The 72089-nt window shown below is 44.1% G+C and overlaps 1 protein-coding gene across 1 annotated transcript; it reads left to right on the top strand.

Moving 5' to 3' along the window:
- Nucleotides 1–54111: 54111 nt before the first annotated feature.
- On the top strand, nt 54112–71290 carry Plac8 (placenta associated 8). Its single transcript, XM_052736001.1, has 5 exons — nt 54112–54241; nt 62745–62882; nt 64675–64799; nt 69630–69745; nt 71032–71290. Exons 2-4 carry the CDS (start codon nt 62774–62776, stop codon nt 69732–69734), a joined length of 339 nt encoding a protein of 112 aa, XP_052591961.1. The 5' UTR covers nt 54112–54241; nt 62745–62773; the 3' UTR covers nt 69735–69745; nt 71032–71290.
- Nucleotides 71291–72089: the final 799 nt, after the last annotated feature.

The raw sequence follows: 72089 nt of genomic DNA, 5'->3' as shown, positions 1-72089 counted from the left end.
GTCTTTATTTGTGGAGACATAAGAAGTCCTTATCTGTACCGTATTAAATCATCGATATTATTCTGCTCATATGGCGATTTCTCTTTGACCAGCAAACTATATTATTTTGTTAGTCTGAGGACTTTTTTGACGATTAGTTCCAGCTAATCATTGGAAAGATATTTTGAAACTTTTCAGGATAATGGTATGCTTATAAATTTCTTCTTGCCTTATATGTTTGTTTGTTCTAAGGACTGGGATTACAGAATTTACAAATTTGGCCGTGTGTGTGTGTGTGTGTGTGTGTGTATGCAGAGGTCAGAAGAGGGCATTAAATTCCTTGGAGCTGGAACCCTACCTATCCCTCCACTGCCTAGCTATTGTCTGTTCAGCTTTTTATTAGACCAATCAGGTGCCTTAGGCAGGCAAAGCAACACACCTTTACATTGTTAAACAAATGCAGCATAAACAATTGTAACAATCTTTATAATTAAAGTCATATCTCACATCATAACCAAATGTAACACATCTTTATATTCCACAACATTCTATCAGTTCTGTTCCCCTAGAAAACTCTAACACAGCCTGACTGGACCAAACACAGTGCCTACAGTGTACTACTCCCCAAAGAGATGGACTCTGTGTTCTTCTTCCAGAAGAAGCATTTCAGAGCACAGAAGTGGTTGAAAAGCAGACTCCCTGGACCTAAATCCCAGCTCTGATTCTATCGTGAAACCATGGGCTCGTGGTTTAACGTGCCTCAGTTTTACCACCTGCAAGGTAGAGTCTACTATGGAGGATCCTTGAGAAAATGACACGTGAAAATACACAAAATGGGAGACTAGTCCCTTGTGTGAATAGAATCCAGAGGAAGAGTGTGGAGCTGCTGGCACTCCCTGGGCACATGGAGTTGAGGAGGGGTAAGGTCCACACAAAAGAGAATAGGAGCCAAGGGCAGGGCCCTGGACCCTTCACAGGGCTTAGGTCCTAGACCAAGCTGGTCCTAAAGCTGGGTGCATCTGGAACTGTTCAGTTGCTTAATATCCTGTGACTTGCATCAGAAAATGTCCTAAGAGGTACCAGTCACCCAGTGTCCCAGGCTGGGAAGTTGGGGCGTCTTCAGAGTTTGTGTGCTATTTCTGTGTCCCAGGCTGGGAAGTTGGGGCCTCTTCAGAGCTGGTGTGCTAATTCTGTGCTTTCTTCTTCCTCAATTTCTTTTCAGTCTGATTATTTTTCCTCTCCCTCACCTCTACTAAAGAGAAGGTTGGGGTTGGGGAGTACATGTTTTCTGGATTTTGTTTGTTTGTTTGTTTTACAAGACAGGGGTTCTCTGTGTAGCTTTGGAGCCTGTTCTGGAGCTCCCTGTGTAGACCAGGCTGGCCTCAAACTCACAGAGATCTGCCTGCCTCTGCCTCCTTGGTGTTAGGATTAAAGGCGTGCACCACCACCGCCCGGCTTTCTGGGTACTTTTTAAGTGCTCAGAGACTGTGCTTGGGCATGTGAACTGTCTGATTTATTAACAACTCTATGGGGACCCTGAAGCGCACAGCCAATGAGCCGATGGTGATGCCACCCCCTGAGGCCACCTTTGGAGCCACTCTGGATATGGTCAAACTCTAGACAAATGTTTGCAGTGTAGTTAAATCTAATAGCAATACCTACAGAACTCGTTCTCGTCAGCGACCTTCCAATGCACTTAGTGCTTTTTCAAAATGGTGCCAACCACAGAGCCCTCTAGTCAATGCCTGGGGTCACATACACTGGTCTCAGTAATTTCTCTCAGAGGCTCAGTCATCAATGCTTAACCTACTGACCCTTAGTCTCAAAGCTTGCTGAACCTGTTTACAGACAAACAAACAAACAAAAAAATGACCTGGCCACACAGATCCAAGGCATCTATCTCCTCTCCCACATGATTCCATCCTCACAGCAGGCCTGAGAGCTGAGGTCTCTCCGCACCACCAGTGTGTGATTGGTGGTAATGCATCAGCATAGGTGGGCATCTGTGCCAATTTCCCTGGTTACCCCCATGGGTAATAACACAGGAGTAAGGTTTTTTTTTCCTATTCTGTCTCATCACTGGTCCATCAATTAACACAACGCTCTGATACCCCACAGGGCTCTTTTCCCTCCACATCAGGCAACCACTCAGTGTTGACACCAGACTCTAAAGCAATCACCAGCTGGATAACCTCTAATCTAGTCTGATTCTGACACTACAGACCTGGTGATAATATTGTATGCTGCATGTCTTGGGTTCGGTTCTTAAGGCTGCTCTAACTCCGGGGGTTAGTTGTGAACACAAGGTTTGGTTTGTGCTCCTAACCAGTCCTGTATAAATTGGAGCTCCCATGACCCTCTCCTTGAGTTTTGCTAATTTCCTAAGATGGGTCAGAGAGCTCAGGGAAGCATCTGCTTATGGCTCACAATATATTGGCATGTCGCTTTGTGATATCCCAAGGGTGTTTCCAACAAAGTGGGTGGTTTGTCTCACCTCCCAGGTTTCCAGGACAGAGCTGAGTCACCCACCTCTTCAATTTAACAGCCTCATATAAAGTGATTATTATTTGTGCCCTGAAATAAGATAACATTCATCATGCTGTTAGTTATTTTCTATTCACTATGACAAAATACCTGATACAGTCTGTTTCAGGAATGAATTTTTTGGCTGGGGTTTAAGTGAGAATGTAAATTCTCATGGTTGAAGCATGAGCATGTGGCAGCAAGACCAAGAAGTGCAGCCAGGCGTGGTGGTGCACGCCTGTAATCCCGGCACGCAGGAGGCAGAGTCAGGGGGATCTCTGTGAGTTCAAGGCCAGCTTGGTCTACAGAGTGAGTTCCAGAACAGCCAGGGTGCTGTGGGATTGTCTTTCTGTATGCTGTGAATATGTGTTGCTCCCATTGGTTAATAAAGAAGCTACTTTGGCCTATAGTAAGGCAGGATAAGAGCCAGGTGGGAAATCCAAGCAGAGATACAGAGAGAAGAAGGGCAGAGTCAGGGCAGACGCCGTCTAGCCACCCAACCAACCCGGGGCAGGACTTTCCACATAAGACCTGAGAAAGCTTTAAAAAGGGGGGTTCTAGAACACATAAATGGAGCCAAAAACAGCTTCCTAGTTATGTCTCTCATTCAGGCTGTGGCACAGAGACACTGTGGCATTCGGGCTTGTGCACAGCATGGCAGGTTCCTGCCACGGTACACAGAGGCGTCTCCAAGCCGTGTAGCCCACTGCACGGCAGATTTAGCTTTTACTCATACAGACAAAAGGGGTTTGTGGGCTGGCTGCATGATACCTGGTGGCAGCATGGACCCCAGAATTGGGGATAGGGGTTAAGTGTGACTCTCCTGAGTACCTCCACCATGTTGGGAAGCTGGATGGGGCAGAGCCAACAGCTGAAGCCATTACTTTGATCCTAGCCATGCCCACTCAGCAGTTTAAAGCTGTGATCAGAAAAGGATTACAGATACACCATAAAGACAGATTCAGACAAAAAGAAACCTCTAAACGGGTCACAATGTGTTTAAAAATATTATGTAGGCTTGAGAGAGAGAGAGGAAAAAGAATAGAACAGTCATAGATTAAAAGAATAATCTAAAGATAATAAAATGAGGTCCTTCAAAAAAAATGGAATAGTAAAAAAAATTATAATAAGCCACATAAAGATGGAAAATACACAGAGAATCTGGATTATGTATTTTATTGTGTTTTCTTTGAATTTTTTTGACTGTTAATAAGCTAACTGCAGAGAGACTTTTGATTGTGGGGGGGGGGCTACTAAATTAAACCAACATATATTTTTAAAGGTATCTTGACTTCGAAATTTGGGTCTAAGGATATGTTGCTTTGGAAAAGAGGTTCTGCTTTTGTTTCCACAGAAGATGAGAACCTGTGGATTGCTTCTAGGTTAATATGGTTTGATTAAGCAAGACTCCCAAAAGGTCTCCAATGGGAGCAATAGCCCAGGTGATTCAACATCTACAAGGGCTTCAAGTTTGCTGGCTAAGATGATCCAGACTCACAAAATACTCCCAATCAGGACTTGGTAATAAATCTAAATTTTCTCAGGATCCCCATAAGATCACCAGTGCCCCCAATCAGCAGGACGTAGTATAGAAAACTATACCCAGATTTCCCAAATATTGTTTATGAATATTTGTTTTCATTTAAAGGGGGTTGGTTATAAATGGTTAATGGTCATAGTCAATCTCTTTCTAAAGAAAAAAGGGGGATATGATATAGAAATGATGAAATAAAAGGTAAATTATTAAATCTACTTTAATTCAAAAAACAACTATTAATCTCAAAATACTTTACATTGATATGGATTGTGGTTTATTAATACAAATTTAAGGCCAATTTTGTTGTACTGTATGTATATTTCTACTCTTGTTTAAGATATTATGTTTATACAACTCATTTAAGTTGTAATATATCATTAAGAAATACAGATTAATAATCATCTATGATAATTGAACTTATAGTCATGTTAATTAAGTTTTTAAGCATCCAAAGATATATTTCAATTAGATCGATAATCTTCAAACACTTCAAAGACCTACAGAATATGGCATTTAAAATGTCTTAAGAACTTAGACTTTTCTGGACAGTGAGACACGTCTGCTCCTGGCAGCACCAATTACTTCAAAGAGGATGATGGGCATTGAAGAAACTGGTTATGAAATTTGCTTACAGTGTAGAAAAGGCTAGTCATTTGGGCAAGAAACTGCTCTTGCCTGGACTGCTTGACAATATGTTGTATAAACTAGACATGCAAGACCCATAGAAGGATGACCACTAAACTTTGCCAGAACAAGGTGAGATGGTCCTTCAGGTTCCTGCTTCACAGAAGAAGCTGCCAGACATTCTGCAGGACACAGAAGAAAGCAACTGATGAATTTGCCAATAGGTGAGACAGTCCTTCAAATTTCCTGCTTCACTTAAAAGTCTGCCAGAGATTCTAGGCCTATAGGCTAAAGATGGATGCCCCAATATTACAAAAGAACTTTGGGTGACTGTCCAGGCAGCCAGATGTCTCTTGTCATTTCTAGAATTTTGGAAGTTGCTTACAATGCACTTCCTGTGTACTCAGGTAATAATATATCCTTCTGAAGTCTTTTGATGGAGTTGAAGACTAGAGAGTTATAATTATAGTTTTCCTTAGTCATGATAAAAGATAAATTAGATATAAAACTTTAGACTCACAAAAAAGAAGAGATGATAGAATATTTTCTTTAATTTTGCCAAATACAAATAGACTAGATATTGTAACTGTAATTTTTGATTGATAACTGTTTTGTTATATGTAATTTTACTATGTTAAAGTTAAAACCTTCCGCCGGGCGGTGGTGGCGCACGCCTTTAATCCCAGCACTCGGGAGGCAGAGCCAGGCGGATCTCTGTGAGTTCGAGGCCAGCCTGGTCTCCAAAGCGAGTTCCAGGAAAGGCGCAAAGCTACACAGAGAAACCCTGTCTCGAAAAACCAAAAAAAAAAAAAAAAAAAAAGTTAAAACCTTCCTTTTTGATTAGACAGAAAAGGAGAAAGGCTGTGGGATGGTCTTTCTGTAATCTGTGAATATGTGTTGCTCTCATTGGTTAATAAATAAAGCTGCTTTGGCCTATGGTAAAGCAGGATAAGAGCCAGGTGGGAAATCCAAGCAGAGATATAGAGAAAAGAAGGGCAGAGTCAGAGGAGACACCATTCAGCTGCCCAAGGAACAAGATGCCAGCAGACCAACACCATGGCCATGTGGCAGTACATAGATTAGTAGAAATGAGTTAATGTAAGATTTTAAAAAATCTAGTTAGCAATAAGCCTGAGCCATAGACCAAACAGTTTGTAATTAATATTAAGCCTCTGAGTCAATTATTTGGGAAGCAGCTGCCAGGTACTTGGTAGTTACTGGCTGAACACAGAAGCTTCCATTACATCAGGGCTTCATAGTGAGCCCTTGTCTTGAAAACAAACAAAAAGAATGAGTGGCAAGGAGAAGGAAGAAGAGAATGCTGGTGTTCAGCTGGCTTCTCAGTTTTCCTTTTGATTCAGCCCCAGACCGGAGCCTGTGTGATGCTCACATTCAGGTTAGGTCTTCTCCAGTCAGCGCTCTCTGACAATGCCCTCACAGCCACACTCAGAGGTAGGCATATCTCGTAGGTGACTCTAAATCACATCTAGTTGACAACCAAGACAAGGAGTCCCACGCTGACGCTGAATTTTCTGTTCAGTGCTATGTGTGGATGTTGAGAACAGAAGGCAAATTCCTCTCTGAAATAAGCAAGCAGCAAGGGACCCTTCCATCTGTCTGTCATATCCAGGAACAAGCCTCTCTGTATTATTCTCACTGGGGAGAACGTAACAAGGATGTGAGTCATTCATATTTTATATTCAAGCATAGTAAAAGAATAAATGACTAGTTAGCGTCATACTTTAAGGATTAAAGGACATTTGACCTCTACTAAATTAAATTGCAGATTTTGTCAGTGATCCTGGAATAATTATGTTTATGTACAGTATAATGTGTCCATGTATCTATCCAATGATTCATTAGATGAGTCACTCTCTTACCCTCCACCCAGGTCCTAAGAACTGCCTGCTTCAGCTATGATTTTCTGTTCGATCTGTCCTCTCACCTTCCATACCTGTTTCAGGTCCTCAGGGACAGTGGCCCTCTGATGTCAGTCTTACCTTCAGGACCAGTCCAGTGTGGCAAAGCACCATGGACCATGTCATTGCTCAACGCCCAGTCTTTCACTATCTCCCCTTGCCTAAACCTTAGAACTCTTCAGCCAAGAAGAGCACAAGACCCAGTAACCTGGTGTTGGGGTTCACAGCATGATACTCAAAAGTATGACATGGTAGTGTCCCGACAGAAGGAAGGCCTCTCAGATCTCTCCTGCCTTCCTGTCCCTTGCTCTCTTTGTCCCCTGAAGCAAGTCACAGAGAGCAGAATTGCCAAGACGGGAAAGTCCTCTTCATCTTCCTTGCCATTGGCATTTTGAAGGAAACACTTCCCTCTCCCACAACCAAATCCCGTTTTCAGTTGTTTATCAAAGTTGGCTGCTCGCTGTAAAAGCAAAACACCCACACCAGATCTGTAAGGAAGCAGACTGAGCAAGCCACAGGGAGCAAGCCAGTAAGCAGCACCCCTCCATGGCCTCTGCATCAGCTCCTGCCTCCAGATTCCTGCCCTGCTTGAGTTCCTGTCCTGACTTCCTTTGGTGGTAAACCATGATGTGGAAGCTGAATCAACCCTTCTCCCCATTAAGCTTTTGGTCATGATGTTTCATCACAGCAATAGTGACCTTAACTAAGACAAGGTATAAATCAGAGTTTCTCAGCCTTGACGCTGCTGGGACAGATCATTCCTCGCTGGGAATTGAGGGCGAGGGGCTGTCCTTTGCACTGAGGACTGTTCAGCAGCATCCCTGGGCTTAATTCGCTAGATGTGAATAGCGCTTCTCTCCCACCAATTGCCCCCGCTGCGGCAGGTTGTGAGGATGAGGGATCACAGGATTCGGGGGAGCTTGTGGGCTGCTGGTGATACTTCAGTTCCTGCATCCGGTCACGGCTGCAGGAAGTGCTACTTCTGTGAAAACCCTGCCGTTTCTGCACTTCATGTTTGTACATTGTGCTTCGATTCAAAGTGTATTGGAACGGAAGAAAGATAACAGCCGTGAGCCGCCAGCCTCACAAGGGAAAGCGGGCAGGGTTGGTGGGGTGGTTGGATACCGTGTGCTGTGAGAACTCCAGCCAGGAAGTCCAAACAGGATGTGAACAAATCTACAAGGAGGTCAGGGTCACCTAAGCAATCCTGAGTTCCAGGATTTGCACGTTAGTCTCCAGGTTCAAAAAAAAAAAAAAAAGAAGGAAGCCGCTTAGAAAAATGTTACTGCGGTAACTCATAAGGGAGCGGGGCTGTGGGCCACAAGGCTGATGGGAAACTCCTGCTCACAGCAGAACTACAGAGCAGTGAAGCCAGAGGTTACTCAGGCCTTCTCATCCAGCAGTGTATGCTCAGTCTAGGACTGATACAGAACGTCCAATTCCCAAAAATTACTCATGAGAGGGAAGGTGGGCAAGACGGCGCGGCGGGAAAGCCCTTGTTGCCAAGTCTGCCGGCCTGGGTTAGAACCCTGGGACCACACGGGAAGAGTAGAGTACTGATAGTAGAAAGCTGTCCTCTCCTCCATACACGAATTTCAACATCCCCACCCCACCACACCCACAAATAAATAAATGATAAACAAATAATAAAAAAGCATTTTAAAAACTTACTCACTGGTGCTTTCTTTCTACACCAAACACGGAAAGTTACCTCTGTTCTAAACTAGTCAATGTAACAAATAAATGTGACTATTTAAGACACAGTCTAGGGTCCTGGAGAGATGGCTCAGCGGTCTTAGCACTCACTGATCTCCCAGAAGACGCTGGTTCAATTCCCAGCACCCATGTGGTAGCTCACAGCCACCAGTAACTCCAGTTCCAGGGAATCCAATGCCCTCTTCTGACATCTGTGGGCACCAGACACAGGCATGGTATGCACATATACATATAAAAATAGATACAATCTAGGCCCTGGGATGATTTTTAAGCTTTGAATATTTTATTAGTACATTTTCCATGTTGGTGTTGTGGCTGAAATGATTTTACTCTATGGATTCTTCCCCCAGAGCATTGTTTGTTTTGATTAAAGTGATTCTCTGTTAAAACATATCCTTGGTTCATTCTTCCATCTTTAATGATATGCACACATAAAAGCAGTGGTACACGAATACAGGTGTACCTGATACACAGACAAGTGTGTGTGTGCATATATACTGATTCCCCCAGTATATTTTTATTCTTGTTCTTAGCTAAAGGGCTGAGAAATGATGACCCCTAGTCTATATTTTATTGTATTTTTTGAGACAAGGTCACTATACATAACCCTGGCTGGCCTGGAACTCACTACGTAAACTAGGTTGCCCATATGTACCACCACACCTGTCTTTAACTTTTTAAAAATATTTTTTATTCATATGTATGTATGCCATGTGTGTGCAGGTGCCCAAAGAGTCCAGCAAAGAATGTCAGGTTCCCTGAGCTGGAGTTATAGAGTGAACAGCTGTCTGAATTGGGTACTGGAAACTGAATTCAGACCCTCTGGAAGAGTGATACACGCTCCTAACCATTAACCATTATCTTTTCAGCCCCAGATCCCTGGTATATTTTTATTTGATTTGATTTTTTTAAAGGTTTATTTTTCTGGGTGGTAGTAGCACGCACCTTTAATCCCAGCACTCGGGAGGCAGAGGCAGGCGGATCTCTGTGAGTTTGAGGCCAGCCTGGTCTACAGAGCAAGATCCAGGAAAGGCACAAAGCTACACAGAGAAACCTTGTCTCGAAAAACCAAAAAAAAAAAAAAAAAAAAAAGATACTATCTTCAACTCATCCTTGAGCCCGAAGTATAGCCCGATGATGGTTAATCTTGACTGATAACTTGACTGGATGGAGAGACACCTAGAAGATTAATAAAGTGCATCCCTGGGCATGTCTGTAAGGTGTTTCCAGAGAAGAGCAGCTAAGGAAGTGTCTGGGTTACTGTTCTGTCGCTGTGAAGAGACAACATGACCAAGGCAACTTATAAAAGAAGCATCTACGTGGGTGTTTGCTTGCAGTTCATAGGGTGAGTCCACAGCCATCATGGTGGGAAGCATGGGGGCAGACAGGCAGGCACCGTGCTGGAGCAGTAGCTAAGAGCTCACATCTGATCTACAAGTAGAAATGGGAGAGAGAGGGACCCAGAGAGAGACGGACAGACTGGGCCTGGTGTTGACTTTTGAAAGCCCACCCCCAGTGACACACCTCCTCCAACAGGCCCACACCTTTCTAAATCGCCCACCAACCAGGAACCAAACATTCAAATACATGAACCTAGAGGGGCCATTCTCATTCAAACCACCACAGGGCAAAAACCCACCCAGAATGTGGAAGGCACCAGCTCATAGTTTAGGGACCTAGATGGAATCAATGCAGGGGAAAGATGCAGGCATTTGCTCTAGCTTACAGCTTTGTACCCCATGTCTACCAGGTACTTCTCACCATAATGGACTGAAACTTCTGAAATGCAGAGCAGAAATGAATCCTCCTCGCCTTAAATTTTTTCCTCAGATATTTGCCACAGCACAGGAAACCACTGACATGGTGCCGCCCAGGACCGACTAGCACACTATCTCTACAATTTAGTATTTCTCATACAGTAGATTTAGCTCATATCATTTGCCAGCTACAATCCAATGGTAATAGCACAGTGTATACTGTCTTTTGAAGGATTCTGAGGTGTATGCAACAGGAACATTCTGGAATCAATTACCGATGCTTGCTATATGTGGGAAGGTATAAAGATCATGCATCTCCAACCCTGCAGCTGACCCTGCTTCCAACTCCAAAAAGCTGCCATCTTGTTTGTTTTGAGACAGGATCTCACTATGTAGTACAGGGTGGCCTGGAAGTGCTATGTAGCCTAGGTTGGCCTTCAAGTCACAGCAATTCTTCGGCCTCAGTATCTCACGTGCTGAGATTACAGGCCTGAGCTATCATGTTCCGCAAAAAGCCAACATCTTTATTGCTTCCCATAGCTCCTGCAAACTGTTCCCTTGACATCTCAAACTACTTGTACTGCCTAGGCCGTTGCATTTCCCAGGTCCTGCCAGCACCCTCCATTCTCTCCAGAACAAGAGGGGTCTTCTCTGCTAGTTAAAAAATAAATAAATAAAAACAGACTGTGCCCAGATTACGGGTTTGGGCCCCTTCAGCTCAGAGTCCTCCACCTGAAGCTTATCTTTTGTTTGCAGCCAGACCAACAATATTCCAGTCTGGATTTGTTTTGATTGAAATTCAAAACCATCACTTCTTTGCAAGCCATATTTGTCATATGCAGATTATTTCTGGTTTTCAGACCTTTAGTTTCACCACTGAAGATTCCCAGCTAATGGGATTCCTCTTCTCCATCTCCTCTTTCTCCTCCTCCTCTTCCTCCTTTAATGGGTTCTCTTTAATTACTTTTTCCTCCTCATACAAGTTCCAGGCCAACCACTTCTGCTTCTTTATTGGGTGCAATACCCAGGTGAGCTATTGGATGAAGGCTCCTGGGTGAATCATACTTTTCTTGTCCTATTTCAGGTTGGTTTTAGAGGTCACTGTTGGACAGAGGACTTGGATTTAGATTTAAAAGCAATCGTGTTAGACAATAATGCTGAGAGAACCTTTCACTTCTCACCTTTTTACAAGCACCAGTTAAGGAATGCTCCGGGTGCTTATTAAGCATACATATTCCTTAATTCCTTCTCAGACACACTGATTGCAAATTTATAAACAAGCCCTTTAGATTAGTGGTTCTCAACCTTCCCAACGCTGCGACTCTTTAATACAGTTCCTCATGTTGTGGTGACCCCCCCCCAACCATAAAACTATTTCGGTGCTACTTCGTAACTGTAATTTTGCTACTGTTATGAATTGTAATGTAAATATTTTGGAGGCAGAAGTTTGTTGAGGGTCGCGACCCACAGGGTGAGAACCACCGCTCTACAAATTTCATAAGAGGTTTATCAGCCTTGACTGCAAGGGCTTTCCACGAAGTAAGTACAAGAAATGAAGGTGCTGCTTTCTGTTTGGTTAAAGGAGACTGGTGCCGTAGGCACGTGCCAGCTGGTAGAAAAGGATTCCGTTAGAAGAGTCGTCCTAGATCATGGTCACAGTGGGGAAATGAGTGGATTGTGGTGCCTGGACCAATACACATGTCCACAGGAAGGCCGGCGGTGAGGTGGGAAAAAGCAGACCTTTGGAGTTAGCCTAACTCTGAGCCCCAGTCACTGTTTCTGTGTGCTGTGACTTTCTGACTCGTGGTCTACACGTCTGTGAAGTGGAGATCACAATCCCCGGGCTAACCCCTGTAGCACAGACAGCTCATGACTAGGAAATGCATGTCAAAACGGTGTCCCGGTGCACAGAAGCCATGCTGCCAGCAGGTGTTCCTTTTCTTTCTCCTTTTCCCAGCAGATCCTGGGGTTTCTGGGCAATGTTTGTGACAGGAGTGGTATGTAAATAGATGAGATTGCATGATAGCATCTCATAAAACTTTATATGGATGTAAAGGTGAAACAAAACAGAATCCAGGTTATACAAACCAGTCCTAGAACCCGGGTCTGTTCTGAGGAGGAGCTGTAGAGATATGTCCCCCAGCAAGAAGCTTCTTCCATGTCTTCCAAGGATAATTACCACGTTATGCAAACCCAGACCTAGAAGGGACCTTCGGGCTAGGAATGGCGGCAAATGCCTGTAATTATAGCATTAAAGAGGCTGAAGTGGGAAGGTTGCAAGTTCAAGGCAAGCCTGGACTACAAAGCAAGCCTCTGTCTCAAAAATAGAAAAGGAAGAGAGTGACTGTAAATGTCATTTGGCGTGACTTCCTCGTGGAAAATGTGAAAACTTTAACCAAATACCAAATTACCTCTCAGAGGTTACAAGGGGAGTGAGCTGCTGAGTTGTTTCCCCAGATTTCACCACAGGATCAAGATAACCAGCGTTCTCTGTACCTCTTTGGGATCCAGGGACTTCTCCATCACAACCATGCACATCCCTACACAACATGACATTTTCACACAGTTTCAGGAGGCTGGTGGTCCAGGCACAGGACTGAGGAGCCCTGTGAGTTCAGCTAGGCGAGCAAACACACAGAAGGATGAAGCCAAGAGTCCCAGATACAGCCCTACCTAGAAAAGCGGGTGGGTTATGTTCTGGAGCTAAAGACAAAAGCAGTAGCAGTCATTTATTACTTGCCAAACCCTGTGCTAAGTACTCTCCATATGTTACTTTGTATAATGCTTATCAACACCATGCCTGTAACATTTACCTCAACACCATGCATGTAATGATTCCCTCAATACCGTGCATGTAATGATTACCTCAACACCATGCATGTAATACTACCTCAACACCATAAGTGTAATGCTTATTTCAGCACCATGTGTACAATGCTTACGTCAACATCATGCATGTAATGCTTACCTCAGCTCCTTGCAGGAGGCACCATTACTCCCATTTCATTAGGTAGGGATCTGAAGCATAGAAAGGTTAATAGCTTGCCATCTGTCAAGTGGAAATAAAGTCAGGCAGAGGCTTGGGTTTCAGGCACAAGAATCCACCATGCCACTTCTTTGTTTAAACATTGTATGTTTTTTTTTAGATCACTCAGAGTAAAATCTAAAACGCCCCCAGATGGTTGGCATCTCTGGCGTTCTGTCATTTCTGGAATGTTCCACACAACCTTAGCTCTAGCCCTTTACCCGCTGGTTCTCTTAGCCCTTCCTTTCTCACCGAGGTCTTCCCTTCCAACTCTAGTTATGATTAGAACCCATCTACTCTCTATTCCTCTTCCTTGTTTTGTTTTCCTCTCTAACACTTCTGCACCCCATTTTATGTTGTATCGTGTCCATGTTCTCTAATTAGAACGCAAAATTGACTGTTAATGTCCCATTATTAGTTGGCTCATGCAAGAATCTTCAACAGATGTTAGGTTTGATGAAGAATAAGATGTTGATAAGTCCCCTCAAGACGCTTTATCACAGCCAGTGTGATGACATCTGTCCGTAAAATCAGCACTCACTATGAGGTTGAAGTGGGAGGTGTTAATATTCTGATCCACCCCTTGAAATCCCACCTTGGCACCGCCATGCATCCTGCCGTAAAAGCCTCATTTTAAGGAAAAACCCCTCCCCTTCCCTCTCTTCTGCTCCCGCCCCCATGAGGTGCGCATACCTCTGCTTTCTCTCTCTTCTCTTTCTTCCTGTCTCCCTCTTTCCCTAATCTTTCTCTTTATCTCGCATTATAATAAACTCATTTCCTCACGGGTGCAGTGCCTGGGTTGTGAATGAATGTCCACCTGCCACCATCCTCATGCCCACATGGCGTGTCTCGCCCGCTGCCCGCCATTGCACCTGCCCAGCTTGCCAGCATGTTTCTCTCGTGCATGAGACTCCCTAGTCTGGCCAGCTGAGGGTCCCCTGTGTGCATTATCATAACAGGAGGATCATGAGTTTGAGGTTAGCTTGGATTTCAAAAAGAGACACTGTCTAATAAATCACTACCATCACCATCACTGACAATAAAATAACAAAAATCCACCATGACAGTTCACGCTTGTAATCACGACAAAACAAAACAATGCTACTTTTGCATTTGAGGTATATTTACACTAACTGGGAATTATATTAAACTTTCCTAAGCAATTCTGCAGACATTGTTGTGATTGCTCCTCATTGTCTCTGAGATAGGGAGGGCCAACCAGGTGAGGATGCTAAACTAGTAAATACCCAGGTGAGGATGCTTAACTAGTAAATACCCAGGTGAGGATGCTTAACTAGTAAATACCCAGGTGAGGATGCTTGTTTTGCAGATAGTAAACTGAACCTTAAGAGTCTTTCATTTAGTGTAAAAACGTTCTTTTATTATAAGGACTTAACTTCAATGTCAGTAGTTCGGAAGACAGTCAGTTATCCCATGAGTTGGAATCTGAAGCTGGGCCCTCGGACACCACTCCTGCCTCTCAATAACGTTCCAGAGAGCTGCATATAAACTTTTAACAGAAGAAAAATTCAGGCGGTGATGATGATCCTTCCCTCATACACTGTTACCATAACAAGGGCTTCTAGCTAATGTCAGCTAGACGATTGTCATTGGGTAATTAGTGACATCCAGACGCTGACACATTAAAGAAGACCTGGATCTCTCAACAGAATGATTGTTGAAGTGTTAGGTCAGAATCTAAAGGAACGTGGAGGCTTCAAGGCTTCATAGGAAGCCAAGTTCTGGCAAACAACCAGGAAACACCAGCATGTCTCCAAGTGACACCTACACCATTCCTGTTTTACCAGTCAAGACTCCTGAGTTTTTACTCCGTTGTGTTTGGCTTCAGATTACTGTTAAATGGTCTTCTTTGCTGTTTGAACTCTAACCACAATGTGTGTGCCCTGTTGTTGGGTCGGTAATCTCGCTCCCTGCTCTCTTTATAGAGTTTGTTTTTCATTTTGTGTGTATGTGTACGTGGGTGTGTGTGCTCATCTCTGTGTGTGCCTGTGAGGTCGAAAGTTGACACTGAGTGTCTTCCTCAGTCACTCTCCACCTTGCTTTGAGACAGGATCTCTCACTGAGCTTGGAGCTTATCCGTCTGGCTGGACCAGATGGCCAGTGAGCCTCAGTTTCCCCTTCCTCGGCATTGTGATTATAGACACGCACTACGGCACCTGGCTTTTACCTGGGTGCTGGGGATCTGAACTCCTGTCTTCATGACTGAGCCAGAAGCACTTGACAAACTGAGGCATCTCCTCAGGCTCCTATCTGTGACACTTCCTACACCTGACTCTAGTACTTCCTTAGCCATTCTGATTCAGGGGCCTGGGGTGGCCTCTGGGCAGGGGCACTTTCCAGGGCCGGAGATGACTGCTGGACTTGCCAGTCACTCTTTCTCACTCTGCCCCCAGCGGACTTCTGCAGCCTCACCTTGCCCTGCTCCTCTCCCTGATTAAACTTGTCCTCTCTGAGGTCTGTGCTGTTGGCTGTCGGGCCTCGCCCGCAACCTTCGATGCTCTAGATACTCTATCGCAAACAGAAGCACAGAGGGAAACTGAAAGTTAAGGAGCTTTGACCTGCCTTCAAGAAGTATCTCCACTGGTCATTATCAAGAACTTGCTTTATGACGCCAAGAGGGGAAACTCAGGCTGAGAAGGTTATCTAATGGCAAAGTTACATGGAGAATCATTTTCAAAACTGCCCAGCATACGTAAATACTTATCTATAATCCAGAGGACTTTCTCCTTTCTGATTATTTGAGAGGGTAATGATGTCCTTGCTAGTATCACAGGCCTATAAAGTGAGAACATGACCGCTCCAAGGTATAGAGGTTGAAGAGGTTTTTATTGTAGATGTGAGGGAGGGTAGAGCCAGAGGCGTTGGAAGAGTCCAGAGCAAGGAGAGAAAGGAGTAGACTTGAACATGACCAGCAGAATGGACCAGGTCGTGAGAGGGAGGAGAAAGAGAGAAGATAAGAGAGAGAGCTAAGAGAGGGGACAAGGGAGAGCCAAGGAGCACATGACCAAAATGGCGCAATTGGAATGAGAAGCTGGGAGATGGGAAGCCCATGAGTTGGAGAAATTTAGGATAGGGGTGGGGTGAGAAGAGCCACAGGTGCTTGTCATACTGAGACAGCCTGGAGGACGGGCTTTGATGTGCTAATAGGCACCCAGGATAGCCCTTTGTCCTCAGCTTCTTCTGGACCTGACAGTGGGAAACCTCTAACCACCTAGTAGTGTTTACTCACTGACTGGCCAAGCTTGTGAGGGCAGCAGCAGGCCCTGGGTGTGCTACAGAATTTTGTTGAATGAGTGAATCAGCAGGGAAGCAACCGCTGAAAGTCACTCTACAGGGGAATTTAAATTTGAGATTGTGCAAGGACACATTTTAGTTTTTGTATGGTAAAATTACGTTGTAGTTGTAGCTACAATGAAGTCTTATTAAATAAAATAATGAATATTTTCTGTTTGTGTCTGCCTACCAAGACTGGTTTAGAGAATGTACTGACTTTTTGTCATTGTGCCCAAAGTACCTGACATAAACAATGTAAGGGAAGGGGGGCTCGCTCTGGCTCAGTTTCAGAAGGCTGAGACCATGGTCACCAGTTCCTTGACTCTGGGCCTAAGGTAAGGCAGACTAGCACAGTGGCAGGAGGGTAGCACAGGGAGCTGTGCACCTCATGCCTCATGGGAAGCAGACCGAGAAACACAAGATGATAGCAAGCAAGAGATAGTCCCCAGGGAAAGGCTGTTTTCTCCAGCTGGGTCATCTCCTAAGCATTCCAGAGCCTCTCAAGTCTCCCAAAGAATTGTCACAACCCAGGAACCAAGCATCCAGAACATGAGCCTGTGAGCCATGGGAGACTCTCTCTCTCTCTCTCTCTCTCTCTCTCTCTCTCTCTCTCTCTCTCTCTCTCCCTACCTTCCTCCCTCCCTCCCTTCCTTTTTTCTTGTAATTGGATGGCTCTCTCTTGCCCTCCAGTTCCTGAAATACCACACAGAGGCTTATATTAATTATAAATGCTCAGCCGGCTGGTAGCTCAGGCATGTTACTAACTAACTCTTACACTTAAATTAACCTATAATTCTTATCTATGTTTAGCCATATGGCTTGGTACCTTTTCTCAGTACGATACTCTCATCTTGCTTCCTCTGCATCTGGCTGGTGACTCCCTTACTCTGCCCTCTTTCTTCCCAGAATTCTCAGTTTGGTTTCCCCGCCCAGCCTTGTTCTGCCTGACTATAGGCCAAATCAGCTTTATTATCAACCAATAATAAAGTTGTGGGATGTCTTTCTATATGCTGTGAATATGTGTTGCTCTGATTGGTTGGTAAATAAAGCTACATTGGCCTATGGCAGGGCAGGATGGAGCTAGGTGGGAAAATCCAAGAGAGATAGTAAAAGGAGAGAGGAGAGTAAGGGGAGATGCCAAACCACCGTCCAAGGAACAACATGTAATGGGACACAGGTAAAGCCACAGAACATGTGGCAATACATAGATTAATAGTTATGGGTTGAGTTAAGTTAAAAGAGCTAGCTAGCAAGAAGTCTGAGCCATAGTCCATATAATTTGCAATTAATATTGAGCCTCTGAGTAATTATTTTATAAATGACTGCAGGCCCTCTGGGTCGTGCGGACCGGAGAAACACAGGACTGCAGGGCCAGGGGGACTGGAGAAACTTCCAGCTACACCACAGCACCTTCTTTTCTTCCTTTCTTCTTTTCTCTGTCTCTCCATGTCTCTCTTTCTTTCTTTTTCTTTTCTTTCTTTCTTTCTTTCTTTCTTTCTTTCTTTCTTTCTTTCTTTCTTCCTTCCTTCCTTCCTTCCTTCCTTCCTTTCCTTCCTTCCTTCCTTTCTTCCTTCCTCCAAATCCCCATGTCCATGGAGGGCAGTCCATAGTCAAACCACAGCATTCCACCTGGTCCTCAAAGGCTCACGTTCATCTGCTAATGAGGACCGCATCTAGCCCACCCCCGTAGTCCTCATAGTCTTAGTTCCAACGTTGTTAAAAAGCAAGTTCTCCTCTGAGACACAGGCAATTTCTGACCAAGTTCCTATTAAGTAGAAATGTTAAACACTTCCAACACACAGTGCACTGTATCAACAGTCCCGTTTTCAAAGGGACAAGCTTGAGAAGAGCTGGAAGGATCAGAACCAAAGCAATACGGAACTCAGGGTGGAAAAACGTGAAATCCTGTAGGTCCAAGGCTAGCATCCAGCACATATGATGACGTAATAAGATCTCCAAAGGGCCTGGGTATAAACCTAAAGAGGTATCAAAGAGGAGGGAAACTTCTGAAATCCCAACAAGGCTACATGAAAACACACACGTCTGCATAATTGCTAACAGTTCCATCAGCACTTAGAGCTTAGAGCATCTACACATTCATGTACCCGCTCACACTTCCTGTTCAGAGCTTTCCAAGGGAAGGTGCTGAGCCTGAGGTACACAAATGTCAGCCTCCCACAGAGAGATCCCACAGACTGCAGCTTCTGGGGCTGACTTAGGTCTGCCTGAAATCTGCCAATTATTTAATATCTACCTGATATATTAATTCCAGTGAATCCATTATTTAAGTTGGGGTAGAATCAGTTTCTATTGCTTGTAGTCAAAGGACCACAGTTAAGACTGCCTTCCCCGATGACTCACACTGAAGGCCTTTTGAAAAACCATATGGAAACCTACTACTGTAGAAGCTTCCTAAAATTATACACAAATATGAAATGGGTTTAAATGGAATCACCAATTGTATGAAATGAAATGTCCCAACTCAACATCTTATGCCACCAAGTCAAAGCCTTGGTGCCAGGAATGGGTTACATCTTGTCGATTCATTGGTCAAAGTGGCTCCATGGAAACCTCCAAAGATCAGGCCGTGCCTTCACTCTACGACCTGGCGAGAAGGCCCTCTTGTTTATGTCATGGAACATGAAAAAGTCAAACTGGTTCCCAGCTGGAAGATTCACTCCTGCCGACCAGTGTTCAGAGTACTGGGAGGTACCGTGCAAGTTACCAGAGGAGAAAGGTAATCATCGATATCACCCGACCACAAACCTTGTGACCTACAGCAGAGGTCTGCCTGCAAGGTCTACTTTAACAACCACTTTCTTATTTGATTTAAGGCCCACTTTATAAGATGGAACCCACACCTGACACTGTTAAAGTGGCCAAACACCTGAGCCTGGGTAGGTCACTTGGCCCAGGGAAAAGACAAACACTATTACCTTACTAAACGAACATAGCAATACAATGGCTCCTAATGACAATCTGCTATACCCATGGGTCAGGGCCTCACTCAGCCCTCATCAGAGAAGCTTCTTCTCACAGTAGGGAGAACTAACACAGAGACCCCCAACTGGGCATAGTGTAGAGAGTGAGAGACCTTGGAGCACTTTTCAGGAAGTCTTCGTCAAACCTCTCCCCTCAAGGCTCAGGGATCTATGCAAAAGAGGAGGTAGAAGGATTCTAAGAGCCAGAGGGGATGAATGACTCCAGGAAACATCATCTTCCTGTCTAAAAGTCTGTGCAACAGGGACTGACGCACCTGTGAATGAATTCACAGAGGCTGTGGCCACACGCAAAAGGCCTGCACAGATGGAGTCCCGGCACTGAGAAGAAGTGGTCCCTCTCTTAACAAAGGGTTCCAACCACTAACAAAGAAGCTGTCTGTAACTGATACCCACTGGCAAAAGGAAAATCTGTTTTCTCCTATGGAGTGTCACTGGGTATATCAACCACACTCTAGAGCAGGCCCCGTGGCCACTTGTTAGCCAACACAAAATAAACTCAGTTAAAAAAATAAAAGATAAGGGGTTGGGGATTTAGCTCAGTGGTAGAGCGCTTGCCTAGCAAGCGCAAGGCCCTGGGTTCGGTCCTCAGCTCTGGGGGAAAAAAAAAAAAGATAAAATAAAAAGCACCTGAAGGAACTAGGGAAAAATTACTGCATGTGCAGCACAGGAAAAAATAAAAAATAAAAGACTTCCTTTCCCACACCCAAGGCAGCTGAGAGTTCTGCTCCTGTGATAATGGAGACGTTTCTGATCGTAAATTTCCACTGCCATTCTCCAAGATGACTGCTGTTAAAAATTATTTTCCTGCTGGGTGGTGATAGCACATGCTTTGGGAGGCAGAGGCAGGAGGATCTCTGCGAGTTCGAGGCCAGCCTGGTCTAGGGAGGGAGTTCCAGGACAGCCAGGGCTACAGAGAGAAACCCTGTCTTGAAAGACAAAACAAAACAATTATCTTCCTGGAGGCTGGGGGAGAGATAACTAACAGTAGGATATTTAAAAGAAACCCATATGGAAACCCACCATTTTATAAATTCCATATATTCCTATGAATGTGAGTATTCATATGAAGTTTAGTTGGAGTTGTCCTGGACAGAGGATTATGCTTGTCCCAGAGGCCATAGGCTATGAAATAAGAAGTCTAGTGCTAGCTGTGGGTTCCTCCTCTCAGCATGTTGGTCAGAAGTATCCTGGAGACTCCTGAAACAACACAGGGCATCGCTGACGGTCTTGGTTTCCTGCCAAAACTTGATGGACGGCCTCCTGTGACACGCATTGGCGCACACTGGCACTGGAAAGGGAGAAATCAAGTTAGTCCTGACCGGGAAGTTTGCTCCCTGATGGCTAGCTTTCATAGTTGAAGGGTCAGTCACCTAAAACAGAGGGTCTCGAAGAAGCTGAAAAACTCCTGGCTCAGCATAATGATAAGATTTCCTGCTGACGAGAAAGCCAGCAGAATAAGGAAATCTGTAGTCAGTCAAAAGCTGGAAACTCCTGGCAACAAGGTCAATGTATGATAAAAAAAAAAAAAAAAAAAAAAAATCTGGCATGTCTCAGCCCTGAGACTACAAACAACAAATCTACAGATAAAATTATCCACTCCAAAAGTTCCCTTTTCTGTCCTAGAAAACCTTCAAGCCCCCCCCCCCCCCCCCCCCCCCCCCCCGCCCTTAGCACACAGTCTCTCCTCCCGAGGGAAACCACGGCCTTTGTTGTTCTACAGAGGACAATTTGTGGCTGCTGGAACCAGTCTCTTCTTTCTTTATTTCCTGTTGCCTCAACCTAACAACGGGAAAGAGAAGGTACTCTACAGGCTACTGGAAGAACAATGCCACCAACAGTTTTACCTAGCTGTGAGCACTGTGAACAGTAATGACCAACGTAGCAAGAGATGACCATTGGTGCATTAGTGGTACAAATGTTGTGGGGGTAACCAATTGCCTTCTGATTGGCTCTAAGGCCTGTTCCACAGGAAAAGACATGTCTGGTACCGAAAAACCTGGTATTGCCAAGAACTAGTTTGCTAAAGGGACATAGTATCACACTATCCTCTATATTTGCATCTCTCTTATCAATAGATTAGTGCAGCTCCCAGATGGCATCGGAAAAGTTTCTTTGTGTAGTAGATGGTGATTAACACTGAAACTTAGAACTGGTCAAGCCATAAAGAAAAAGTGTCTGTGGTTGCTCAGTCACAAATGGGACATCTGTGTCACACTTCCTCCCCAGAGCTCAGGGACCGCTGTGGAAGATCGGGTAGAGAGATTGTAAGAGTCAGAGGTCAGGAAGGACAGGAGTGAAGCTGTCATCTGGACGTGACAGGGTCACTGCACTCATGAACCCACAGCAACTGTGGTTCTGACACAAGATCTGAGCATTCCAGAATGGAAGGGGAAGAGCTCATGAGCTCCATCCCTAACTGAGGAACTATGGACACCTGATGGTTTCTGGGTCTTCAAGGCTGTGGCTCCTGGGGGTTGACTGTGCTCCAGTTGGTGGTCCCACACTCAGGAGTACATAGGCAGCACAAATTGGAGCTGATAGATTATTAAAACAAACAAACAGAACACAAAGTTGGGGCATAGGGATGTGGGGGGAATCTTGGAAGAGTTAAGGGGGAGAAAAGGAGTGAATATAATCAAAATACATTGCAGGAAGTCTTCAAAAAATTAATAAAAGTGTTATTTTAAAAAATTACCTTCCTTAACAACCCTTATATTTTTAACATTTCATGAAAGTTATGAATGTCAGGGAGTAATGGCACACGCCTTTAATCCTAACACTCAGGAGGCAGAGGCAGGTGTATCTCTGAGTTCGAGGCCAGCCTGATCTACAGAGTGAGTTTCCGGACAGCCAGGGATATACAGAGAAACTCTGTCTCAGATAAACAAACAAGCTATAAAATGCTTAAGAAAACGGACTCAAGGGGCCAGCAAGATGGCTCAGTAGGTAAAGGCTCTTGCTGACAAGCCTGAGACCCTGAGTTGGATACCTGTAACCCACATGGTGGAAAGAGCAAACCAGCTCTATACATTGTCTTCTGATCCCCACATGCACACTATGGCAGGCATGCATACAAATTACATACACACACACACACACACACACACACAATAAATAAATAAATGATTGTTTTAAAAAAGAAAATGAGGGGATGGGGATTTAGCTCAGTGGTAGAGCGCTTGCCTAGCAAGCGCAAGGCCCTGGGTTCAGTCCTCAGCTCCAAAAAAGAGAAAAAAGAAAGAAAGAAAGAAAGAAAGAAAGAAAGAAAGAAAGAAAGAAAGAAAGAAAGAAAGAAAGAAAAAAAGAAAATAAACTCAAGGCCAGCAAAATGTTGTCAAAGTAGAAAGAAAGAGTAGGTAACCTCTATTCTACTTTTCTAACGTAGGTGTACTTGAAATGTCCATAAAGAGTACTTCCATTTGTCAAGCAAAAGACACTGTATTGCTGATTTTATTTCCCATGGAAAGCCCTGCATTACCTGGTGACCTGAGAAGGCAGTGGATTCGCATATAAATAGATAAGCAAACAGACAACCCTGCCCTCCTTCTCATCTCCATCCAGCAGGCTTCATAGGGTGGACAGCAAAACAATCATTCTGGAGCTTGGCCCCGCCCCTCTGGTCAGATGAGACTCTGATGCCTGGGTCTCTCTCATTTTCATCTCTTATGCTTTCCTCATTCCCTGGGTGTGTGGGCAGATATATCTTGAAATGCTGAATCTGGTTAATGTCTCCCAGTGCCAACCTTGTACTTCCCAGGATCGTCTGGACTGGGGGAGGGGGGGCCGGGGAGAAGCAAGGGTTAACCCAGAACAAACAATCCATTAACACTATGCACATGCTAAACTACTAATAACATGCATGTTCAGAATCTGCCCTATGATGTAAGTACAAATGCGTTTTTATCACCAAAATATAAAAGTGCTGCTCTCCATCCCTTCTTGTCTCTTATCACTTCCCACTTTCAGCAGTAACTGTAAAGATCTGCATCTCATGGCGTCCTACAGCCATGTACCTGGGTTGCTCATGAGCGTAGTTTCTTCCCAGCAAGGAAATTCTCTGGAATATAATTGTGTACATTGGACTATATTATATGCAGTTATGTAAGTAACTACACATAATAGACTATATATAATAGAGTAAATAGTTATGACTTGGTTGAAAATGTTTGAGATATGTCTGTGTCTGCAACATCTATCATAAACTACAAGTAGGAGCCAAGGTCAGGACACACTTAGCTTGTAACACACATAAGAACCACTCTTCTGGAACCTCGTGTCTCAGTTACTTTTGGGAGGACTGGCACAGGAGACTCCATCTTTGTGGTTGGTGTTGAGACAGATTCTTGGTGTAGCTCAGGCAAGCCTGAAACTCACGATTCTCCTCATTGTCTTGTTTCAGCTTCCCCAGTGCTGAGACACAAACACGTAATTCAGAGTTTCCCCCTTGTATTGAAACAACTTTTAAAAATTATTCTTGATTAGCAGGGAGCTGGGGAGATGGCTCAGCACTCAAGAGCACTGATTGAGGACCCAGTTCAGTTCCCAGGCGCCACATGGTGGCTCCTGACTGTCTGTCTGTAACTCACTCCGGTGGTGCACAAACATATATGTGGGCAAAACATGAATATGCATAAAATAAAAAATTAAAAATATTGTTAATTATTGCAGATATTATTTAAATTATCTGGTGGTTTGGTTTTGAGTTTCCCATGTCTCTGGGATGATTCCGTCCCCGTGATCTAATCTGTCCCTACCTTTGGAGGTAGGGCGAGTGACAAGCCTTAAGGAATTAGTGTCAACAAAACGCTTTTGTCAGTTTTAAGCAGCAGAGAAGTAAAGAGGACATGCTCTCAGGCCAAGCCCACCAAAAGTCCATGTTTTTTCAACTTCATTTTGTCTATGACATGGGTAATGTCGCAGTATTTTAAAACCGTAGTGTAGACGCTGTGTTTTTATATAATGTCAACAAACAATAGTTACGAACTTTATAAGAGCAATGAAAAATATCACGGATCGAGATCGTAACTCTTCAGAGAAGGGCGAGAACTGTGCATGACAAGCAGCTAAGAAGGCTGTGGCTAGAATTCTGCAGAGAACTGCTTGGGCATTAACCGTGACTTTGTTAATACTCGGTTTTATAAACAGAACAAGTCTGACAAACTTAGTCTGACATTGACTGAGCCAGTTCTGTAAGCGTAACTGTGGGTAGACAGTGTCTTAAGAGAGTCCCGTTGTTTTAAACGGAGGACTAGATTTGCATTTTCAGTCAGAGTGCTGAGTTTTTACCTTTGGAATTTTTCAACTTTCAGTCATTATCTATGTACTGGCTTTAAGGTGTTTTTCTTCCAAAAACCTGTGGGATTTACTTGAAGCCTTCTGTGAGCTGTTTAAGAGCCCTTATCATTCCTTTTCAATTTTTGGAAAAGCCCAATCACTTCGTCTTAGGATAATTAGGATAAAACCTTATTTTACCATACAAGTCTCTGATTCCATAAAAACATTTTTTTTTTAACTTCCCTTCCTACGGTGGTTTAAATGAGAATGACCCCATGGGCTCCTATGTTAGAATACTCTGTCCCAGGGGGTTGGGAAGGGTTAGGAGATGTGGCTTGGTTGAAGGAGCTGTGTCACTGGGAGCAAGCTGTGACATTTCCAAAGACGGAGGCCATCCCTAGGCCTCTCTGGCTACCCTCTGCATGTGGTTTAAGATGTGAGCTCTCATCTGTCCCTGTCACCAAGCCACCATCATGGACTCTAGCCTCTGAAAAAGTAAACCCAATTAAATGTCCTTGTTTTTCTTTTCATTTTTGTTTTGTTCTGTTTTTGTCTTGTTTTTCCAGACAGCATTTCTCTGTGTAACGGCCCTGGCTGGCCTCGAACTCAGAGATCTGCCTGCCTCCGCCTTTACCTAGCTGAAAACTATTATTATTGTAGCCTCATTCTCGCTGATACTGTGCTTCATTTTCTGCATTCCATTTGCTTAAGGCTCCCACACACCAGGCTACTGCTTTCTAATCAAAGCCCTCCCAGAATGCTACTTGACAGTAGAATATGCTAGAGCCAAAAACCAGCAAATTATCTAAGAAAGCAGGGAGTGAAAGACAGTACATGTGAACACTCAAAAGTTTACAAAGTAAAGAACAGCAAAAGGACTCTGTCTGGCCTTCAAGGCATAGAATGACGATATATATACACACATACCTCCTGTCTCCCATGGAATTTCATCAGTACTTCATGGCTTAAACAATGGTCTCTTTTTTTTTAAAGAGACTTTATTTATTTGTACATATGTGTGCCTGCATGAGTTTGTGTGCACCATGTGTGTGTAGGTGCCCACAGATGGCACTGGAGCCCCTGGAACTGGAGTTACAGGTGATTCTAACCTACCATGCTGGGAATCTAACCAGGATCTCTGCAAAAGCAGCCAGTGCTCTTAATGGCTGAGCCACCTCTCCAAACCCTGGAATCATCTTGCCCTGCCCCCACAGTACCCTCTGGTCGAACAGGACCTCTTGCGCCTCTGCTCAAAGAATTAAATGTGGCTGGAGCTTGTATCAACTGTTAATTCCCCCCAGGCATACTGATTCCTGTCTGTGGTAGGTTCCAGGAAGTTTAGCCCAATAACTAAGACATGGAATGCTGCCACAATACTGTGGATAACCTATGGAATTAAAGAAAGGACTTGAAATTCTGAAATACTCTGTTTTTCATGCCTTCATCCTTTCTCTTCTACCCCAACCCCTATTTCTGCCTAATTCCTGCATCTGGAAACCTGACGCTCCCTGTGGGAACATGGCCGGTGTTCTGTTCTGTCACATTGTAACAAACCCTCGTTTCCTACAGCCGGGCTCCCTCAAAGCACTCTCATTTTCTTCATGACCCACGAATGTCAGAAGTTCCGCAGTTCATTTCTGCTGCAGTAGCTGCTTTCTGCTCCAGAATTTCGAGCCTTCTCCTGGGAAGATGTGGATGTAGCATCCTCTGAGCTGGAGAAACTGTTGTCATAATCTTAAAGCCGGTGCAATCCTTCCCCAAATCCTGTCTCTTCTACAGGTCTTATGTAGTAACTAACATCTGTCTGAGGTGTCATTAACATTCTCTCCTCCATTGAGCTCCTACATAGCAGGAGGGAGGTCCCCAGAGGTGGGAAACCATTGAGCCTCACTGCCTTGGAGTTAATAAGGCATTAGTGGATGGAGGAAAGGAGAGAATGTGCCGGCAGCCCAGTTTTCATTCCAAGAGTTGGTCACATCCTCAGTCTGGCTTCTCAGGAAGGAGTAGTCATTTAGGGAAGAGATAAGAAAAACCCCCACATCTCTTGCCATCTCCAGCTTCTGGCTACAGAAAACCAGACACACTTTTGGTTTAGGCACTTCTGGCATCTCTGGCCTCCGGTAAAAACAAGGCATTTTAAAGGACATATCCACCTTTTAGCCAAGAAAGAAACTGGTCATTCTTTTTCCCCTCAACCACCTCACCTCCTGTTACCATCATTGTTTGACTGACCAAAGTGTGAAGACCCTCTGCTCTTCCCTGTTAATTACTAGCATTTCTCCACTGCCGTGGGGTCCCCGTGGGGTCCCTGTCCTCCGAGTTCCCAGAGTCTGGAATCATCATGCAATCTGTAGAAGATGAGATCAACGCGGATGAGATGACTTAGCAGGGAAGAGCACCAAGTCAGGTGACCCGAGTTCAAGCCCCAGAACAGACACCGTGGAAAGAGGACACCAACTCTTTACAAGTTGTCCCCTGACTTCCACACGCATACTATGGCATGTGCATGTGTGTGCATGTGTGCCCCGACACACAAGTAAATAAACAAAGAAAGAAGGAAGGAAAGAAAGAAAGAAAGAGAGAAAGAAAGAAAGAAAGAAAGGAAGAAAGAGGGCGGTGGTGGCCCACACCTTTAACCCCAGCACTCGGGAGGCAGAGGCAGGCAGATCTCTGTGAGTTCAAGACCAGCCTGGTCTACAGAGTGAATTCCAGGACAGGCACCAAAATTGCACAGAGAAACCCTGTCTCGAAAAATGAAAAAAAAAAAAAAAAAAAAGAAAGAAAGAAAAGAAAGAAAGAACTAGGTGTGACGGTGGGCAGTGTCACCCACGGAACCGTCTTACTGGCCTGGGAGACAAGGAGATTTAGAGGTAAGAGGAGGAGGGTAACAGAACTCCGGGCAGCAACTGCCCTTGAATACAAAGAGCGTCCGCCAGGGTGGTGTCAGTCCAAATTTGGAGAAGCGGTTCTGGGCAGATGTTCTCAGGGGAATTATTCTGCCTGAGGGCTGGAGAGGTGGCTCTGTGGTTAAGAACCCTTGTCACTCTTGGAGAGGATCTGGGTTTGATTTCCAGCACCCACATGGTGACTCATAACCATCCATAACCCCAGTTCCAGGGGATCTACTATGTAGAGGCAGGTGGGGCGCACACACATGCAAGAGGCGGAACATTCACCCACAGAAAGTAAAACAAACACAGCTGCTTTTTTTTTTTTTTCCAAAAGAAAGTATCTTGTGTAAGCTGCTTGTTGTTCTGGAAGTTTCACGTCATGGTTGCTAACAGAGAGACGTGCATCCCAGTCCCTTCTCACAGCCTCCTCACTTGTTTATTATTTGATTAGAGTTTAACAAGGATTATTCCATTTCAATTCTAATAACTTTCACTGAAGAAAAGACAGAAGGATAGAAGAGAAAGAAAACGGGAACATTTCAGGAAGAGGGGAAGGAGTGGCATTCAGCAGGACTCGGTGCACAGGTCACATCACAAAGCCCTGTGTAAGGAGAGAAACCTGGTGGAGGAAGACACCGTGTTAACAGAAGGGCGGTGACGGAGTGGCGCCCAATATGAGAGCAGACAGGGTACGGCTGACATGACGAAGTGGGCGCAAGTTTTCCCTGGAAGCTGATGGTTTACCTGAAACCAGAGGACAACCGGGAATGAACCAGTCAGGAAGCAGGGAGGGTGGTGCAGGTCTGGAATAGAGGTATGTACAAACATCTCACAAAGAGGAAATGCACGCCCTGAAACTGGTCTCCCAGGAAGAGTGTGAACAGCGCTCACTCGGCCCTCCAACACTCCATGGCACTGAGGTTTTTCATATCAGCATGCCCAGCCAAGTCACAGAAAAAAAAAAATGGAGAAGTTTATCCCCAGGAGGAAATGTAATACCTCTAAAAGCCCGGTCATCAAGCTCCACCCTGGAGAAACAAACATTAGATTGAATGAGAAGCTTCACTCCCTGGTCTGCCCCAACAAATGACCTCAGTGTCGCAGGCTTTTTTTTTTTTTTTTTTTTTCAACTAAGCCCAAAGTCTCCGAGTAAGATTAATTTCTCTACTGGGATCTCCGAGTATTGACTCACAGGGAAGAATCTGAGTGAAAGATATGGGGAGTCAAGAAATCATAGATAGTGAGTAATGGGTGAGTCCCATAACTGTATTTACTTTTTCTCTGTCAAACCATCCCCAATACACAGTGGTATCCAGTCACTGCCAACAGGTTATCTCTATTTAACCACCAAAAACATCTGTTACCTCCTTTGTATAAAATCAACAATCTTCAATTGTACTAAGCCGTGAGAAGAATGAACGTCACTCTGTTATCAGGGATAGGACATTGGATGTAAATTGTAAGGAGTCTTGGGTTTTCTTTATCTTGTGTCTGGTTACCGAGCACCATCTCCTCCTTTGTATAGGAATCTGAAACAGAGACAAAAGCATCAACCTACAGAACAGTACAGTGTCTGGGATGACACAGAGTTGGAAATACTTTGGTGTTTCACGCACTTAGATGCACAGACCTACTCTAGCGGGCACTGAGTCCGGTGCCTGACTGAGTGCCTGTCCCTGCTTCACCTCCTCATCCCCCTTCCTTCTTGACTCAGGAAAACAAACGGGGACACTTCCAACTGAAGAGCCGGGAGATGGAAAGTTTGGATATTTGCATTTTTGATACATTATTGGAGGCTGTTAGTCAGTGTTCTATTGCTGTGAAGAGACACCATAACCACGGCAACTCTCAGAAAAGAAAGCATTTGACTGGGGGCTTGATTAAAGTTTCAGAGGGTTAGTTCATGGTCTTCATGGAGGGAATCAGACAGGCATGGTGTTGGAGCAGTACCTAATAATTACATCCTTATCCTCAGGCCAGGAGAGAGACACTGGCCTGGTGTAGGCTTTTGTAACCTCAATGCCCACCCCTAGTGACACATTTCCTCCAACAATCCTTCTCATATAGTGCCACATTTAAATATATGAGCCTATGAGGGCCACTCTTATTCAAACCACCACAGAGGCATTTAGTTCACCCCGCCCCCCAAACAGGGAGAGGAACGTTGCCACCAAACAGGAAAGATCTTGCTTCATTGGTGGAGGACACGAAGTAAGTGAAAGAATGGTACCCAAAGAAAAAAACTGAGAAAGCGAAAATAAGAAATGGGGTACATTCTCTCTCTCTGTGTCTCTCTGTCTCTGTGTCTCTCTCTGTCTCTCTTTCTCTCTGTCTCTCTGTCTCTCTCTCTGTCTCTCTGTCTCTCTGTCTCTCTGTCTCTCTGTCTCTCTCTCTCTGTCTCTCTCTGTCTCTCTGTCTCTGTCTCTGTCTCTGTCTCTATCTCTCTCTCTTGCTTTTAGAGACAGGGTTTCCCTGTGTGACCCTGGCTGTTCTGTAACTCTCTCTATAGACCAGGTTGGCCTTGAACTCAGAGATCCATTTGCCTCTGCCTCTCTAGTCCCAGGATTAAAGTTGGTAGCCACCACCTCCATCAATCCTGCAGCCTGATCTTACGGAGGACATTTTCTTATTTGAGGTTCCCTCCTCTCAGATGACTTTAGCACGTGTCAAACTGACATAAAACGAGAATCAGAGACAATAACTAAAAGAAATAGATTTTCCTTCACGTTGAAGGACATGAGTCTGAGGGCAAAGATCCATAAGGGGCCCCGCACAATGAAAGAGGGGGAGGGGGAATTTATAACCAGATATCTCAGAAATGTCCAGGGCATACGTGAGGCCCTTGGGTCTGATCCCAGCACTGGAGAGAAAAAAAATCAATAGAATTTCATCAGTCACAGAAAGCAGAATAGAATGCTACCCTCAAAAGTCTAGAAAATTTACTGACAGAGGTACACATAACAGGGAGGTTTTCTCCTCTTCCTACGGCCGAGGTTCAATATGGCACCACAGACAGGTGTGAACTCCAAGAAGTTGACCTGGAGGTTTCGTTTGGACCTTCAACCAAGTAAAAGATGGAATTTTTGATTCTGGAAATTTTGAACAGTTTCTATGGGAGAAAGTTAAAGTCAACAGAAGAACTGAAAATCTTGGGAATGTTGGTCATATTGAATGCTTAAAGAATAAAATCACAGTTGTTTCTGAGGAACAGTCTCTGAGAGGTATTTGAAATATCTCACCAAGAAATGCCTTAAGAAGAACAATCTCTGTGATTGGCTCCGGGTGGCTGCGTACAACAAGGAAACTGACAAATGCCATTGTTACCACATTAGTCAAGGTGAAGCTGGGTCCGTCCGAGGACTGCTTGTTCTTTGCTTTTCATAAAATGGAAATATGCTGAAGACACCTAAATCAGACTTCATCAGCAAATAAAAGTCATTGCACACTATTAAAACAGTACACTTGTAACATACAAGCATGGCTTTACAGAACAAAACGAACAGCCACAAGGCCACCACCCTACTAAAGACATTTACTATCTCAGACACTTGGGACACACCCGAGGCCCCGCCCTGCCTTCTCCCTCTTTGCCCATGCTTCAGTAATCTGAATTTTGTGATAGTAATTTCCTTTCAGCTTCACCACCTATTTATTTATTGCTGGTCAATATAATTCTGGTTCGAAAAGTACATATTATCATTAAAAAATGTATCTGTTATTTGAATTTTTTGACAAGTAACATCATATGACACGTTTTCCTCAGCCAGGCTACTCATTGGTGTATTTTTTAGTACGACCACGTTGTTGTAAACACCTGAGTCCTGTGCTACAATCTTCTTTTCCTTATGGTAATACAGTCACACCAGTTGACTCTGACTAGACCCTAGCAAATCTTTGTCTCTCCTCTGGCTTATACCGGTTCTGTGCACTAAGCTGACAAACCTGGACACTAACACATAGCTGGGTTTATTCTTAAGTCTCATCCAAAAGCTGTTCCGCTTTAACTGGGCTGTTCAGTGTGGTCCCTGATGTGGGAGTCCGTTGTCATGTATTCTGCGTTGTACTTCTCTGTCTCTGTTTTTCATCTGTTTCCTTCCCTTCTTCAGAACTATTCTAGTGCCCCCTTCCACGTTACCACTCCCATACAGAAAACTGTTGAAACCCGGGATTTCTAATCAAATTAGAAAAGCATGAGGGAAGAATAAAATTCTTTTCAGACATAGAAGGACTCAAAATTATCCCACTCCAGTCTTAGGGAATCTCATCTGAACGTGATACGGTTAAATGAAGGGATGGACCGTGGAAAGGCATGAACTACAGACAGGAATAAAGAAAGGCTTCCTGGGAGCACAAGGCTTATAGCTCTACACAATACCAGCCTGGCTGCAGGTACAGCTCAGAGGTAGAGTAGACCGCCCTGAGCTCCATCCACCTCCAGCACTTCAGGTGTGTGTGTTATGGGGGGAGAGAGTAATCAACCCAAACAGAAGTTAAGGGTGAAGATCTGAGGAAGGAGCCATCCGGGGAAAACAGAAATCCAAAGATTTGAAGCTAATACCTGGTAGCTGGTCAAGGTCCTCTCAAGAAGATGATGAAGAGACATGCTCAGAAACTCTCAAGGGAAAAAAATCCTGACCTCACCAGCTAGATTTATTATTAATTACCAACCTCATAGGTCTATTGTGAGGATTAAGTTAGTTAATAATTATAGCATGATTGGAAGGGACAAAATAAGCAAATAAAAGAAAATGAAACTTGGCTGAGTCCTTGGTGATAGCCCACAGCCCCAGGGAGGGGGGTGACACTTCTTTAACTACTTAGATACAAACCATAGTTTGAATCACAAAGTGCTGAGTGATGGCTAAGGATACATTTTATTAACTTAGAAATCATACAAAAATTGTAAATATATAAAACATTAAAAATATAGAAGTTGGGGCATAGAAATAAAAAGAATATGAGAATACTGGCCTCGTCTTACACAAAGAACAGAGGCAGCTGGAGAGGTGGCTGTTCTTGGAGAGGACCTGGGTTCAAGTCCCAGCACCCACGTGGTGGCTCACAACCATCTCTAACTCCAGTTCCAGTGGATCCAAAATGCCCTCCAAAGGCACAGACCTACACACACAGGCAAAGCACCCATGCACATAAAATAAAATAATAAAGACATGGTGGTTTGAATGAGAATAGTCCCCATAGGCTCAGATATTTGAATGTTTGGCCCAGTTGGTGGACTGTTTAGGAAGGATTAGGAGGTGTGGCCTTATTGGGGGAGATGTGTAGCTGGGCGTGGCTTGGGAGGTTTTGAAAGTCCATGCTAGGCTCAATCTCTATTTCTCTTGGCCTACAGCCTACAGATCAGGATGTGAGTTCTCAGCTACTGCTCTAGCATCATGCCTGGCTGCCTGTCTCCATGCTCCCCGCCATGATCATCATGGACTTGCCTCTGAAAGTGTAGGCAAGTCCCCAGTTAAATGCTTTCTTTTATAAGTTACCTTGGTCATGGTGTTTTTCACAGTGATAGGACAGTAACTAAGATACATTATATATATATATTTTTTTAAGAAAAGAAAGAACATAAAGAGAAGAAACAGAATGTTCTTTCTAAACTGGTTCTGGTTTTAATCAAAGGGACGATGTCTAAAGCAGACACAACTGATATAGAGATCTAAGGTTGGCATTGTCTTAAAACGTCATTAACTATGATGAAGCTATCAAGGCGATACCATGGCTATGTTGAAAGGAGAGATGTGCATACAGGAGCGAAATCTTCCCTGATCATGTGGGAAATCGTGTTTAAAGTTACTAGTCAGCTATTGATCAGTAAGCAACAGTGAACACATTGCTCAGGAAGAGCATAAACAGAAACAGTCCATTAAAAGGGCTGACACTGTTCTTTGGGGCAGGAGTGAGTCTGAGAAAGTTCGACAGAAGACTGAAGCTCTTCACAGAAAATCTTCCGGAGCTTTTGAAAATTTCAGTTGTTGCCACGTATTACTTTGAAGAAAAATAAAAGCACTGAACTATATGTTTACAACTTCTATGAGGGAAATCTTGCAATTGCTATGGTTTAAGAGACTAATTTCCATTACTAACAGATTGCATTATCTTCAAATTCCTATACAAAGATCAAATGTCTTCACGTACAAGCTTACAATGTTGAACAAATATTTTAAAGTCTCCTTCATCCCATCCCCATCCCAACCCCAGCTGCCACACACACACACACACACACACACACACACACACACACACACACACACACACGTGCACGCACGCACAGCTTCTCTCTTAGCCCTGGCTGACCTTACTATATAGACCAGGCTGGCCTTGAACTCAGAGAGATCCACCTGTCTCTGCCTCTAAAGTACTAGGATCAAAGGTGGGCATTACCTTGCCCCGGCTCCGAATATTTTAAAAATTTAGGTATACCAAATTGCTAATTTTCCTAGGAAGCCCTCAAGCCCTGATCTATTTTGAAATCGTGTCAAGAACTAGAAGGTTGGTGGTTGTGGTGGTGCATGCCTTTAGTCCTACTGCTTGGGAGGCAAAGACAGGCAGATCTCTTGAGAGTTCAAGGCCAGCCTGGTCTGATTGGTGACTTCCAGGACAGACAGGGTTATACCTTGTCTCAAGAAAAACGGAGGAGGAGGAGGAGGAGGAGGGGGGAGGAGGAGGAGGAGGAGGAGGAGGAGGGGGGGAGGAGGAGGAGGGGGGAGGAGGAGGAGGGGGGAGGAGGAGGAGGAGGGGGGAGGAGGAAAGAAAGAAGTTTTGCTCGACAGTTAAAGTTTTCTAGAGCCGGGGTAAGCTCCCACCTCACTGAGTGTCTAACACACGCCATAGTTTCGTTCCCTGCTTGGGAAAGAGTGGAAGCTATAAGAAGAATCAAGAGGCTTCCTTTATATTCAGGAGGAAATTCAAGCCTTTTGGGAGACACGTGGGCCCAATGCCAGAGGTGAATCCAACACAATGGGTGGTATGGTTCAGTGAAGCCAGAAGCCCCCGCGTTCCCACCAAGCCGATGAACTCGGAAGGGATGGAGGGAAGAGAGCCAAGAGCACACCTTCCCCTCTCTGCCAGGGCACCCTCATAGGTGGCAGCTTTGTAGTTTTTGCTCCAGCAAAAGGAGTGTCACTTCCTGTGACCTGCGTCCATCCGGAACTTTATGGCTTCCCTTAATTTTAGGAGAGGCCTGCTTGCAATCAAAAAGAACAGAAACGGGAAACAGAGAGTCCTAAGTGCTCCCCTTCTGGGTTCTGGCTTCAGGGACTCTTAGATCCCTGCTCTCAGGACCTCTTTTCTTCTGCCTGTTTTGCTCACCGAGAGGAGTACAGGGTCTGGGTACATGGGTCTCTGTTTGTTGGCCTAGCTAACAAGAGTTTTCAGATTCACAGCGAAAGCTCTACCCACCTATGACCTCATAGCTCCTGGGAATGGAGATGTGCACCACTAAGAAACAGAGTTTCCAATCCAGCTGCTAAATGTTAAGAATAAACGAAATAAGAGACTCCATAATAAAAACATTACCCAGGGAAATGCGTCATAAACCACTTCCCTGGCCATATTCCCTGTTATTATAACCTGGAAATGTATTTCCGCCAAACATAACTCCTATTGCTGCCGTAATCTTTAAGGAGCTTTGGCTAACCGGAAATTGGCACCCGCCTTGGTTTGTTTCCTTTTCCTTGAGGGACAGGTTGGTTAGGGAGCCAGCTGCGGGGAGTTACCCTCATCAAAGCTGCCTATTCTGCCCCTTAGAAGGAGGTAGACTCTCGAGTCTTCTGTTCCCATGAAGTTTAATGATCCATATTGACTTTGCATCAACCAACCAACCAACCCTTGTCTTCATGGTTGTTTAAGAAAGGATTATTACATCATCTGGGGAGGGGCCCTGGACCTAGCCATGTTTCCACACTAAGATAACAAGCAAAAAGAAATTACATTAGTTTACTTGTGACCTATTAAGAGCCTGTCAAGAATGTGAGCGGTCCTCTCCTCACTTGCATGAGGAAATGCTGAACTTTTTATCGATTTTCTGGTTGGAAGAATATTGATCATAATTTCACAAGAACAGACCCTTGGTTTAGAGAGACAGTAGTTCTATTTATTCCACTGCCAACTAGAAAATGTATTGGGTATGTAGAGTTTAGATCCAGCTGTTGATTTTTTTAACTGACGAAAAGGATTTCTAACTCATTGCTTCTTTAAAAACTAAGATATAATGCAAACATTATAAAACTCACCCATCTAAGGAATAATTTGGTGGGCTTTGCTGTGTTCCCAGAGCTATGTGGTCATCATCATACATCTAATTCCAAACATTACTGTTGGAACCAGCTCGCTCCTGCATAGTCTGAGAAGCATCCCCCCTCTCTCTCCAAACCCCACCCTCTCAGAGAATCTCGGACAAAGAAAAGACGCCAAAAAGCCCAGTTCCACATTCTTGGTGCCTGCAGAAACTTCCTCCCCTGAAGTTAAAAGTCCCTGCCTAAAGCATTCAGTTTCTGACCATACTTGGGTACAATCCCAGCTTGTGGAGGACACGTCATCACCCCTCGCCTACAAGCTACATAACCGCCCTGCTCTAGTTCGGGCATGCAACTTCTCTGGCCTGGATCTCTGGGACTAGAGAACTCACCCGGGAGTTGCTTTGCTCAAATAAACCTGTTCTTTTACTACTTCAATTCGGCTTGATCTGTCTTACTGTGTAAGTGGAGAAACCTATTTTTAGGGTACAGAAAACCTATTAATTTCCTTTTAAAGAAACTCCATGATGGTCAGCAGTCACTTCCCATCTTCCCTCTCTCTGATCCTTTGCAACTATGAATCAGCTTTAATCTACAGCTTTTCATGTCTGGATTTTCTCTTGATCCGCAAGCACCTCCTAATTAAACATTTTACACTTAAATGTGAGACTAGAGACAGTAAAAAAAAATTAAAATATGAAAAAGTTTCTGGTAGGTGAGGCAAGCATGCGAATGTTTCTTTTGCTCATGTATCCACTTATCATTTATATTTACTGAACACCTTTAATCATTGTCTGGCTATGTATAAAGCAGGAACATCTACAAAGACACACACTGGAAAAGACAAGAAATAAAGCATAATACAAGAGTCTATAAATACAGTACCCCCTTACCAAGTGGATACCAAACCCAAAGTAAGAAAAGGTGAAGGGCTGGAGAGGTGACGCAGTAGTTAAAGCATTGGCTCCTCTTCCAAAGGACTGGATTCCCAGCTCCCACATGGTGCCTTGAAAGCACCTGTAACTCCAATTCCAGGGTATCTAGTTCCTTGTGGCCTCCACAGGCACCGGGCATGCACATGGTGCACAGACATACATGCAGCCTGTACTGACTGGTTTTGTGTCAACTTGACACAAGCTAGAGTCATCAGAGAGGAAGGAGCCTCAGCTGAAGAAATACCTCCATGAGATCCATCTGTAAGGCATTTTCTCTATTAGTGATAAGTGGGGGAGGGCCCAGCCCATGATGGGCAGTGCCATCCTTAGGCTAGTGGCCCTGGGTTCTATAAGAAAGTAGGCTGAGCAAGCCATAGGAAACAAGCCAGTAAGCAGCACCCCTCCATGGCCTTTGCATCAGCTCCTGCCTCCAGGTTCCTGCCCTGTTTGAGTCCTTTTCTGACTTCTTCCAATGATGGACTATGATGTGGAAGTGTAAGTCAAATAAACCCTTTCCTCCCCAACTTGCTTTTTGGTCATGGTGTTTTGCTGCAGCAATAGAAACCCTAATAAGACACAACCAAAGCACAAATACACATTAAAGAAAAAAAGAAAGAAAGAAACAGAGCTAGAGATGGGAGGGGGGTGAATTGTATTAATGTCAATGTAAAAATGCTTTCTGTAAGTATAGATTATAGATTAAGGATGATGGAAAGAAAATATATCACTGCTTCTTCAGAAAAGAATGGGTGCAAGGTGACTTCCCCTTCTCGATTTTCATGTCATTTCTTAAGACTGTTATTTATGAACCCGGTACAGTGGCACACACCCAATACTCAGGAGGCAGTTGGTTCTATGTGAGTTTGAGGCTAGCGAGGTCTACATAGAGAGTTCCAGGCCAGCCAAAGCTACATAGTGAGATTCTGTCTCAAAAAATAAAAGACTAGCCGGGCGGTGGTGGCGCACGCCTTTAATCCCAGCACTCGGGAGGCAGAGCCAGGCGGATCTCTGTGAGTTCGAGGCCAGCCTGGGCTACCAAGTGAGTTCCAGGACAGGCGCAAAGCGACACAGAGAAACCCTGTCTCGAAAAACCAAAAAATAAAAATAAAAAATAAATAAATAAAAGACTATTATTCTTGAGGAACTAGAGTCAACAGAAAGAAATGTGTTCAAATGTCCGGTTCCTCTCTTACAATGAAAGCTTGAAAAACTACATCCACTTTATATTGTTTCCCTCATCTCCTACCAGTTATCTGTTTCTAAAAACAAAATACTCCAAGACATTGTGGCTTGTGGTGATGTATTGTGTACCAATAAAGCTTTCCTGGGGATCAGAGGACAGAGCCAGCCACTAAATTAGACATAGAGGTCAGGCAGTGTGGTGGCACACGCCCTTAATCCTATCACTCGGGAGACAGTCTGGATCTCTGTGAGTTCAAGGCCACACTGGACTACATAAGAGAAACAGAACCAGGCAGTGGTGACACATGCCTTTAATCCCAGGAAGTAATGTGGCAGGACACAGAAAGGTATATACGGCGTGAGGAAACAGGAGCTCCTTCTCTTGAGGTGAAGGATTTCGTAGGGGTGAGAACTAGTGGCTTGCTGCTCTGCCTCTCTGATCTTTCAGCTTTTACCCCAATATCTGGCTCTGGGTTTTTTTATTAATAAGACCATTCAGCAATTCATGTTATAGTGGTTGAACCCAGAAACCACTTATTTTGTTCACAGACTTGAACTTGTACAGAGCTCAGAGGAGACTGTGGTTTGGGTTTGCTTTGTTTTGTTTTCCACGTGGTTTTCGTGTAGAATGCTTTCAGTATGACCGACAAGTTGGTTCTTACTGTTGCCTGGTCTGGTTTATGGTCATGATCTGTGTTTTGATTCCTATCCACATGAGTCTTTCAATGGGCTATTGGGTTCCAAAAACAAGCATTTCAAGTGAAGGGACCAGTTTTATAAAACCTGGCCCAGAAAGTGACACAGAATTGCTGCCATGTTCTGTGGTCAAGAAGTCAGAGTTCAAATCCAAGAGACAGGATGTAGATCTTCCCTTTATACAAAAAGAATATAAAAGAATTTGGAAAGCATATTTTCAAGCTGAAATATCTCTCTCTCTCTCTCTCTCTCTCTCTCTCTCTCACACACACACACACACACACACACACACACACACACACACATTTTGCATATACACTGAAGTCATGTGGTCTGTTCGGAAAATCTAATATGAAGTACACATACACTCAGATGATATATCCAATTTCAGATCTGTAAAATGATTTTAGATTTAAGAGTCAAAATGAACAGTTATTGAGAAGAATGCTAATGGGGCAGGAGAAAGATATGAAGAGGAGAAAATGAAAAATGAAAGAGAAGTTAAGTCTTAGTCTTAAACATTGGGTTCAAAATCAAAAAGTTGATAGTAAAAATTGTCATCAGGGATGGGCAGCGGTGGTGCTCACCTTGGATCCCAGCACTCAGGAGGCAGAGACAAGCCGATCTTTGAGTTTAAGGCCAGCCTGGTCTACAGAGCAAGTTTCAGGACAGCTAGGGATATACAGAGAAACCCTGTCTTGAAAGAAAGAAAGAAAGAAAGAAAGAAAGAAAGAAAGAAAGAAAGAAAGAAAGAAAGAAAGAAAGAAAGAAAAAGAAAGATAGGAAGGAAGGAAGGAAGGGGGAGAGAGAGAGAGGAGAGAGAGAGAGAGAGAGAGAGAGAGAGAGAGAGAGAGAGAGAGAGAGAGAGAGAAAGAAAGAAAGAAAGAAAGAAAGAAAAGAAAGAAAGATTGTCATCAGGACTTATATCTCTTCTACTTTTCCAGTGTGTGCTTGTCAAATTTAGGCACTGGGTGCTTGTCCAATTTAGGAACTGGGTGTGTATATATATATAGTGTTCTATAAAGGCATAGTATAATATATACCAATCTTAAATACTCCATCAAAAATACACATTTCAAGAAACACTGCCAAAATAATCAAATCTGATAAACAATTAAAAAAATCTGTACTAATGACTTGTCTTTTTGCTACAATAAAATATCTCACAAAAACAACTTCAGGAAGTTATTTATTTGGCTTACGTCTCTGAGGGATACAGTTCACCACACCAGGGAAGATAGGGGGTAGGAGATGATGCCTGGCCACACTGGTCCAGAATCAGAGGAATGGATTCTTATGTTCAGCGGGCTTTCTCCTTTCTATGTAGTCCCATGGTTTGGATGGGCTTTGGAGAGGTTGGCATGAAGCCATGACCTAAGTAGATAGTTAGATAAATGTGTATCCATGAAAATACCTACATAACTATGCATATGTGTTCACAAATATGTAACCATGTATCCTATCTATACTAATGGGGCCTAAAAGCAATGCTAACTCAACAGTAATGAGTGCTCCTAGGAACCCTAGCTGGGTTTCTAAATACCCTTCTGAAAAGACATGCTGCTATCACAGAGAACAGCTCATTCTGGAGTGAGAACAGCTCATTCTGGAGTGAGATCAGGAAAACACAAAATGAATTTGGGATATCTTGTGATGCCAGAAAGCAAAGTAATGTTCATGAATGATGTGTGTATGTGTGTATTAGAGAAGTCAGCCTGAAGGACCTGGCCTCCAAGGTCAAAGCTGGACAAATCGGGACAAGAAAATGAATGATTGCAATTTATAGAGTGTTGTGGGAGGTCTTTCTGGATGCTGTGACTATGTGTTACTCCCATTGGCTAATAAACAAAGTTGCATCAGCCTATGGCAGGGCAGGATGGAGCCAGGCAGGAAAATCCAAGAGAGAGACAGGAAGAAGAAAAGCAGAGGCGGGAAGAGAGACTCCAGTCGCTGCCTAAGGAACAGCAAGATGTCAGCAGACTGGTGACGCCACAGCCACATGGCAACTTATATATTAATAGAAATGGGTTGAGTTAAGTTATAATAGCTAGCTAGCAAGAAGCCTGAGCCATAGGCCATCCAGTTCATAATTAATATAAGCCTCTATGTATTTACTTGGGACCAAGAAGCTGCAGGGACATGGGCGGGAGAGATTCATCCTGACAGCGGGACTGGGCAGGACCAGAGAAACTTACTGCTACAATAGAGTAAAATGGATATCTATGTCTATATTAATATATATCATTTAATGATAAGTTAATGGGAGACAAGAGAATTCTAATTAGTGCATGAACAAAGAAGGAGGAAATCGAAAATCACCATTGGAGGTAAGATGTACCAATGGATACTAATTTAATTGGTGAGGGAACACTTTCCTAGTCTGAAGTGTCTCCTCTAAGAGCCTTAGTACTCCTAGGGGGACAGCCACAGAGTGAAGACAGCACACACCAGTTCCCCAAGGGGTCAAAGTCAATATTAGCAGTGCTAAGACATGCTGACATCATTGCTGCTCTGATAGGATCACTGAGAAACCAAACCGAAAGATGTTCTGCAGAGTTGGCACTCTTCAAACATGTCGGCCAAGGTGAAAGGGAAAACCACACATCCCTCAGCTGGTGGAGCAAGAGAAGACAGAGATGGCGGAGAAATGCAGTGTGCAATCCAAGGTCAGCTACTCAAACACAGAAAAGGACAAACTCTTGAGAGCCAATGTTAATTTCTGAGATTCTTTTCTTGCAAATCCAGTAGAGTTGTCTGAGGAAGAAATAAAAACAAAATCTGTGAAAATACAAAATCATGTATTACTTGAGCTTATTTCCTGGACCATAAAAACTTAAATATCAAAACTTTAGTCTGGGTTGGGTTATCATGATAGTGATTGTTAATAGATCATTATTTAAAACTGCTTATCTTCGCCGGGCGGTGGTGGCGCACGCCTTTAATCCCAGCACTCGGGAGGCAGAGGCAGGCGGATCTCTGTGAGTTCGAGGCCAGCCTGGTCTCCAAAGCGAGTTCCAGGAAAGGCGCAAAGCTACACAGAGAAACCCTGTCTCGAAAAACCAAAAAAAAAAAAAAAAAAAAAAACTGCTTATCTTCACAACTGTTTATAAATAATCGTTGAACACAACTCATTTCTTTCTTTGGAAACTCCTCTGCCATTCTGCATGTTTCTGGTGGATTAGTGAGCTATATGGTATTGAGAAGGCTGTGTTCCCACATTTGTTCTCAGGGAAAGACACAGTGAGATCACATCAGGCTCGTGAACATTTGCTGGTGAGTAATATCTGTAAAAAGAGAAGTAGAAGAAGGGTTGGCAGGGAGCCATGAGAACACCAGCCCTTAAAACCTAGCTGTCGGACGGCAGAGATGGCTCAGAAGCTAAGAGTACTGGTTGAGATTCCCAGCACCCACGTGCAGCCATGGGTGCTGTCTACAATGTCACAACTGTCTACCCCTCTAGCTCCGGGGGATCCGACGTCCTCTTCTGTTCTCCTTGGGCACTAGGCACCCGAGGGGTGCACGGTCATACATGCAAGCAAAATACCCACTCACATAAAATAAAAAGAAATAATTTTTAAAACAACAACAACAAAAATTAGCTGTGAACCACAGCCGTCACAGATGTCCCACTGCTCATTTCCTGAGAAGAGGCCTTGCAGTGCCATCAACATTATGTGACCGAAGTTTAGCCAGAGGTCTCCCAAGCCTGACTGAGGCTGACTCAAGCATGTGACCTGAATCAAGCCAGTGCGAATGATTTCTGAACGTTAGGGAGGTTGAAAGGAAAAGCCCTTTTCTATGGTGTTTTTTTTTTTACCTGGAGTGAGAACCTGGTGTGGCTGGGGTGTCCTCTACGCAGGCCTCTTGAATGAAGTCTTGACTGGAGAGCATGCCTCCAGCAGACAGGTGACAAGTGAGAGGCGAGGAGACCCTGGTGGGGACAGTGAGACTCATGGGATTACCACTGAATTACCCCAGCCTTGGTTCTCCTCAGGCAACTCTCCTGAGTTGAATTCTGGGAGCGACCTGAGACTCCACACAGCTGGCTAAGTCAACAGTTACTCACCCGAAAAACTCTTGTTCCCTTTGTTTAGAGAAGCATAAATTGAATGTAATTCCTGTCACTTGGTGGTTTAAACTCTTGAGCAATAGTGTACTTACGATTATACGGTCCTGGCAGCAGAAATCTACTCTTTAAGAGAAGAAAGACTGTTTTTTTTTTTAATCTGATTTTGAACTTTCAAGTAAATGGTGGAGAACCACCGCTTGTCTCGTCCTGCATACAAGATCACTGTGACCAAAAAAAAGTTCAAGCGTATACACTGGGGGCCGGTGTGCTACTGAGGATCTAACTGAAGGCCTTGTTCTCACTGGGCAAGAATTCCATCCCCAAGGCACACTTCTGGCCCCTTCAATATTTCTTTCTTTATTTCTTTTTTAGATTTTAAAATTTTTTTTTATGTGTGTGAATATTTTGCTCACAAGTATGTCTGTGTCCATGTGCATGCCTGGTGCCTTCAGAAGCCAAAAAAGACTATCAAAACCCCCTGGAAATGGTGTTATGGATGGTTGTGAACCACCATGGGGATGCTGGGAATTGAGCCCCTGTCTTTGCAAGAAGAACAAGTGCTCTTAACTGCTGAACCGTCTCTCTAGACCCCTTGTTCCCTTCAATATTTCTTCAAGCTTGAATCAGCTGTAAATGTAACAGAAAAGTTGCAAAGTTGGGGATAAAGTTTCTGGGTGTCCTTCAATAAGTCTCCCCTGAAGTTAACCTCACATGTGACCGTAGCGATGAATAAAAACAGAAGTACGTAATAAGAGAGGTGTCATGTATCAGTCAGGAAAAATAAACTTTTTGATATGTGGTGTTGATGTAACTGGAACACCCTGAGATTGCCTCTCTTCTTCTTATTGCACAAAAAAATAAATTCCAAGCCATGACTTTAATCCCTTCATGAGGGAGGCAGAGGCAGGTGGATCCCTGTGAGTTCAAGGCCAGCCTGGTTTACACCGTGAGTTCCAGGATAGACAGAGCTGTTATACACAGAAACCCTGTCTCAAGAAAAAAAAAAAGCAATATATATGAGTGATGATTCAGCAGTTAAGAGTACTGGCTGCTCTTCAAGAGGACTAGGGTTCAATTCTCAGCACCTACATGACAGCTCACAACTGTCTGTAATCTAGCTCCAAGTGATTTGACACCCTCACACAGACATACATGCAGGCAAAACACCAATTCACATAAAATAAAAATAAATAAATCATTTATGCACACACACACACACACACACACTTCAAAGTGACACCTAGCTCAACTGTTTAAAACTCACGTGATGATGTAGCACCTGCCCACACCTGAGACAGTCAACTTAAAAGAGCAGCCAGTGTGCTTCCACGTACCAGTACACCGAAGGAGGAAGTTGAAGGGCCAGGAGGTTAAGGTCATCCTTAGCCACAGGGAGCCCGAGGCCAGCCTGAGCTACCGAGACTTTGTCTAAAAACTAGTGAAGTAATAGATAAATAAAGTGAGCCAATGAGAACGTTTACTCTGGCTCAGTGCCAGCCCGTGAGTGGTTGGTCCTGATGCTCTTGAGTCCGCAGTGCAGCACACCATCATAGCTCACCTCAGGGCCCCCATCCCCTTCCAGGGCACAATGGTCACATACGACTTCCCAGTGGTACTCAGCTAGGGACCAAGATGACATCAGATGGGCCTTTGGAAGACAGTTAAGATCAAACTACCCCAGGCATGTATTTGGAGATTCAAGTTCTTTGTAGCAGTTTAATTCGTTTTTTCCTCTCATTTATCAAAAAGTTGAATCACAGGAAATTCCTGTTACTTCCAGTTATGGAGACTCCATCGGTGTGGTCGTCCAGCTCTCTCATGACCGTTGCTTATTTATATTTAAATTCTATTTGGAATTTGTTCTTTTGTTTTGGTTTTTGAAACAGGGTTTTGTTATTACCAACTATTAGGATATAAAGAAATGAAAGTTAGTAGTTAGACATTATAATAGAACTTGTTATATTAGGTATGTTTTCAAGATTGAGTAGATATATTTTAGACAGACAGGTTATCTTCAAACCCTTCAGAGATCTACAGAATATGACATTTAAAATGTTTTAATAACTTAGAAAATTTTTCTTTTTTGTTATGACTATGAGACATGTCGGCTCCTGGCAGTACCAATCTACTTCAGAGAAAATATGGACATTGAAAAAACTGCAATTGGAGTTAACTTTCATTGTGGCAAAAGTTAGCCACTGGACAACAAAGTATCCTCGAATCAACTGCTGACAAACAGGACAGACAGGACACGAAACAAAGGACTACTGATTCTTGTCAAAACAAGTGTGGTTATGGCTTTATCAAAAGGCATCTTCTGAGATCAGGACAATATGGCACCATCCCTGAAGTGGCCTTCGTAATTCGGAAAAGGTACAGTGCCCTTTTCTTCGAAGGCAGCTGAACAGAAAGTGGGCCGATGGCTTCTGATGTGCAATGGAACAGCAGCTGAAACAGTTATTCTTGAAGAGTAACTAAGCTCACGCCTCTCAATAGAAGAATGGCATTTAATAGAGGGATGTGGAGAAGAACAGGATGCTGAGATGAAGCCACATACACACATAGCCAAGAAGAATGGACAGCTGAATTAAAAAAACATCAACAATTTCCAGAATTTGAAATCCTGAATCATGACATGACACTAGTGGAATTCAGGTGTTTCTGGTACATGGACTGCTCTCACCCAATGTGAGGTTGAACTGTTGATCTTGTGTACATCCTACTTCACAAATGAGTCTGTCAGATACGCTAAGCCTATAGGCTGAAGATGATGCCCCAACACTGCGGAGAAACCTCAGGTGACTGTCCAGGCAGCTGGCTGTTTCTGTCAACTCACAATTTTTTGGAAGTTGCTTGCATGTACTTCCTGTTTTTATTTTTGTTAGCTAATATTATTTCCTTCTTGGGTCTCTGAGGGAGTTGAAGATTAGTTAGTTATAGTTGAAGATTAATTAGGATAGAAAGTGAATTAGATACAATAGGATAGATAATGGAATTATTTTCTCTGAATTTATCAAATGAACTAGACATTGTTTAGGTATTTATTACTTGTATATATTGTATATACTTATTGTACTTTTGTATATAGTTTTTCTTATGTTAGTTATAAGCTTTTTCCTTTTTTCTTTTTATTAAAATAGAAAAGGGGGAATATGGTGATATTTTATTTGTATTAAAATGTTATTTGTATGTTAATAAATAAAGTTGCCCAGGGTCAGAGCTATTAGCAAGCCATAGGAAAGCAGGGCAGTGGTGGCATACGCTTGTAATCCCAGCACTTGGTAGGCAGAGCTAGGTAAGTCTCGGTGTGTTCAGGGATACAGCCAGTATTGGATACACATGCCTTTAATCTCAATACCAATCATGGAAAACCTGGAGGCCTATACAGACAGGTTGTGAGGAGGCGGTCATGTGGTTGGGTTTACAACCAATGAGAAGGCAGGACAGGAACTCTATATAAAGACTTTAACACAGATAGTAGCTCTGGTTCGGAGAGGTAGGACCACCGCAGGAGGAAGGGTAAGGTTTTAGCTCTTAGCTCTGACCTCTTGGCTTTCTTCTTTGCATTGGTTTTGTGTTTCTTATTTAATAAGATGGTTGGTTACATCTACAGGGTTTCTCTGTGTAGCCCTAGCTGTCCTGAAACTCACTCTGTAGACCAGGCTGGCCTCGAACTCACAGAGATCTGCCAGCCTCTGCCTCCCGAGTGCTGGGATTAAAGGCATGCGCCACCACTGCCCGGCCATCTCATATATTTTTAAACATCGTCTCTACTATACATCTCATGCTAGCCTTTCTTTTATCTCAGCCTCCTAAATGCTGGCCTAACAGTTGTGCATCAACACACCCAGCTGAATTTTATCTTTTAAATACGTATTTGTTTGCTTACTCCTATTCCTCAAAAAGCCCCATAGCGATGAGTACCCCTGGTACCAAGCAGTGGTCTCTAAATGACGTTTCACACTAACAGAAACCTAGAGTCCTTCAGGAAATGATCATTTCCAGAAGACAGCCTGAAGTATGTAAAAGCCCTGGGGGATGGGAGGGCTCAGCTGCTAAAGGCGGTTGACCCCAAGGCTGAGTTCACTCCTGACGCTCACATGGTGCAAGGAGAGAACTGACTTCCACAAGCTGTCCTCTGACCTCCACACCTGTGCCATTGCACGTACATATGAGTGTCTCTCTCTCTCTCTCTCTCTCTCACACACACACACACACACACACACACACACACACACAAAATGAACGAATGAACGAGTGTGAAAAATATGTGGAAACGCAAGAGAGCAAGTAAGATGTCAAACACACACAACTGTGGCACCAATAACAACACGAGAGATGGGAAGGAAGTCTTCCCTCCTGACTTGTGAGGACGTCTACTAAACAGACCAGAAACAAACAAAACCCATCAATTTGAGAGCAAGTCCTTTCCCAAACCCACCAGAATAAGTCGCGGTTAGGTGGGGAGCTGCTTCCGGTGGGGTTGTGGTAGCTCTGTGTGAGCTGAAACACTGAGAACTTGAGTGAGACCTGAGTGAGACCTGAGTGAGAATACGAGAAGAGGCAAGTGTAAGAGGATGAGTGAGCTTTTGTCTCAACATCAGAAAGCCTGCGGAAGTGAGGAGCAGGCGTGACAGAATTTGTATTGTGTTCCAAGTGCCAGGGAAGGCAGCTAGAGTGGTTTTGCCAGGAAATAACAGAATTTGATTTGCATTTTAAAAAGGAGGTTCTGGCTGCTGTGAAGAAGGGGTGACTTAAAAAAAATGTGAAGGCAAATAAGGAGATGTGTGTAGCAGTCCGCAGAATAACAGCATAGCGGTGCAGGTGGAGGAAAGTGGGTGGGCTAGGCCGACACATCCGAGATAAGACCGGAAGGGACAACCTAGGCTTTCTTCCCAAAGCAATGAGTAGATTGTGGGGTTATTTGCTGCCAGGCAGAAGGTGAGGAAGGATCCATGAGAGAGGAAGCAAATCCAAGATCGGAACAGGAACACGGGAGCCTTGGTGAGCTGATTTGAATATTTACATATTGAAAGATATGTAAAGTAGAAAGGTTTCAAATATCTCGCCATCCTGGGCAGTCAAGGTTTTGTGGGTCATCGCTGCGGCCACCTTGCCTTCTGTTGATCTATATCCCTTTCTTCTCAGATGCTTATATTCACAGCTCGGCATCATCTTCAGTCAAATCCGAGCTCCCGAGGGTAACCGCAGACAGAAAAATTCTCCAGCTTCCCCAACCTTAGGTAAACAAAAATAACCAAAAATGGTTATTTCCCATTCCATTGCACTCTGTCTCCATTTCCCAGTGGTCTGTAACTCACGATCTTGTGCCGTTCTCCAGTCGCTCCTGGTATCCCTCGAAAGGGTGGACTAGATGGTTCAGCACTTTCGTGCCCACTCTGGGTAGCGTGAAGCTATGTAACAGTTAGAGCTTGGCACAGTCGGGCCTTTTCTCAGGGACTCAGTCATTCAGGGTCAGGACCACATAGAGGCAAAGAAGGCACATACAGGCACAGCACGTAGCATGTTACTCACCATGAAATGCTCACAAGGATATTTTTTATTCTTCTATGTACTATATAGTCTACATTGCCTTCCTAAAAGACAGTAGCAACTTACAAAGCCGTCACAAATCAGCCAGTCTATCACATGATGTTTTATCAAAATTGGGTATCTACTTGTATGCGTGTGTGCGTGTGCGCATGTTTGTGTGTGTGTGTGTGTGTGTGTGTGTGTGTGTGTGTGTAATCATTATTGTTTCAGATTATAGTTGAGACTTAAAGCATTCTTTAATGACATTGTTTTACACATTTAGCATTAAAAACAGACCAAGCACAGTCAAAATCAGCGTGACATGGGATCTGTAGGACATGCTAAGAACCAACTTAGGAGGGGCATGGTGGTGCACACCTTTAATCCCCGAACTCAGAAACAGAGGCGGGTGGATCTCTGAGCTTGAGGCCAAGCTGGTCTACAGAGCGAGTTCCAGGACAGCGAGGGCTACACAGAGAAACCTTGTCTCTAAAACAACAAGAAAAAAGAACCAACTTGAGGCTTCTTACATTGTGAAATGAAAATTCAACCCACCTCTTTTCTTCCTCCCATCTATCCTTCCTTCCTTCCTTCCTTCCTTCCTTCCTTCCTTCCTCTTCCTTCCTCTTCCTTCCTCCTTTCTCCCCCTTCCTCCCTCCCTCCTTCCTCCCCTTCCTTCCTTCCTTCCTTCCTTCCTTCCTTCCTTCCTTCCTTCCTTCCTTCCTTCCTCCCTCCTTTTCTTTGCTTTTTCTCACAATCTAGTCCGAACTGGCCTCAAACTCATGATGTTCCTGGCTCAACCTCCCCGGTGCTGGCATTCTTCATTCAGGACCAAGACCAAGTCAAGGGAAGAGGGCGAGGGAGTCCTCCACAGTAGCTGCCAGTGTGACCTAGCTGGTAACGGTGTGACTGCCAATGTCCTTAACCATTGGCAAATTGTGGGGAACGGTGATCTCTACATGTCTCCACGTTTTCATCCAAGTTAATCACTGAAGGACTCGCAGCTGCAAGAGAAAGGCCCTTCAAGTTCGGGAACAAATGTAAGTATGTGGACAAATGGATAGGGACAGACAGTGTGGCCAGAGCCTCTCTGCTAACCAAGGTTCATGTTGAACTTGCAATTTCCTAACAAAGGCTGCAATGGACTCCATAAGGAAAAAAAAAATTAGACCAGTGACTACTTCATGACAGAGATTAGGGAGATAAAATATAATTCTGAGGCCAGTTTGAGCTTAATCAGCCTGGGATTGTGGGGTATAGCACCCCAATATAAAGAAAAGAGCATAAAACACATTTTCTACATGTATCAGGTCATTAGAACATGAGAAACAGACATGTATCCTGACTTTTCATATTGTTACAAGTACAGGGCAGAGAAAAAAATCTAGTAAAAGCTGAAAGAAATTCACTGAAAACAGTTTAAACTACAACTAAAAAAGAAAGTCTGTCAGGTGTGGTGGCACATTCCTTTAATCCCAGCACTCAGGAGGCAGAGGCAGGCAGATCTCTGTGAAGTAGTGACCAGCCTGGTCTACAGGGATTTCCAGGCCAGCCTGGTCTACCGAGCGAGTTCCAGAACTGCACAGTGAGGCCTGTCTCCAATCAGAAGAAAAAAGTCTATCAAAGAGGATGGACCACTTTCCCTTTGGCCTTCTAAAACTGGAAAAGGGCCTATCAGATCTGTACAGAACAAAAGAAGTCATTTTTAAAAGGTATTTACATGTGTATGGTGTATGTGTGTGTACATACGTGTGTGGGAATGCCTAGGTAGGATGTGGAAGCCAGATGTTCACGTCAGATGTCTCACTCAGTCACTTTCCACCTTATTTTCTGAGACAGGGTGTAATACTGGATCTGGAGCTCATGGATTAGTTAGACTGGCTGCCAGGCCTTGGGAAACCCATCTCTACCTCTCAGCACTGACACAGGTGTGCGTCACCACACCCAACTCTACGGGAATGCTAGAGATCTGGACTTAGGTCCTCATGCTTGTACAGTAAACATTTACCCACTCAGTCCCCACCCCACCCCCACTTCCTCACCACCCCCATCCCCCACCCCCCATCCCACCCTGCTGAACTCTAATGTCTTGAAGATGTAAGTCCTGGCTGTTTGGGCCACGCAAGACTTTTCTGAGTATATACTGAGAAATGCTCGCCTTTATTGAGGAATGTAACTGGTCAAAGGACTCAACAGACACACTTCACTCACACCAAAAATGCAATGGGAGGTAGGTTGAGGAATGTCAGGATGTCAAAATGCTGTTGACGGTGGTTCCATAATTCTAGGCATCACAGTCAAAGTGGCCCCAGCAGAAACCCTCGTTGAATATAAGCCCAGTGTAAGGGGCATGGCCCAACTTGGAGGTGGCTCCAAAGGTTTCCAGAACTCTTGTTTTGACCATCAGGAGCCACTGGTCAACTTTTAAGCAGAAGGACTGAAAGGTAGCTGCTGCTAACCGTGACGGCTGACGGCGATTCCCGAGACGCACGTGGTAGAAGGAAAGTGTAGTGAGTGTAAACTGAGGCAAAGGGAAAGGTGTGGTTGAAGGTGTGCACGGTCCGGACACTGTCAGGCTCGACTCTTCAAACCGCTGAACTTCCTGTGCAGGTGAAATATCCACCCCCAACCCCCTTGGATCTCTTTTTCCAACCCAAATTACTGTCATTCCTATGAAATTGCTTTTCCAAATGGGTGGATCCCTGGAACCCACTTGGTAAAGTAGAGAATGGACTCCAGAAAATTGTCTTCTGACTCTACACTCTAGCTCTATGACTTGCATGCACACAGACACACACACACACACACACACACACACACACACACACACACAGAGAGAGAGAGAGAGAGAGAGAGAGAGAGAGAGAGAGAGAGAGAGAGAAATACACACCTCATGCACAACAAATAAATAATTAATTAATTAAAATTTTTAAACGTAGACCAGTCATTTCAAAATCGCTCCCCCAGTAGTGTAGCTCGAGTTTTCCTACCTGGCCCACAGTCAGGGCAAATCTCTCTCACCTGCCAGTCCCACAGCCGCTCAGACCCAACCAAGTAAACACAGAGACTTATATTGGTTACAAACTGTATGGCTGTGGCAGGCTTCTTGCTAACTGTTCTTACAGCTTAAATTAATCCATTTCCATTAATCTATACCTTGCCACATGGCTCGTGGCTTACCGGCATCTTCACATGCTGTTTGTCATTGTGGCGGCTGGCAGTGTCTCTCTGACTCAGCCTTCCACTTCCCAGCTTTATTCTCCTCCTTGTCCCGCCTACACTTCCTGCCTAGCCAATGGCCAATCAGTGTTTTATTTATTGACTAATCAGCAACACATTTGCCATACAGAACATCCCACAGCATAGTAGGGTTGAAGCAAAGTGTATATTAGTTAGTTTTCCCCACATGCTGACTGTCAGGTCCAAGCCTTCCTCAGGAACTTACGAAATGGGGTGGGGGTGGGCACCTGCCAGAAGGATCCACTTCTAGTGTGTAACTGAGGTTACTGTCAAAGCCCATGCTGACCTCCCCGCTCCTTTGGTCCTTATTCACATGTACCTATCATGCATCTCAAAGCCCACTCGAATGTCCTGGCCCTTCTCACCTCCTCCTCTACCTAATGCAAGCTTTTATTAAATACTGGCCAGGAGAATGGACTCTGGACTCTGGCCAGGTCCATCTCTGGATTTCTAGAAAATGGTCATGAGCCATGTTTTACAGAGGTTAAAAAAGGCAATCCCATGCCAGGATGGTGGTGGGACACAACTTTACCTCTGAGTTTAAGGCCAGCCTGGTCTACGAAGTGAGTTCCCGGGCAGCCAAGGCTATACAGAGAAACCCTGTCTTGAAAAATCAAATAATAATAATTTTTAAAAAAGGTCAGTCCCATCGGGAGATCCTGCCCCATGCCTCACAGAAGAGCTGGCCCCGTCCGTCCGCCATGGACCCACAGCACTGTGTTGTGTGGGCTTAGGAGAGCTAGCCCCATCCTGCTGCGGCCACCACAAGGCTCTCCTCAGCTGATGGCTTCTGGCACAGATGCAGGCAGAGAAACACTCCTTCTCCTTTTGGGGACTGCCCACCAGGAGTTTTTCCAGTGAGTATATGGGCCACACAAAATGGACTTGGTTTTTGTTGTTGTTTGTTTTTGTGGGGAGCAGTCACGGGGAAAAGGGTGGGCATGGGAAGATTGGGAGGCGAGTGCGATCGGGGTGCAAGATGTGAGATTCCCAAATAATCAATTTAAAAAATAATTATAAAAGAAAGGCAACCCCACAAGGCCATCGTATTTCCCATCACGTCTAATCGGGGCAAGCAGATATACTGGCATACTTCTTGCGTTTGTACCTCCCGTTTACATCCAGTCAGGGACAATCGTACATCCTGATGTATTTCCTGCCCACATACCTCCAGCCTACATGTAATCAAGCACTCCAGTGAAGATGAGGTGTAGATGAGTCAAACAGACTTGTCGAGGTGATTGAAAACATGTTGCTTGTTATCTCCCATAAGCAAGAGCCTCCAGCATCTCAGGAAGTATCTGTCCTTGGGCAATGGGCTTATGGGTTAGATGCATTTTTATTTCATGGATCTCTTAGATACAGTAATGACAACTTAAAGCACAGCTTTGGATCTCACAACATGCCCCCCAAAACATTAAGAATCGTGTCTTCGGGCCCAGTGAGATAGCCCAGCAGTTAAAGGCACTTGTAGCTAAAACCTGACAGCTGAGTAGAGAGGTGGACCAGCAGTTAGGAGCACTGGGCGCTCTGCCAGAAAACCTACGTTTGATTCCCAGCACCCGCCTGGTGGTTCACAACCATGTATAACTTCAATTCCAGGGGACCCAGCATCTTCTTTTGGCCTCTGTGGTGCATAGACACACACAAGCAAAACATACATACACACAAAAATTAATTCAATTTTTTTAAAGAGTTGAGGAGGGGAAAAAAAAAAAAACCTGACAATCTCAGTTTGATCCCTGAAATCCACAAAAACAAAACAAACAAACAAAAAAGAAACCTGATATGGTGGCTCATAACTGGAATCCCAGAACTCCTACAAGAGATGAGAGACAGAATTGCTCGGAAGCTCACAGCTGTGCAGCACAGCTGAAACAAAGACAAGGCTTTTCAACGGATGGACGGAGAGAACAGACTTCCAAAAGCTGTCTTCTGACCTCCACATGTGGCTGTGGCACTCGGGTGGCTGCATGCACGGGCAGGCACACACCACAGATAGAGGGAAGCGGGGAATTATAGTAATAATAATAATAAATACAATAATAATATTTTCAAATAAAAAACAAGAAGTATGCCTAACGTCTGGCAAGTGCTCAGTCTGTTGTAGAAACAAAACAACATAGAGCCAAGCATGTGAGTCAGAGCAGAGTGCTCACCTAGCATGCCCTGGCCATGCGTTCAGTCCCTAGCACTTCGGGGAGGAAGAGAAAGAGGCAGGAAAGAAGACAGAAGAGAAAGAGAAAGAGAAATGTCTGATCAGAAGCCTGGCATGGTGGCGCACATCTCTAATCCCAGCATTCAGGAGGCAGAAGCAGACTGATCTCTGTGAGTTCCAGACCACCCTACAAGTCAGTTCCAGGACAGTCAGGACTACATCGAGACCCCTGTCTCAAGAAACAAACAAATTAACAAAAAACAGTCTGCTCAGGTCTGCAATTCCAGGTTGCCTAATGTTTCCTTATTTATTATATTAAAAGAGGAAGATAAGGTGTAAAAATCAGTAAGTTTTGCCAGGCAGGTAACACCCATCAGCTTCTGAGTGATTCACATCCCCTCCCCAGAAAGGTGTACAATCACAGTTAGTCCATTGTAAGGAAAGGAACATACCCTATTTGGTAAGAGAGATCTCTTATCCACTTCTGTCTGGTTTACCACAGCCAATCAGAACACAGGACTCTGCTCTTTGGCCGGCTGGCCGCCCCTGAAAGCTGATCACCTCGGCTCTCCTCCGAGCTTAACTTCTAGGAGGATTCCACTCCAGACCACAGGACACTTCCTGCTCCAACCTTTTTCAACTGTAAGTACTCTGCTATTAAGAACTTCTTCAAATATGGGGTGGGGGGAAGTTTCCTTTAAAAGTGCTTCCATTGTTTTGTTTTATTCCTACCATAGCTTGAGATTCTGTTGGAAAATTAGATTTTTCTCCTTTAATTGCTTTAAATGTAATGGATTTAGTTAAACTCAGCGATCATGGGGCAAGCATTTTGCTAAGTGTCATGCTTTGAGACATCTCAGCGGGAATCCTCTGGAAACACTGTGCTCAGTGGGGGATGCATTTTATGTGCTTTATTTACCAACTTGATCCGTTCCTGCCTCTCTCTCTTCACCAGAGGTGGCTTAGCTTCTTTGTGCATGAAAAATGTTTATCTGTTTAAACTACCTGGCAAAAACTAGGTGGGATTTTTGTAGGTTTCGTTTGTGAAGTTTGAGAATCCTTAGGAATTCTCATGAAAGCAAACATCTAACTACTATGGAAATTTAATTCTGGAATTCACTGATGTGCAAAAAGAGGAGAGCCACCTTTCACATCTCTCTCTCATTTGATAGAGAGATCATATGTGACAGGAAAAAACTGTAATACCAATATACAACAGAAAGAAGAAAATCTAAGTGTATTGTTTAGAACCTGAGCTAATCAATATTATTAAGATTTATTAATATAATCAGGGCCATATAACATAATTTTATGAAGCCAGTGTACTGTCTTTCTAAAGAGTGGGGTGTTCTGAGGCAGAAATGTAGGTACAAGAATGAGCCTGAGACTAATAGTTAAAATTAAGAGGTTCAACATGTAAGCCTAATACTACCGCAAGATTTCCTGGCAGAGACCATTCCTCGCAAAGAAACTTCTGAAGGGGAAGGTGTTGGTCATGCTGCTTTTCAAGGCTTGCCCACTGAGATTCCCATTTCAATCCCCTCATCTCCATTTTTTCTTTTTTTCCTGAGCCTTATCACTCACTCTCTTCCCTGTTGTACATTCAAAGACGGTGTACAAAGCAGAGCTCCGGGCAGGGCTGCCCCCGTGGACAGGGAATGACAGGGATCTCCTCGGTCCACAGCAAGTCGTCTATCACAAGACGGTTACACTTGTGGATGGGTCAATACATGTTTTTTAAATGGATGTGTAATTATTAAAAACAGAGAGAAATGGACAAACCAAGAGGCGACAAGGTCTGCGAGGTACTAGAGTGAGGATCCCCACCCCAACCAAGGGGCCTGTGAGGTACCACGGGCTGATTTTGCATGTGCTGTGACTGCCTGGGGAAAGAAAGACCTTTTTCTATATATAATTACATTCAAAGCAGCCACATGCCCTATGGCACAGGGGCTGCAGGCCCGAAGATGCTAATTACAAACTCCCAGACCCTAGACTAACCAGTTTCCCAGAGTAGTGACCAGGAATCTACATGGCCAACAAGCTTTCCGAGTGCTTTGAGACAGTCGGACAGAAATGAAGACATTCTAAAGAGACACATGTGTCTCGATCTTACTATCAGCTTTGCGTGTTTAAAGAAATTCCCCAGGAATCTCATGCTTTTAGCCAGAGGAACTGGTTTCTTAGAAAGGGATTCCACACAGTTCTGACACAGTCAGGCCACCTTACAGGATGCCACCGAAGCCCACGTGGTGCTTAGCCGCACAGCAGCCTTCAGTTTAAACCCTAATCGGGATCCAGAGGACAGACTGGGGGGTGGGGGATGGGGTGGAGGTGTTACTGGGTTTCTCTGCCATTTTTCCTGCTTTCCACTATTAATTTGACTCCGAATTGGCTTGTTGAGACTGGGTGGACAAACACGGTTTGGGGCACAGTCTTCACATATCATAAACTCTGAGGACTACGGAACAGGCACAAACATTAGGTCATAGAACACTCAGAAACAAGACATAAACAACATTAGGCAGATGCTGGGAAGATTTTTTTTTTCCTTCACTTCCTGGTGACCTTTCATTTGAGTTGACTAAGGTTAAAGGCTTCCGCATCTTGATGGTTGAAGCCAATAGGAAAAAAAAAAAATGTCAGGTCCTTGGGACAGTCTGCATTGGATTTTACATTTTGTTGTAACTCCCAAGTGAGGCCGAGTTGCGACAGGCTCACAGGGCTTCCTAAGAGTGCACTGAGTGAGTCTGTTTGCCGGCTTCTCTTAGTGCTTTGTGGTTAATTCTTCTGTTGGAAGGTTTTGGCGGACCAGGAGCAGGGCAAGGTCTATGGCACATGCGTGCTCAGCCAGCGCTTCTCTGAGCTGCACTTTCGGCTCCGCCTCTTGGGTCTTTAAATATGGAGGGGGGTGTTTCTTCCGTAAGGAACGGTGGGCTTGACAGTATAAAATCCTCTTGAGAATAAGCCGGAAGTGGCAAATGGCAACCCTGGACCGCTAATTCCACCTAGGAATGCTCTAGAGTGTACTGGGCAGAGCATCCTACCCCACAGTTGCAGACAACCTTCACGGGTGTCTTGGTATTCAGAACCTCTTGCCCCACCCCCAGCCCGCTCACCCTTGCTTGGCTTCCCTTTCGGAAACACGGTGATCCCCACAGTTTCCCACTCCGCAGTTTCCCAACTTCAAAAGAGGAACTTAGCTGGGCATCTTAGAGTGCACCTGCCGAACACGCAGGAGGCCTTCGGTTCAGTCCCCAGTACCACAGAGAGAAAGAAAGAAAAAGAAATCCATGAAAGAAACATGCAACATTTTAATGTATTATTTTATTTGTAATTTGATTTTGTCTGCATTAGAAATAGAAAAAAAATATTTAGAATACCGAAGAGACTGAAAATAATTCCCATGTGTGTAGGGCACATGATATATGTTTTCAAATTTCTCCTGGGTTAAGAAAATGAAAAGGAAGGGCTGGAGAGATGGTTCAGTGGTTAGGAGCACTTGGCTGCTCTTCCGAAGGTCCTGAATTCAATTCCCAGCAAGCACATGGTGGCTCACAACCATCTATAATGGGATCTGATGCCCTCTTATGGTATGTTAGCATACCTACAGATGGAACCCTCATACATTAAAACACATATTTTTTTATTTTTATTTTATTTATTTATTTATTTATTTATTTATTTATTTATTTATTTATTTATTTATTTATGGTTTTTCCTAGACAGGGTTTCTCTGTAGCTTTGGAGCCTGTCTTGGACTAGCTCTGTAGACCAGGCTAGCCTCAAACTCACAGAGATCCGCCTGGCTCTGCCTCCCAAGTGCTGGGATTAAAGGCGTGTGCCGCCACCACCTGGCAACCCATAAATGTCTTAATGAAAAAGATATGAGGTTGTGTTATGGTTATTATTACAATATTTTTTTCTCCTGCCTCCGCCTTCTAGGTGCTAGGATTATAGGCACCACCACCTTGGCTAGCAGCATACAACTTAGACTGACGACTGTTTAGGCTGCTAGTAGAGAAAGGAAAATATTTTTCCCGATTATCTGGCAATAAGCAGATAGACGTTAAGGGGCACCTCTTTGCCTCAGGTGCAGATTGCCATGGACTTTAGAAGCACTCGGCCAGTGTTCAGGTCTCAAGTGGTTGTGAAGTCAATATTCAAATAATACAAGTACACAAACATCTGCAATATGCTGAGTGAGGGTTGCCAGGCAAAGGATAACTATAGAACCACTGCCCTGTGGTTCTCTCTCAGAACTCCCCAGATGCCCACTATTATAACCCCAATCCAGGCTTCTTGCAAAACAAGTAAGTTAAGGATTATAATTTCCCTCTGAAAACAATGGCAGAAAGGATGTTCCTTCCCTCACTCAGCTGTCACTTACCAAATGCCAGCGTCGTGCTGGACATTGAGCCCAGGAGTAAAACCAGAGCCATAGATGATGGCTTACTCCCTTTAAATATGTTAGTTGTCCATTTGATTTTCCCCCCAAAGGGTTAAAAAAAAAAGCTACCTCAAGATTTCATTATAAAAGAAATAAATGCTAGTTCTAATTTTTTTGTTTTGTTTTGGGTTTTTTTTGAGACAAGGTTCCTCTGTGTAGCTTTGGAGCTTTTCCTGGTAGTTCTAATTTTTTGTTGTTGTTATGGTGGGGCTCCAAACCAGGGCCTATCAAATGCTAAGCAAGTACTCTACCACAGATCTGTGTCTCCCAGTCCTAACAATTTTTTCAACACTATCATAAAAATAATTAATAATAAAGATAAAAGTGAAAAAAATTACCAGCAGCTCACTCTGAGGTAACCACCCAGTATTCTTTTGTGTTCTTTCTGGCATTTGAATATTCAAAAGTAATGCAAAGCAAACTTGGATACACATGCTTTTCTGTTTTCTAAAATGCTTTGCTTTCCAAGGCATTGTGGTAAGTAATCATGCAGAATATGATTTCTGACATTATAGTGTTGGAGTTTGGGATGGAGGGAAGCACTGGGGGACTTCTGTGGGGAGGTCTGAACAGTCCTGGGAAGCTTTACCTCACCCATTGCTGAGGTACTTAGGGTCTGCCCACTCATCAGTGGGTGAAATGCGCCCCCTATGAGGGCATCAAGTGTATCCCCAGCAGATGGAGAAGTAGAGAACTTCCTAGCTGGGTTAGTGAGACCCCTTCCAGGGACCAGGTGCCTGGCTCATTTTCAAGTCTTGCACCAGTAAACACTGCTCACAAACACCTGCTCTTGTTAGCTGGGAAGAGGGTCAGCAATGAAATCGAATTATAGCAATGTTTTTACTTTCTTTTCCTGAAACCGTTAAAATAAATTTGAGGAGCTTCTGTTGCATCCTGTAAAGATATTTCAAAAAATTGGAAGATGGACACTCCAGTCAAAAAAAAAAAAAAGACAAAGAAAAGAAAAAGCTATGTTGCATTGGGGCTACAGAGGCAAGGCGTATGTAGAGATTTCTGGGCTGGTATAGCAGGTGTGGCCTATGGTAGTTATAAGTTTCAGATAGACTACTTTCCTGGTCAACCATCTGCGGTTATTCATAGGTCATCAGACCTTCTGGGTTCCACAAATCCAAGTGAAGTTTTGATTAGCATGTCTTATGACTCGGCGTTAGCCCCTTTCCTGGAATAGCTGGCTGCGTGGTTAATCATTAGTGTACAATTGGTATCGTTCAGTGGCTGGGAAACAGACTTTTTTCTTCACTGGTGTGGTCACTGGTGTGGTTACTGGTGCGGTCACTGGCTAGTTGCCCATGCTCCTGTGAGTAACCCTAATTACACTCATTCATACACACACACACACACACACACACACACACACACACACACACACACACACGAGAGAGAGAGAGAGAGAGAGAGAGAGAGAGAGAGAGAGAGAGAGAGAGAAGATGAATGCATACGAACATGAGCTAAATAAATAGCAAAAGAAAGAAAGGAATGGAGGAAACAGGAGGAAGAAAACAGAAGGAAATGCTTTTAGAGGAAGATACCCCCTGAAGGCAAAGATAGAAAAATGTGGCCTTTTAGCAGCTTGAACCTGTGGGGTGGCTTCAGTCAGAGCTCTCATCAACAGCAAGGCTGGTGAGGAACCAGTAACACGCAGGCCAGCTGTGTGTCCTCCGCAATGAGTGAATTTTTAAAATGAACTGAAAGCAGTAGGAAGAAGTTTGTTCAACTTTCTGGTCAGTAAAGCTGCTACTCCTTAACAAATGAGTGTGAGTCACCATAAATTGCCCTTCACCTTCTGGTAGCATCTCTATTTCCTGGTTTCTCTTCCAAACCGTTCAATTGCAGCCTACGTTCTCTAAGAAAGCTTTCCAGAAACTCTTCCTGACAGGCCACCATTCCTTACTACGTGCCTTCTCCCTTGAGCCAGTACATCTGCTTACTTAATTACCTGTAGACTTTCTGTGGGGTCGTTGTTATTTATTCTTGCTACTTAGTTGCTTTTGCTTTGGATTTACACAGTCTCCCTACAGAGCACTGCCTGGCTTCAAAGTCACAATCCTCCTACCTCCACCTGGATTACAAGTGTGTACTACCGGTTGCTCCAGACTCAAGTAGACTTTCTGCTGTTGTTGTTATCAAACAGGGTCTCCTGTAGCCCAGGTGTCCTCGAACTCACTACTTAACTGACTTCTAATCCCCCTGCCTCTGTCTCCTGAGTCCTGGGATTGCTGGAATTGTGTTACCATGCCTAGTTTTACACAGTGCTGGGGATGGAAACCAGGGCTTCTTGCCTGCTAAGCAAGCACTCTACCTGCTGAACTACGTTTCCAGGCCTCTTCAGACTGTCCTTTGGGCATTTGTGGGGATGTCACTGTGTGGCCACCAATGCCTCACAGACTAGGTGGGGAAGCATCATGCCGGGTCTGGGCAGATTCTTCAGTGTTCTTCCTCGGGGGCCAGATTATCCAGTGGGTATATGTGATTGGCTGTCTAATGGAGGAGATCGGAAACTATCTATATGGCCAACTCCAAGACAGAAGGATGGGAAGGGAAGATTAGTTTCTTTGACTTTGGGGAAGTGAAGTTCCAGTCTTCATGGCTTGCTTTGGAGAAGGAATAATCAGCCAGGAAGCCCAGGTAAAAATGAAAAATACCCTAGTAATATCACAGACTCCGCCCATCCATCTTGCCTGCAGGGGTTAGTACTATGGTGTACACCAGGCGACAGTCTTATATTTCTGTTGTTCCTTCTATACTCCCTAACTGGAACTTTCTAAGGAAGAAAGTACCATCCTTTCTCTCCATTTAAAAGTTAGTCGATTTATTTATACTAATATTATACAGAAATGATACAGATAATATAGAGAGAGAGCTACAGATTGTTTATTTTATGAGTTATAACCTAACAATAACATTACTTTTTGCTCAAATTCTAAATCTGGCCATCAAATTGCCTCAGAAGTCTACCCCTTCCCCCACTCAGCAGTGCTTCATTTGATTAGATCTACTCTTGAGGCCTCTTCTTGCTGATATCACACTCCCCAGGTTCATCTCAGGCCTCCTCTCCCCCAGCTCTGGAGGTACGCATTAGTGAACCCTGCTCTTCCTTTTGAACAATGGCATTTGGTAATCAAGATTTGGGCACTCGGTGTACTCTCTCTGTGGATATAATCAGAACGTATCTTTATGTACCTCTATCATATCTACCTAACATAATCAGAGCGTTATCTTTATATACCTCTTATCATATCTATCTATGTGTCTATGTGCTCGTAAACCTGCTTGCCTCGTGGTTTCCTGAATCCTGCCACATGCCCTGATGATATTTAATTCTTCTGTTTTTGTTTTTTTAGACAAGATCTTGCTACATTGCTCAGGCTGGTCTAGAACTGGACCCCAGTGATCCTCCTCCTTCGGCTCCCCAGGTGCCCGGGACTATAGGCATGTGCTGACAGTTTTGAAGTTTTGCTCGTCTTTGGGTCCTCCACCATTGTGTTCAAAAGCCTCAGAGGGACCTCACCATTTGCGTTTTCCAAGCTAACCCAGTCACAATCATATTATTCAACATAGTGCTTCCTGCAAGCTCTTCTCACCTAAGACACTTGCCCTCCAGCAAGTCCATAATATGTTCTTTCCCGACTGCTCTGACCAAGTTTTAGTGCTAAAGATCCACCCTGGGGCCTTGCCAACGCCGGGCAATCACCTCACCCAAGCCCCTCAAGTTTTCAATTTTGCCTAACAGACAGCATTTTTTCCTTACTGTTGAGAGACTTTGAGCATCTTTTTATATATTCAAGCTTTTTTTTTTTTCCCATTTCTTTTGTAAACTATTTGATCCTGTCTTTTCATCATTTTCCTAACCTTGGGACTCTTGAATTTCTCTTGCTTTGGATTTTTTTTTTTAACATTCTCAATGTCAAATATTGTGCCCTATCTACTTATACTTGCTTTACTAAATCTTTTAAAACTACAAACTATTTTCATAGTATACTCAGTAATGGGAAGAGAAACATTTAGAGTTATTTACTGGTATTACAATGGTCAACAGATGCTGGGCTGGGAATGGTGACACACACCTGTAATTCCAGCATTTGGAAGGCTTGAGGCTAGCCTGGGCTACGTGATGAGAGCCTGACTCGGGTAAACAAATAAACATCACTGCTGACAAAACACAATAGGAGACCAGTCAGGATGATGATTAGGGCTTGCTAGTTCCTGCCAGGTGTCAGGGGCTAAGCAGCCCAGACAAAGGTGCAGCTTGGAACCAAGGGAGGTTGTCAAAATCGGAAGAGACAGATCAAGATGGGGAGGAGGGTGGGTATGCACTAAGTTTAGGCCATTCCGCTTAAGAGAAGGTTGTTTCCCATGGTCCCTACCACTGTCACAGGCCAGTCATCTGTTCCCCCTTCCTGGACAGCAGGTACCTGACTGAAAATAGCTTGCGATCAACACTCTTTCGTTTCTTCTGCCCATGAGACTCATCTGTTCGCCTTTCCAGTTCAGTGAACTCCTTTCCCCTGGGGCCTCTGCCCCTCAGAGGTGGAGACGGAAATACTGTGAGAGATCAACAAGCTGATTTCTCCAACCACGTCCCTAGCCAGCGGAGCACAGCAGTTAGTTAGGAGCAGAACCTGGCGCCTACCCACAGCAGCTCCAGGCAGCAAACGCCAACATTTTCTTTTTCAGACCCGGGCTTTTGAGACCTCGCATCGAAGATGGCTCAGGCACCAACAGTCATCGTGACTCAACCCGGATTTGTTCGTGCTCCCCAAAACTCCAACTGGCAGACCAGCCTGTGCGATTGCTTCAGCGACTGTGGAGTCTGTAAGTGCGGGGAAGGTGCCCCCAACATTGATACACTGTTCCATTCCTCCCCCACTATGTTGAAAGTTGTTAACTTATTACAGACGCCTGGGCATCCTGGAATGACGCAGTCAAAATCAAAGACAGTCTAATGATTACAGCTGATTTTTCTCCTGTCTATCAAAAGTAATCATGTTACCCCTAAAATAACTCCTAGAGTTAAGGTAACATTGGAAGTCTTAAATGATTCTAAAACTGAATGGGTTTGGCCTAATAATTATAAACAGATTATATGTGAGTGAAACATTTTTACTTGAACCTAATTTTGTTTGTTTGTTTTTTGAGACAGGGTTTCTCTGTGTAGCCCTAGCTGTCCTGGAACTCACTATGTAGACCAGACTAGCCTCAAACTCACAGAGATGCCTCTGCCTCCTGAGTGCTGGGATTAAAAACCAGCAACAAAATCTCTTTTTGGTTACACATATATTAAAATCTTGTTTTATAGTTACATCATGTCCCATCACAGGACACTTTTCAGCCAGTTTTGGCACAGCCACAGAGAACTATTTCAATCTGTACAGTTAAGTTTTCCTGCATGCAATAAGATCTCTGTCCAAGCGATCTTGGAAGAAAATGAGGTGGGGTGGCAAAGGGGACCAGAGACTGTTCTCAGCAAATCAGGAACAAAAGGTTTGCTTTGAAACCTGTTCCTAAGAATCGTCAGGAAATACACAAGCTTTAACTTGCAATGGAATGGAACTTGAAACCAAAGGAGGCTAATAATTACAGGAGAGCATGGACAGAGGAATTCCGCACGAGCGCTCTTTGACTTACTAGGTGACAGGGCCGATTGACTAACGTGTCTCACGACATTGTTTCTGACATCCAGAAATCAAAGTGATAATAAAGACTTACAATAGTCAAATTGCCTAACCATTAACATTTAATCCTCCAGCCCCAAGTCACCACTCAGTTATTTGAATGTACGTATACTTGGCTATTCGAACTTTAATGTAGGGTTGTCGAGATGGCTCAGTGGGAAAAGGGCGGGTGGCCCACGTCTGACAGCCCGAGTTTGAGCCCCAGGAGCCACGTGGTGGAAAGAGAGGACGAGCACCTGAAAATTATCCTATGATTTCACACTGTGTGCGCACACACACTAAATAAATTGTAATTTTTAAAGGGGCGGGGGAGGTAGCCTTCACTGTTTTGTGGCAGATTTATTTGTTTTTGGTTTTGGTTCTTTAAGACAGGGTTTCTCTGTGTAGCTCTGGCTGTCCTGGAACTCGCTCTGTAGACCAGGCTAGCCTTGAACTCAGAGATCTGCCTGCCTCTGACCCTACCTCTCGAGCACTGGAATTAAAAGCGTGCACCACCACCACCCGCTTTATGGAAGATTTTCTTAATGCAGATCTGACCAAATCATTCTCCCCTTACAAAATACTTGGTGGCTCTCCCTGGCCTTGGTGGCATACGTAAACACCTCCTAGTTTGTCATCACACACACACACACACACACACACACACACACACACACACACACCACCTTAGGGTTAGTACCGAGGGTTTGACCTGGAACCTGGGTAGGTTTCGGTAATTAACACCCGAGTGGCACTACTGCAGAAAGAGCTGGATCTTTTCCATGTGCTGTCACTCTTGAAGTGATGGGGGAGGGGTGTGTGTAATGAAGCTCCACCCAAACAGTGAAGACGGACTTGGCAGCAGAGAGGGGAAAGGCCTCCTGTTGTGACTGCTCTTGGTGGAGCTGATGGGGGCAGACGAGTGACTTGTACCCCTGCTTTCGTGTTTCCAGGCCTCTGTGGGACGTTCTGCTTCATGTGTCTTGGGTGTCAAGTGGCAGCTGACATGAATGAATGCTGTTTGTGTGGGACAAGTGTGGCGATGAGGACCCTCTACCGAACCCGATACGGCATTCCCGTGAGTCTCTCACCTCTTTTCATCCCAGCCTGCAGCCGGATTTACCATAGCCGTTGGCGGACTGGCTGCCCTTTGATGGTATCCAGGCTCTGAGTCTGATTAGCCAGAGGTGTGTAGTGTGTACAGTCTTCAGTTCAGTCAACAGAGCAGTAGATCCTCTCCCTGGGTGCCCTCTGAACATCCTGGAAAGCAAGTACTTCATATTTGCAACTGTGTAATACAGTAGAGGAGGATTATTTGGAACCTACTATACTTTAGGTGCCTGAACTCCCCACCACCCTGGTGATGCCTGTGTGTGTGTGTGGTGGGGGAGGGTCCGCCATATTTTACCAATGAAGACTTCCAAGTGTGTAAGAGGCGGAGCCTTTGACCCAGAGGTGTGCCCTGGTATCACAGAGAGGTGACATCCAATCCAAATTGTCCATGCATGCACTTTGCGTTACACCTACATCACTGTATGAAATGGGGTAGCGTTTTAATCAGAGTTACACAAAGAAACAGCCCATAGGGTAAGTAGATGTGCGTGCATATGTGTACGTACACATATTTCTATATATCATATAGGAATGTACATTATATATGTATATATGTTAAATATATATGTATATATGTGCCTCCCTCTGTGTGTGTAGAGAGAGAGACAGAGACAGCAGTAAAGAAAAAGTCAAATGGTGGTGGTGCACTCCTTTAGTCTCAGCACTCAGGATGCAGAGGCAGGAGGATCAGGCCAGCCTGGTCTACAGAGTGGGTTCCAGGACAGCCAGGGCTACACAGAGAAACTCTGTCTAGAAAAACCAAAAGAAAAAAAAAGTCACAGAGAGAGATGTGTTGTAAAGTAATGCAGTGATGGAAGCCAGTAAGTCCACCACTCGAAGAATAGGCTGTCAAGCAGCTATAGTCATGAGTGAATTGAAGGTAAGTAAGTCCGCAAGCAGTGTACGAGCAGGACCCTTCCTAATTCAAGGGAAATCCATCTCTTCCTTCCTCTTCTGCTCCCTCTTCCTCTTGTTCTTCTTCATCTTCTTCCTCTTCCTCTTCCAAGGTCTTCAACTATTTGAGCATGGTAGCACACACACCTGTAATCTTAGGACTTGGGAGGTTGAGGTAGAAAGGTTGGGAGTCTGAGCTACACAGTGTGACCCTGTCAGAAGGAAGAGAAGGAAGGAGGAACAGGAGGAAGGATAAAGCTGAAGAGAGCTCGCTCAGTCAGTAGAAGGCTTGCTCTGCAAGCCTGAGTTCAGTCCCCGTCCTGGAAAGGTGGAGACAGATGGACCCCAGTGGCTCCCTAGCCAGCCAACCTAGCCTCAGGTCCTAATTGTAAAAAGGTCTTCAACTAATTGGAAGAGAAGTCCATCTACATTATGTGAGGTAATCTGCTGTACTCCAAGTCTACAAGTTTAAATGTTAATTTTATCTCAAATAAATCTTCAAAAACCATCTAGAATAATGGTGACGCAAGCATCTATGTTCAACTGTGGCCTAGACAAGGTAACACACAAACTTCATCGTCACAGGGAACAAACAAATGTGCGACATTTTCTAGGGACCTATTTTATTTCAGTGAAAAATTTTTTTTTCACTTGAAAATTTTAACTAGTTTTATTTTTATTACAAAGCAATGTGAAAATATGTAAACAAATTTAAACAGAAATATATGAAATAAAAAGTGAAAATTGAACCTTTTAATAACCAAGTCTACCGCTTGGTAATAAACAATAACTTGTTTCTATCCCTTTAACTCATAGAAATACATTCGTGTAAATGCTGACCGTTTGTAAACTTGGAAGAATACTTGGCAGTATCTCTCAGAGTGTATGTACCCTGTGAGCTAGCAATCTAATATTTAGGACACTACCCACTGTTTCCTACTGGGCCTCTCCTGGAGCCCTGAGACCCACATGAGGAGGCCCTGGGTTTGATTGTCCCAGGAGAACCACACTGCCTGCTTCCCACCTCCCCTGCTCCTTGTTTCTGAGCTTGGGGTTTATCTAGTGTAGTGTCCCTACCCTTCCCCCAGGGCTGCTTCAGGTTGATGGATCTGCGACTCAACTTGACTTTCTCCTCCACCGTGTTAAACTGCTCAGGATCTCCGGCCTTACCAAAGTCCCTGCTCTCTAGGTTGGCTTTTGTTTTTAACGGATGAAAACTCTGAAGCAAACTGTTCTTTAAATGATAAATCTCATTTTGTAGATTGTCAAGAAAAACAACCATTCCCTAACTTCCTTCACCTGTGTGACCCTCTACAGAGCAGTTTTTTTGCTTTTCCTTTGAATATTCACTTCTTGATGTAGGCTTTACCTATGGACTTCACAGAGGCCTGGGCTGTGGTCCTGTGTCCCTTCCTGTTCCTACCTACTCCCTCCTACACAGGTCTCTGTACCTTTGGCTAATTCCATGTCCAGGTTTTACATTGTGACCACAGTGTAGCTAAAGTTTTCCTGCCTTGCCCACAGTCAGGACAAATCTTTGTCACCTGCCAGTCCCACAGCCGCTCAGACCCAACCAAGTAAACACAGAGACTTATATTGCTTACAAACTGTATGGCCGTGGCAGGCTTCTTGCTAACTGTTCTTATAGCTTAAATTAATCCATTTCCACAAATCTATACCGGGCCACTTGGCTCATGGCTTACCGGCATCTTCACATGCTGTTTGTCATCATGGTGGCTGGCAGTGTCTCTGACTCAACCTTCCACTTCCCAGCCTTATTCTCCTCCTTGTCCCGCCTATACTTCCTGCCTGGCCACTGGCCAATCAGTGATTTATTTATTGACCTATCAGGAACACACTTGACATACAGACCATTCCACAGCACTTCCCCTTTTCTCTTCTTCTTTTTTTTTTTTTTTTCAAAAAGGAAGGTTTTAACCTTAACAAAGTAAAATTACATATAATTTGGGAATTTGGGCATAGCTTCTCTTACTACTTCCTGCTGGAGGGGGGCGCTGTATCTTATGGGGACACAAAGAAAATTTTAGGATTATGGAATAGTCCATGAGGCTGTATTGTCTAAGCCAGTTGCCTTCAAACCATTCTGGATGTTGGATCATCTGGGCCATGGTGTCATCGGAGACCTTTCAGGGGGTCTTGGTTGGTCAAACCTGATATATCTTAATCTGGAACAAATCCATAGCCTCTGGCTTTCTGTGGGAACAAAAGCAGAGTCTCCTTTCCAAAGCAACACATCCTTACATCCAAATTTTGAAGTCAAGGTATCTTTAAAATATACATATTGGTTTAACGCAACATCTTTTACGATCAAATGTTTTTCTGCAGTTAAAAATCCCAAAGACAACACAATCCAGATTCTCTGTGTAATATTCATTTTTACGTGGCTTATTTTTTATATTAATTTTACTGTCTCTTTAAAGACTTTATTTTTTAAAACTATTTGTTTCTATAACTGTATATATCACCTTTTTTGTCTCTTTCAAGCCTACGTATATTTTACACACATTGTAAACTATTACATCTGAATCTGTCTTATTGTGGATCTATTGCTTTAAACTGCAGCATTTGTAAGACTGAAATGGCGCTATGGCTGCTGGCTCTGCCCACCTCAGCTTCCCAACATGGCGGTGGTTCGTTTACCGCCAGCTCTGGGAGCTATCGTGGGTCTATGCTTTTATCCAAGCAGCATGTAGTCCAGAAACCTCTCTTTTTGTTTTGTACTAGCAAAGGCTAAATCCACCACACAGCTTAATGGGCCACTTGCAGAGGCCTCATTCCCGCCATACTGCAGGTCGAGCACGCATGCTAGGAACCCACCAGTAGCTCAAACCGGCAGCTGCCGCTCATTTGAGAGAAACAATTAGGAAGCTGTTTTTAGCTCCGTTTTAGAATCTTTTCTCAGGTTTTAGGTGGAAACTCTTGCCAACACATTGGGCGCCATTTGTAGCTAAAGTTTTCCTGCCTTGCCCACAGTCAGGACAAATCTTTGTCACCCGCCAGTCCCACAGCTGCTCAGACCCAACCAAGTAAACACAGAGACTTATATTGCTTACAAACTGTATGGCCGTGGCAGGCTTCTTGCTAACTGTTCTTACAGCTTAAATTAATCCATTTCTATAAATCTATACCTTGCCACATGGCTTGTGGCTTACTGGCATCTTCACATGCTGTTTCTCATCATGGCGGCTGGCAGTGTCTCTGACTCAGCCTTCCACTTCCTGGCTTTATTCTCCTGCTTGTCCCGCCTATACTTCCTGCCTAGCCAATGGCCAATCAGTGATTTATTTATTGACCAATCAGCAACACACTTGACATACAGACCATCCCACAGCACCACAGTGCTTCTTCATTCAACATCACAGTCGATGTCTTATGTAGTTACATTTCCTGTCAAACTTTTACTTTTATCATTAGTACTTAGGAGTACTTTGACCCCAAACTGTCTGCCACTTCCCTAATTCTCTTCCCAAAAACATTCACAGAGTCACGTGTCTGAGTTTCTCATTCTGCTGTAACAACTTAGTGCCAGGAGCTTCCTGGTTGTGAGATCTGACTTTCTGAATCTCTTTATTGTATTCTTGGGCTTGACAGTTGGAGTGGATCTTCTATTCTCAGAATCATAGAGTACTGCAATGGAGAGGCAAGTGTCTTGTGGTCAGTTATGGTTTTCCTGGAGGTATCTGTCTAAACCGAATCCAGGGCCAGGGGGACGGCTGAGCAGATAAGCACTTCCTGTCAAACTGGAAGACCAGGACCCAAGTGGGGGAAGGAAAAAAATGACTCTTGAAGGGTTCCCTCTGACCCTGTGTGCGTGCTTTGGCTTTCTTTAAAATCCACAAGCCACAGGTTGTACATTGTCACACCTTCATGTCTTCCACAGGGATCTATTTGTGATGACTATATGGCCACCCTCTTCTGTTCTGTTTGCTCTGTGTGCCAAATCAAGAGAGACATTAACCGGAGGAGAGCCATGAATGCTTTCTAAGGAGCTGGATGGTGAGTCAACGTGGGACTTGGGAAACAGAACTCATTGTTGGAAATAACAACTCAAAATAGCAGTTCCTCAAGTCTCCCAAAGCACTTTCCAATGTCTCCACAGTACCAAGAACCCAATCAGTCTGTCAGTCTCTGCTCTGCAGACACAGACTCTTTCCAGGAGATGTTTTGTTCACAGCCAGACAGACATAGCTCCCCACCCCACCTAACCCTGGGAATTTTCATTCTCAACATTAACAATATGAACAAATCATGTAACCACATATACATACTAATGGGTCAGTACAACTGAACTTTTTTTTTTCTCCAAGACATTGTTTTTCTGTGTAACAGCCCTGCCTCTCCTGGAACTTGCTCTGTAGACCAGACTGTCCTCAAACTCACAGAGAGCCTGCCTCTGCCTCGAGTGCCAGGACTAAAGGTGTGCACCACCAGATCCTGACTGAACTTTTGTTTTTAATCTCCGAGAAAATAGCTCACTGAATCTTCGAGCTGGTTCAAAATAAAATACATTCCACGATTCTGACTTCTGATGATCAATTTGGATATTCTGTTATTCGCTGACAATAAAACTGGACACAGGAAAGGGGTGAAGCTAGGTTGGTACACCATGGGTGTACAAAGCCCTACATTTGATTCTCGCTATTTTATAAAACAGACATACACCTATAATCCCAGCACTTGGGAAGGTAGAGGCAGGAGGATCAGGAGTTCAAGGCTAGCCTCAATTGCAGAGTGAGTTTGAGGCCAGCCTGGGCTATATGAGACCCAGTCTCCAAACAAAACAAATCCACAGGGCTAGAAGGAAAGGTCACAGGTTCGATTCCCAGAACCCACATGATGGCTCACACTGTCCGTAACTCCAGTTCCAGGGAATGTGATGCTCTCTTCTGGACTCCATGGGAACTAGGTGCACATGTACACAGACAGGCATGCAGGCAGAACAGTCATACACATAAAATGATTTAAAAAATTTTAAAAACAAAGACAAATAAGGGAACTCTGATACACTATTAGATGAGAGGAACCTACGGAATATAATGACCCAGTGCAAGTCAGCACTTGAACTGGATCCCGGAACAGAAAAGGCAGCTTGGTAAAACTGAATCTGAATCCAGTCCACGCTGTGGTAACACTTGATATTAACTAACAGGGAAACGGGGCGCAGGGTGTCTGAGAACTCGGCACAACCTGTGTAACTTCTCAGTGTTTCTAAGATGCTGTTGCAAATTAATGTTTATTAAAAACAGAAAGGTAGATTGAGGAATTCTGTGCTACCCTCACAGGGGAGAGCTCTTGCTGAAGCCGCTGAACCCAGAACACACCTCTTCAGCTGGAGTCTCTCCAAATCTTTTGCAACTGAGATACGATGGATGACGAGATAATTCCGAGAGGATGGCATTTTAGAAATTCGACTTTCTGATTTATTTTAAATGGATGTTGTGTTTGACTTGGCTTCTCCTCACTCCCGTATCACCAAATATTCCAGCTTATGAATTTTTTACACTTGAAACATACACCAAATAAAAGATTTTACTAAGAGGATTGTTTCGTTTTGGGTGTGGTGCCTCACAGGTGCGAAGTAATTGCTATACCCCAAGCCACTCTTTAAGCCCTTGCTACATACATTCTTTACGCATCTTTGTCTTCACCCAAATGCTTTCGTCACCAATTAATTTTAAGGATTCAGCCTCATCATTGCACCCCCGCTGCCCCCTCCCACTCAGGTGTTTGGTGTCTGGACTTTCAACAATAGCAGTTGGATCCTCGAAGCTTGAGGTGGGGTGTGGAAGCTACGAGCTACAGATAATGAACTGTTCTGAGACACTTTCCTTCCCTGTTATTTACCAGCATGTTTCTGACAAAGCAAGGCTTTCCATAGTGAACATTCCAGGAGCAGTCAGACTTTTCTTTGTCTGCCAGCTCACAAAAGAAACAAAACAAAACAAAACACCTGGAGACTTATTAATTATGAAAGCTTGGCCTATAGCTTAGGCCTTGTCTCACTAGCTCTTACAACGTAAATGGATTCATTTACATTAATCTACATTTTGCCTCATGGCTTTTTACCTCTCTTCCATCTCACACCTCCCGTTTCCTCTCTGTCTCCTCTGGCATCTCTCTAGCACCTAGATTCCTCTCCTTTTCCTGTCTCTCTGCTGGGAGGTCCTGCCTAACCTCTTCCTACTCTGCTCTGTTCTTGAATGATTTCTGAAGAGAAAGCCGATGTGATTCTTATTCAGGTTTCCTCTAGAGGTGAGGTGTTTTGTCTTTTTCAACATTCCCTGTCTCTGGTTGCTGCAATTCAAATGATCTATCCGGGTGTTAAAGACACCTCATACTT

This window comes from Peromyscus californicus, unplaced genomic scaffold, assembly GCF_007827085.1.
Source record: "Peromyscus californicus insignis strain IS unplaced genomic scaffold, ASM782708v3 Scaffold_13__1_contigs__length_99412109, whole genome shotgun sequence".
NCBI classification, from domain to species: domain Eukaryota; kingdom Metazoa; phylum Chordata; class Mammalia; order Rodentia; family Cricetidae; genus Peromyscus; species Peromyscus californicus.
This window is presented reverse-complemented; position numbering and strand designations above follow the sequence as displayed.

Bases quoted from the DNA above. Each gene is read 5' to 3' on its own strand.
- Plac8 (XM_052736001.1), top strand. From the start codon at position 62,774: ATGGCTCAGGCACCAACAGTCATCGTGACTCAACCCGGATTTGTTCGT. The intron at 62,883-64,674 runs GTAAGTGCGGGG...TCGTGTTTCCAG, and splicing joins CTTCAGCGACTGTGGAGTCT to GCCTCTGTGGGACGTTCTGC. The intron at 64,800-69,629 runs GTGAGTCTCTCA...TGTCTTCCACAG, and splicing joins GAACCCGATACGGCATTCCC to GGATCTATTTGTGATGACTA.